General features: G+C 53.0%; 1 protein-coding gene across 2 annotated transcripts; it reads right to left on the reverse strand.

The window, feature by feature from the left end:
* Positions 1 to 1714: 1714 nt before the first annotated feature.
* Positions 1715 to 49107, reverse strand: ZC3H7B (zinc finger CCCH-type containing 7B). 2 transcript variants are annotated; one of them, XM_036251250.1, is made up of 24 exons: positions 48868 to 49093; positions 45025 to 45137; positions 34459 to 34517; positions 31401 to 31434; positions 31072 to 31269; positions 29743 to 29901; positions 27332 to 27412; positions 26464 to 26520; positions 19997 to 20039; positions 19221 to 19414; positions 18619 to 18940; positions 17357 to 17415; positions 16538 to 16637; positions 14696 to 14857; positions 13674 to 13879; positions 12523 to 12623; positions 10908 to 11089; positions 9556 to 9641; positions 6007 to 6140; positions 5774 to 5879; positions 5526 to 5634; positions 5166 to 5299; positions 4882 to 5045; positions 1715 to 4530 (listed from the first exon to the last, which is right to left on the reverse strand). In XM_036251250.1, exons 3-24 carry the CDS (start codon positions 34509 to 34511, stop codon positions 4290 to 4292), a joined length of 2925 nt encoding a protein of 974 aa, XP_036107143.1. In that variant the 5' UTR covers positions 34512 to 34517; positions 45025 to 45137; positions 48868 to 49093; the 3' UTR covers positions 1715 to 4289. The 2 variants fall into 2 exon arrangements, with proteins under 2 accessions (XP_036107143.1, XP_036107142.1); XM_036251249.1 differs by lacking the exon at positions 45025 to 45137 and having other exon boundaries at positions 48868 to 49107.
* Positions 49108 to 55279: the final 6172 nt, after the last annotated feature.

The following is a 55279-nucleotide window of genomic DNA, read 5'->3' on the forward strand; positions in this document are numbered from 1 at the left end:
ATTCAATAACTGGGGGCTGCTCAAGTCAGCTCTGGCGCCTTGATGAAGTGTCAGCCACTGACCATAAATATCTTAGGTTACATTGGGGCACGGAGATGCACATGTGAAATACAATTGAGAGGGGAAAAAAAGATGCAGGACAATAAGTGCATACTGATTACAATGATACAATTTTTAGCCTCAATCCCAGTGTCACCTCCTCCAGGAAGCCCTCCCTGGCTCCCCAGCCTGGATGAGGTGCTTTCCCTGGCACTTGGAGTGTCTGTCCCACAACTGACCCTGTCACATCATCCTATATTCTTCCCTGTAGGTCTGTTTCCCCTGGTAGATTATGGATTCAAGGATAGCCATGATTCTTCGATAATCTGTATCCCCATGATCTAAGAGGGTGCTCATTTCATGCTTACCAACCTGAGCTAAACAAGGACCAGGGGAGAACTTAGGAGAATTTATGAGAATTTAAGAACTTAGTCCATTAGGTTCTTTGAAGTCTTGCTTATTTTACTGTCTTTGATTTTCTGAGTTCAAGGGAGGTCCTGATGCAGGTTTATGATCTCTCCAGGCCAAGGATGGGTCTGCACTTTTCTTTTGGGAGCAGTACATTGTCACACCACTTCAGTTTATCAGGGTGCAGCCAGGGATGCTGAGAACCCCAGACATCAATGCTGAAGGGACCTTTCCCGATCAGCCAATTCCCAGTGGTTCTTAGTCTTTTCTGCCTCCTTTCTGAGGGTCCTTGGAACCTACACTGAATGTGCAGGGTTGCTGTGGAAAACAGACATGCTGCATCCATGGCGCCTGGCACACAGAAGGTCTGCTCAGTCAAGTTGGCTGCTTGCTCATTTGGCCATTTATCAGGCATCTTAGCCCCTACTGCATAACAGGCCCATATGATTCCCTGTCCTCGGAGAAGTCACAGGTGTTGGACCTCTGCTCCTAGGGCCACTCTGTACTGCAGTTTAGGCTGTCTGATGAACCTGCTTATGAACATGTATAGCCCCTCCCATCAGGATCCCCCTCCATTACCTGCAACCACACACAATACGAGATCTGAAAAAGTATCTCCAGTAGATACAGATGTCCCTCATTGAGAATTCTGGACTTAATATACGCTCTCCTTTTAAAGATGAGGAAGCCCATGTGACTTGAATCTCGCTTGGGCCCAGAGGAGTCTGGGTTGCAGTTAGGATCATATTCCAAAGCATGACATGGCCCCTAGCCTTTCTGAAAAAGCCACACCCAGAGAAGGCACAGTGCCAGCCCTCTGGAACCCAGAACGGTGCACATGGCAAAAGCAAGAAGGCGTGGGTACTGCTGGACAGCCCATGTGGAGGGCTGCAAACAGGCAGGCTGCAGAAGAGCCAGCAAAGGGCGGCTACTGGGGCCACTTGTGCAGAGCACAGCTTGTCCCTGTCAGCTGAGGCTGCCTGAGCCAGGGTCAGCTGAGTTGCCCTGTTTACCAAGGGACACAGACCTGCCCCTCACCCTTTGGAATGTCTGCCATGAGGCATGCCCAGCACCAGCCAGCTCTGCCCCATGAGTATAGAGCAGCCCAGGCCCCAGGCACAAATTCCAGGCAGGGAGGAACAGGAGCGACACCTTGGGGACAGAGGTCAAAATGCACACATTTATTTTCTAGAACAAAGGCTAAAAGAAGCAAGTTTCTTTCATTTTATTTTAAGAAGGACAAAAATTGTTATTAAAACATCTACATTATTATCAAGATACTAGACCTTATGAATATTTAATATTAAAGTGTGGTATTCTTAAATTTTAATACACATTTTAAAAGGACCATTCAATTGATTACTGCCCAGCCGAGAAACGCAGCAGCCCTCTTTGCCCTACCCCAAAGGGACACTCACATCAAGAGCGCCTGCCCTCATCACCATGTTCTCCATGCTGTCTTGTCCCTGCCTGGTGGTGATGGACATTGGCCCTTAGTTCAACACTCTGAGCCTCCCAGTCAGAGTCACAACTGAAATAATCACCCTCATCATTCAAAGTGTACTCCTGTTTCCCTCCCCTCAACCCCTCTTCCTGCCTCCCACTAGGGGATCCCGCTGTGGCCAGGCCAGGAAGGCCCAGATCCCAAGGGCCCCTGGTTGGATAAAAGGTTGAAGAAAAAAAATCTGGACTCTAACCCTATTCCCTCAGGTGAGAGAGAAACACCGATCCTTTTCTGTTCTTGAGCACTCCCTCTCTCCCACGAGGGGCGGTCTGCAAGCTGCCAGGCAGAGCTGGGCCCAGGCAAAGCCACTTCTGCCCCTGCTGCCCCAGTCACCTCTGACCATGGCTCTAGTCCCTGACTCCTCGAAAAAGGTCTGACGACCCTGGAAACCTCTCCAAATTACTTCAGGTTGGCTGCATTTTCTGGCCAAATTCTTTATCTTTAGCCCTCAATAGAAGTGATTCGTTGGATACCACACACATATATAATATTATATAGAGTGATATATTTAATACCTGTGTATATATGCATCACGGGGGCGACATATATACACACTAAAAACAAGGCTGGTGACAACAGACTGCAACACCACGGATCAGGGAAAACAAGTGTCATTGACATTCATGGCCACGGCCCCCACATTGGGTGTGGTCTTTCCTCCCCTCCAGCCACGCCACCAGCACCCAAACCCTGTAGTGCTGGCCTGCTGGGGGCAGGGACAGGGGAGGAAGGGATGCATGCCACAATTACTGGGGAAAGGTTGGGCAGTGGCAGCAAGAACAGGGTTCTTTGCAGCCCAGGATGCCCATCATCCTATCACCACACACTATCAATCCTTGCTTGAGGAGAAATAAGGGGTATTCTATACTCTCCGTCTTACCCCTGACTCCAGCCTTGGTCCCTGGTTCCTTCTGGGGGAGGGCCCCACTTTTTGTGCCAATGATGTGGGGCTTTCTGGAATGTCTAGGGAACCAGGGGAGGTTGGGTCTGCCTACAGGGGGTGGATGGAGAGGAGAGGGTGTACATAGACAGACTAGATGAATGGGAACAGGAGAGGGGCTTGGTGGGTGGGGGCAGGGGCTAGGTGTCAGCTGGGGTCCTAGGCAGCTGGCAGGGCCAGGGAGCAGGGAGGGGCCAGGACAGACAGTCATAATTGTATTTCTGGGTCTAGGGGAGAAGGGGAAAGGACCATGCTGGGTCCCCAAGAAAGAGGGGCTGTGTCTGGTCCTACAATGGCCCATGGTACCCAGGGTCATGTCTCCCTTCTCTCCACATCTCCCTCACCCCAGTACCTCATGCAGAACCTGAGCTCATAGGTGCCCTGCCCATTCTCACCTCTCCCTACTACCTGTCCCTGAGCAGTGTGGGGAAGTAACCTTGGCTGCTACACTCCTCACAACCATCCTCAGGAGAGGCCTTCCCCTCCTCTGTGCTGACATGACCAACCCTCAGAACCTCGTTCCCCGGTCCTTGGGCAGCACTGCCTGGGATCCCAGCTGCACACTGATTCAGAGGCTGTCACATGCCTGCCAAAAGCCTGGAAGCTGCAGCTAATGACAGGCCCTGGGTCTTCTGACCAGAGTTTGCACCCCAGTTCTACCTCATGCCATGGGATGGAGACTCTGAGCAGATCACTCATCCCCTTTAGGCCTCAAATTTCCTATCTGCAAAGTGGGGGTTTGGGCTGGGTCATCGCCAGAGCTCTGAGCATCTATGATCTACATTCAGTGGCTCAAGAATGAGAGGGGCTGGGCTGCTGGCCTCACTTGAGAGCCAGACTCCAGAGATCAACTAGCCCAGCCCCCCACCCCCCAACCAGAGGGAAAACTGACCCCAGAGGGTAGGTGACCAATACAGTGTCCCAGCTCCATTCTGGGGCTACATTTTAAAGCTAATTGGGATTTCCTGTCTTCTGTTGTGTCCTGATCTGTCCCAGGAAGGTGGGGGTGGAATGAAGGTAGGGCAGAGAGGACCCCCCTGCTATTGATTCAAGTGGGGACCCCAGGCTTTTCAGCCCTGAGCTTCGGGCCCCCTTTAGGAAAAGAGAGAAGTTAAAGCTGTAGCTTAAGCTAGAGGGGTCCAACCAGGAGCACTGGGGATGGGGGAGGGCCTGCCCAGGGTTTTAGCAGGATGAAGACCCTGGGACCGCTTGAGGCCGCAGCATGGGAACCCGGGCTTGCACATGGTGGTGGGGGCAGATGAGATGGGTGGGGCCTCCAGGGCCAGGGGCTGCCTGGTGAGGGCGGCCCCCCACCCCCTGTCCTGGCCCTTCTACCAGGCCCTTTGTCCCTATCCCCACCCCTGACCCTAGGACTTCACCCACGGCCAAGACCTGGCTCTACTCCCCGGTGGCAGCAGCAGGGGCTTCTGGGGCGGCACCAGCAGCGTTGCCATCCTCTTGCAGCAGGAAGTTGTATTTGCCAAAGTCGTCATCCCGTGGACACAGAAGCATGTCCTTGCGGGCCTTGGCCAGCTTCTGCTTCAGCACCTCACGCCGGTCCAACCACTCGTTGAGCTCCTCCTGTCCATGAGCGCAGCGGCACTTGTCCCCGTCCGGGCAGGCCTTGCCCTTCTGGAGCCTGTGGGCAGCAGGAGGCTCACTGCCCAATTCCTGTGCCCTGACCACCATGGGCTACTGGACCTGGGACCTGGGGCTGGCAGCTTCACCTCCCTCGAGACAAGCCTCTCCCAGCCTTCTCTAGAGTCTGACCCAGGGCTGCAAATAAGGATCTGGCCAGACCCCTCCCCAACCCGCCCCTCCAACCCTGTCCTGTCCAGCCATATGCTCCTCACATCCAAGGGCAGCTGTTTTTGGACATACCACCCCTTGTGTGCCATCTCCAGGCCAAGAGGAGCCAGAGCTAGCCATGGCCTCCACTGCCCCAGCCCAGCGCATGTCTGCCCCGCGGCACTGCCCTCCCCGCCAGCACCTGTCGCAGAGCCGGAACTCGCCCATGGGGAAGCGGTAGGCCCAGCCGTTGGCGTCGCTGTCGGACGTGAAGACCTTCTCCTTGTGCTTCTCGGACTGGATGTGCTGCTGCCACTGCTTCTTGCTGTTGCTGTTCTTGCCGCAGAGCCAGCAGTGGTAGCCCATCTGGGGGCACAGCCGCCATGGGTGCCCACTCCCCACACCTCTGCCCGGAGGCTGGGCCCCTCCCCGCTGCCCGTCCCCCGTCAGGCTCAGAGCACAGACCCAAGCACGCGTGGGCATTACCATGATGTCAGCGTAGTCCGTGGGCATCTGGATCTGCTTCTCCCCTTCCCGGGAACTGATTGGGGTCCCTTCCCCCGGCTTCCCGGGGTTGTGTTTCTTCACCCACATGTCGTAGGTCTGCTGCATGTCCAGGACTGATGGGAAATCGGGGATAGAGTGCATGGTGAGGGGATCCTCCCTCCATTCTGCCCGTGACCCCTGCTGCTGGGCTCCAGGTCAACTCCAGAAGACCAAAGGGGCTGACAAGCCTGGAGAAGGGCCCAGTGGCAAAGGTGCTTCTGGGCCTGCTGAAGAGTTGGGGTGTCCGGTAATGAGGGGACACTGGATCAGGCCTCCACCCTGCCTGGTCTGCCCACTCACTCTTGTTCTCCTTCATGAACGTCCACATGTCCCTCTCCTCCGGGCTGTGTGCGAAGGAGCAGTTCCCCACGTACTGGCACTTGCGGCCATTCTGCGCGTGGATGCAGAGCTGTGGGACGGGCGAGGGGAGAGCCTGCTGAGTCCCGCTGACTGTGTCAATGCCCCAGCTGGAGGGCAAGCCCTCCAGGGCCCCAGAGCGCCCCATCCGAGGTCGCACTGCCCTCCTTCACCCCACCCCCGGTGCTCACATCGTATTGCTGTGGGAAGTTGCGGATGGACGGCAGTGGCCTCACTGACACCCATTTCCTCTTGGCCTTGGACATCACCAGAAGGACCCGCCGCTCCTTGGTCCAGCTGCAGGGCAGAGCAGGGGGCCAGCTGGGGAGGGCTTGGGCAGAGCCTCAGGCCGTATGACATCCAGAGACACGCAGCCTCACCTGTGGTGCTCCGGTGGCCCCCACCCAGCCCGCACCCCACTTACCAGTGCTGGGCCTTGGCACTACAGTACTTGAGGTCTTTGTCAGGCTCCACCACCTGCCCATTCCTCCAGCACTGGCCGCACACGAACTTCATCTGTAGGTCAAAGGTGCTGGGCCCATGTGTCCGCGGGGCACCCTGTGGGCAGAGGAGCTGGGGAAGTCATAGGCACCAGGGCTGAGGCCCTGAGGTGCATCATGAGGGTGGCCTCGGGGAACATTAGGGCTGCTCAGAGCCTTGGAACGGGCCAGTCCATTACCACTTACAGGCAGGAAGCGACCCTCCCCAACTCCAGGCCCACGGCCTCTCCATGTGGAAGTGAGGCCTGGGATGGGGCTCCTGACCCAGTGTCTCCGCCAAGTCCACAGCAGCCTGCTTGGTGGAGCTGCTGGCATGCGACCTCACACTCCCTGCCTTTGTGCATGCTGTGCCCTCTTCCTGGGTGCCCTTTCTCCATTCTTCGTTAGGTCTGTTCTAGAACCTTCAAAACCCAGCTCAGGCACCTCTTCAGGAAGGCTTCCTGGAGCTCGCCATGGTGGAGCGGCCCATCCTCTGAGCCCCCACATTCCCTAGACTACCCATGTTGGTGGACTCAGTTACGAGGGCTGGGCCTGGTGGAGAGCCACCTGCAGTAGGTAGGGACGGGGGGGGCCTGTGATGGGTGGGCGGGCAGATTTCTGGGCAGCCCTGGACTCTCTAAGGCCCCGTGTGTTCAGTGCCTGTCCTCTGCCCCAGCCTTTCCTTTGCAGGCAGGAGGCTCTGCTCTTCTGCACCCCTGGGTCAGGGTGAGGGGCAAGAGGTGAGAAAAGTGCCTCCCAGCCTTGCCTCCTGCAACCGAGCTGTCCCTCCTGTTAGCTAGAGCCTCCCCACATCCCTGGAGCCTCAGCGATGGGGCCACCCTGCAGGCTGGCAGGTCTGCATCCCCTGCCATGCGTGCACCTGTGTCCCCGCACCGCCCAGTCCAGGGGCTGCCCTGGAGCAGGAAGGGGTTCCATCCTTGTGTTGACTGATCCCTGGCTTGGCCCCTGGATAACGCACATCGTCCCAGTGATGAGGTAAAACCACACCTTTATCTCTGGGACACGCCTATGCCATCGCTGCTGGTTGCTGGGTGTTCCACTGCATTCTCACCTTTTTATTTATTTATTTAATTTTTTTAATCCTCATCCGAGGACATTTTTCCATTTTTTATTCAGATAGAGTGGGAAGGAGAGAGAGAAACATCGGCAAGAAAGGGACACATCGAGTGGCTGCCACCCGCACGACCCAAGCAGAGCTGGGGACAAACTGCAACCGAGGTACATGCCCTTAGTGGGAACCGAACTCGGGTCTCTCAGGACCGCAGACCGACGCTCTAACCACTGAGCCAAACCAGCCAGGGCGCATTCTCACCTTTTCACAGGTGAGGTAAGTGGGGCTTGGAGGGACGCTGTGGCTCTGCCACCGCATGAGGGAACTGCCACTCCAGCTCCTCACTGCAGCCCTGGAGAGGTGGATCGTTCCCACCTGACGGGGCCGAAGCTGAGGCTCAGAGAGGTTACTAACCCACCCACAGGTAAGAGGCCCGAGGACAGGGACCTGGTGTGAGGCGGGAGCTCGTGCTTCTTTGTGGGATGACACAGCTCTGCCATGGGCACTGGCCCAAGCAACTTAACCCTGGCATCTCTTTCTAGGCCCCATAGTGCCACTGGCTCCACCCTATGATGACAAACAAACAAGATGCCCATGCCCGGGTCATGACCAAGCCTGGCACAGAAGCCCTGTTCTGGAGCCAGGCCGGAAAGAGGCATCTTGCTGGGGAGGGTGGGGCCTGGCAGCAAGATGGGGTTGAAGCCTGTCATGGTACTTTTGGGCAGCTAGGCCTGCACCCATTCCTGGGGACCCTGGCAGTAGCCCTGGGCAGTATGAAGGGGGTCAGAAGGATAGGAGATGACAAGGACTCAGTGTTCTCGCGTTAGATGATGCTGCAGGTCCAGCCTTAGCCTCTCACGATGCCCAACTGGGCTCCCTGCCAGAAGCAAAACTGAACCACATGTGAGAGCAGTGTGGTCAGCTCCTGTGAGCCTCACACACACCCTGGGAGACGGCAGGCAGGACTACGGTTCCCGTTTTATGGTGAGGAACCCTAAAGGGCATTGTGCAGGGTGGGAGGAAGCAGAGTGAGCTCCAGACAAGACGGCAGAGAGCCTGGGATTTACTCCAGTAAGTGTGCCCCTGGGCAGGTCTGAGCATGCTCTGAGCCTCCACTTCCCCATCTGCAAAAGCCATGATGCCACAGCTCAGTCTTCAGGGACAGGGTAAGGCTCAAGAGGGACAGGAGGTGCCCTGGCTGGTGTGGCTCAATTGGTTCAGCATTGTCCCCTGCACCAAAAGGTCACTTGATTCCTGGTTTGGGCACATGTCCAGGTTGTGGGCTCGATCCTGGGTCAGGTGTGTGTGGGAGGCAGCCAATCAATGTTTCTCTCGAAAATAAAAACGTATTTAAAGAATTTTTTAAAAGAAGAGGGCCCTGGCCAGTTTGGCTCAGCGTTAGAGCATCAGCTCACGGACCAATGAGTCATGGGTTCGATTCCAGTCAAGGGCATGTACCTCGGTTGTGATTTGGTCCCCAGCCCTGGTTGGGGTTATGCAGGAGGCAACCAAATGATATGTCTCTCTCACATCGATGTTTCTCTCTCACTCTCTCTCCCTCCCACTCTGTCTGGAAATAAATGGAACAATAGCCTCGGGTAAGATTTAAAAGAAAAGAGGGATGGAAGGTAATAACAGCTGGTGGATGAAAGTCTGAGGAATACCAGGATATTTACATGGTCTCAAGTATCTCCCCAGAAGATACCTATTAATTATAAAGGGGAGAAATATAACTTCACTGTAGAGAAACCTTCACAGTGGAGGCACCTTACATCAAGTTATCGCCCGTAAAAGGACAAATCGGATGATGTGCCTTCTGGTGAGTGACCCGAGAACAGAACATCACCCTGAGGTCTGAGGAACCACTGGACAATCCCAGATGGACGGGCCTTTTACAAAGCAACCAGCTCTTCACAAATGTCAAGGTCATGAAAGACAGCAAGGAACTGCTCTAGATTAAAGGAGACTAAAGAGACACAATGGGCGAATGCTGTGTTACTTGGGATTTGGGAATGATTCACAAATTGTGACAGCAGTACACCAGAATCTGAACAATCACGCCAATGTTACCTTTGTGATGTTGATAACTGTCCTGTGGTTATGTAAGAGAGCGTCTTTATTTTTAGGAAATACACACTGACATATTTAGGGGGAATGGGGCATCATGTCTGCAACTTATGCCCAAATAGTTCAGAAAAAAAGTGTGTACATTTCTGTATATAAATGTATATGTGTAGGTATACATACACACACACATGCACACAGGACAAAGTGAGTGTGGAATGTGATAAAATGTTAGCATCTGGGGAATCCAGAAACATATTCTTTGTACCATTCTTACAATTTTCTGGTAAATCTGAAATTACGTCCAAGTAAAGGGATGCGGCCTGACCCCACCCCCATTACCAACCCAGGGCCTTACCAAGCTGCTGCTGGCCTTCCCCGCGTGGGCCTCCATCTGCTGCCAGTATTTCTTGGATTCCTGGACAATGTCTTCATGGGTCATGCCTGGCAAGGGCGGGAGCAGACATGGGTGTCCCTGAAGGAGCTCAGCGAAGAGAGGCAGGGATCTGAGGGTTGCCATCCACCCCAGGCTCAGGTGGAGGGGTCCCATCCTATTAGGTCTTCCACAGAAAGAGGTGGGGTGCAGGGCCTGGCTGCTCAGGTGTGATTGGGACAGAGGCCTCCCCCAAGTCCTCACAGGCACAAGGGAATAAAATGCAGCCAAGAGTAGGAAAATGTTGGAGAAAGATGCTGGCTCTGCAGCATGGCATGGTGACTCCCTGACCCAATGCCACTGTCCCTTGTCTCTTGGGTGCTGCTCAGCACCCTGCCTTGACCCCCATCTCACCCAGTGGGGCCTCAAGCCTGACCTCTGCTTGGCAGCCTCTAGCCCACTGGTTCTTAGGGCTCCACGCCTGGCCCAGCCTGGCTCACCAGCGCCCCGAGGGGTCACATCTCTTTACTGACAGTCAGCAAAGGGCATATACCTGAGCCCGGTGGCCCAGATCTTCCCAATCTGACTGTTCACACTGAGCCCACCTTCTGGGGTGTAGCTCAGAGCCTCCTCCATGAAGTTGCCCTCCCTGCTACCCTCTTCCGGCCTTCTCGGACCTTTCCCAGAACTGATCTCACTTTCGACCTTGTCCTATGGATACTGCTCCACGGTGGCCACTGGTCATCAGCCACTGACTCTGAGCCAGCCACTGCGCCTGACATTTGTTTTCTTGCTGATGATTCCCAAGTATGTACCTCCAGCCCAGACCTCCCCCATGAACTCCCAGGTGCCCCTCTGGCTGCCTGCTCAATATCTCCATTTGAAGTCCAACAGGCGGCTAAAGCTCCCCACTTCCCACACTGGGCCTGGACATGACTCCCAAACCCGCTCCTCCTAGAGCCTCCCCTTCGCACAGCATGGCAACCCCATCCTTCCAGTTATTCTGGTCAGAAGCCTTGGAGCGGGGAGCAATGTGTGTCCTAGAAGAGCTGGAATGCCCACTTGGTACACCGCCCGCCTTGCCCTCACTGGCCCTTGCTCCGTCCCTGCTGGGGAGGGGCTCAGTGAGTCCGTTAGATGAGTGAGAGAATAAGTGAGCAAAGAGCTTTTCATCTCAACTCTGACGCGGAGACGAGGGTCACCATTTCACAGACCAGCACACGGAGGCTCAGCAGGGGGTATGACCTGCTGGCAGCCACCCAGCTAGCTGACGAGCAGGAGCCGGCTCCACCGGCCCCCACCCCCCTCCCCGGAGCTGCAGAGCCTGCCGGCCGCACCTGAATACTGCTGCAGCAGCCAGACTTTGAGCTCGATGAAGCTGTGGGCGAAGTGGCAGCTGTCTTCCCGCAGGCAGCCGTAGCGCACCTCGTGGCGGCACACGTCGAACTGGAAGTGCTCCTGGAACTGGCGGATCTTGGAGTACTTGAGGGAGGTGGAGCGGACGATGTGCACCAGGCACCTGGAGGGCAGGTAGGGGCACAATGCAGGTAGGGGCTCCTGGCGGGCCACTCTCCAGTGCCAGCACGCCCGAGGGCAGGGCTCCTCCTGCCCAGCTGACTGTCTACAACGCAATGGCACAGTCGGTGGCAGGAGGGGTCCTCCGCTGGCCTCAGTCTGGGGCAAGCTAAAAAGTGGAGCTGCTCAGCCTGGCCAGTTTGGCTCAGCAGTTAGAGCGTCAGCCCGCGAACAGAGAGGCCCGGGTTTGGTTCCCACTAAGGGCACGTACCTCGGTTACAGTTTGTCCCCGACCCTGGTTGGGGTCGATTAGGTGGCAACCAGTCGATGAGTCTCTCTCACATTGATGTTTCTCTCCCCCCCACCCCCACTCTATCTGAAGATAAATACAAAAATGTCTTTGGGTGAGGATAAAAAAAAAATGGAGCTGTTCAGCCCTGGTTGGTGTTGCCAAGTGGTTAGAGCATCGACCCATGCACCAAAGGGTCATGGGCTCCATTCCTGGTCAAGGGCACATACTTGGGTTGCAAGTTCCATCCCTGGCTCCAGCTGGGGCACGTGCCGGAGGCAAACAATCAATGTGTCTCTCTCATATCTCTCTCTCTCCCCCTCCCTCCCTTCCACTCTCTCTAAAAATCAATGGAAAAAAATATCCTCAGGTACAGATAGAAGGAAAAAAAATGGAGCTGCCCACAGGAGCAGGACAGCAGCTCCCACCTGCTCTGAGGCTGGGAGAAGGGCATGCCCATGGGTGGGAGAAGGGGCATTTCCCCCAGGTTCCCAGCCCGATGCTCCCGAACTGGTCCTGCACCCACAGGAATAATAATTGAGCACCTCCTTCAGGCCAGCAATTTTAATTACCCTCACAGCAACCTTAGGAGACTTGGGATTATCATCACCTGTACCAATGAGAAAACCAAGGGTCACAGTGGCCAGGGGACATAGAACAGACCACTGAGCAGGCTGGGACTTGGACCCAGATCTGTCTGACTCCAGGGCTCCATCACCCCCACTGGGGCAGAGCCAAGGGGTCAGAGGGAGCGTAGGAGGGTGCCTGGCTCACCCAACCCCTCCCACTCACTGTCCAATGCTGATGTTACAAGAGGGAGGGCACCAGACAGCAGTCAGAGATGCGGCCTCCCACTTGCCTGATGAGTACGCTTCTTCCAAGTCTCAGTTTTCTCATCTGTACAACACAGACAGTAAGTCTGCCCTCACAGGACTACAGGGACATTCAGGTACCCGAGAGGATGCTTGGAATACAGATGCTCAATAAAGGTGGTTCTGTCTGTCCTTTCCAGGTGGATGCTGGTCAGAGTCCCAAATTCTGCCCCTTGCCTTGACACCCTAGGTCTGCCCTCTGGCCCTAGCATCTGAACTGCCCCAGGGAGCCTTTCCACACCCCCACCCCCGTGCTGGGCTGCGGGTGCCACTCACTTGTTGTTATAGAAGCTGTGCTTGGCAGCCAGGTTGGAGCAGACAGATGGAGAGTCCTTGGTGCCTTTGCTGATGATCCGGGGTTTACTGTCAAAGCAGATCTGCCCAGGGGGGGCGTGGGCTGGGACCCAGCATGGCCACCCAGGGTGGGGGTGGACAGATGGGTCCCTGTAAGCCCTGCTCTGAGCACCTGAGTCCAGAAAGTGAGGAAGCGAGTCCCAGGGTCTGCGGCCCCAAGCTCTCTGGCTCTAGTTTGCAGGTAACCTGGGCCTTGGCTCTCTCAGATCCCAACCCTCACTGGGTCAGGGAGTCACCATGCCATGCCTAGGGCAGGGGTTACTCCATGCCTCTGAGCCTCGGTTTCCTCAACTGTAAACTGGGGATAACCACACTGGGTCGGTCCCACAGGGTCACGGTGAAGCTCAACAAACATATAACAGAACTACAGCTGCCCGGCTGGGAGCTGTGATACCCGGGCCATCTGCTCCCCGCCTGCCTGCTCCGAGTCGGAGGGAGGGGCTGGCTGTGCAGTGGATCGAGGTTGGGCTGAACTGCACCCAACCCTGCCAGCAACCTGGACCCATAGCTCTCACTCCATGGACCGGGACCCTCACGTGCTGACTGGGTGGGGAGGCAGGGCCCAGCAGGGTCTTCTGTGACAGCTCTGGTGAGGGAATTAACCACAGCCTGGTGGGGCTGCTTGGATCAGAGCTGGGCCTCGGGGGTCTGAGGCACTCCAGGGAGAGCATACAGGCTGGACACATGCAGAGAAGTGGGCAGGGAGGTGCAGCGGGCACTGAGGTCAGCCCAACTGGACTGGAGGTGTGAGGAGGGTGGAATGAGAACCTAAAGCACCTGGCGCCGAGCCTGGCCCACGACAGCCGTAAGGGAAGAGCAGGTGTGATTATTCCTCTGGCCTCAGGTCCCGCCTCCACAGTGAGGGGCTGGATAGGATCTGGGCTCTAGCAGGACAGCAGCCTCTGAGCCTCTTTCTGACAGTCCAGGGACCTACTGATTCTAGGGCCAGGCCTCCGAAACCCAGAGGTTCGGGGCTGACATTCCAAGATGGAACGCACCAGGGAGACCCCTCCTCAGCCCTGTCTGTGCCATTGACTAGGAGGTCACAGGTGGGCGGGGCAGGCAGCAGGTACCTCGCAGAGGAAAGTGAAGATGCCCTGGTGCTCCTTAAGGAGCTTGGCGATGGTGAGGCTGCCGCGCTTGACGCCCCCCAGTGGGTCAAAGAGCAGGTCGCGGTTGAGGGTGCCCTTCCGCTCCTCAGTCCACACGTCGATCTCCTCCTGATGGTAGGCGAAGGTGCAGTTATCCCCGTACTTACAGTCCTGCTTGTTAATCATGTCTGCAAAGAGGCAACAGGACACACGTTCTGCCAGGTGGGACGGCAGCCTGCAGCGCCCCCATGACCACCGCTGTGCCCTGGGGGGTGGGCCAGCAACCCCCAGCAGGGCTTGGGCTCATCTCCGACACAAGGGTGGCAGCCTGCCCACCAGGAGGACTTGGAGGGGTGGCGTGGCAGAGCTCAGGGAAGCGTGTCCCGGGCCAGCCTGTCTTTGCTCTACACCTAGGGGGTGGGGGGGCGGGGATTCACATCTTCATCTGCAAAGCATGGGCTCCACCACCCAGAGTCTGAGGATGCATGACAGTGGGTACAAAAGGGTGACAACATAAAGCACTTAATATTGTGACTGTCACATATTGCTCTGCAGACTGCACCAAGACGCTTGGTTGAGGAACAGAACAAAGTATATCAGGTACATGATAACTGTCCATTCAATTTCAACCAAGTGGGGACAATGACAACAGAATAATTTCTAAAATCTAACATTTATCGAGCCCTTACTATGTGCCAGTCCTAAGTGCTTTACATGGATTCTTTTCACATCCTTCCTACAGCCCTTTGGGACCCCGCAGCAGTAAGAAGCTAGCTCTCCATGAACTATCCGACCCTCCCATTCGAGAGCACAGGCCGCCAGCTCGAACGTGACATTCCGAACGTTCCGCCTGCCTGCAGAGCTGGGCCGTGTGGGAGATGCTCATTCAGAAGTGGGCTTCACCCGCGATGGGCCACACGTGCTGTCTACCTCCATCTACCTGTGATGAGGAGCAGAGCAGCAGCCCGGTGTGAGAAGAGCCGTCCCTGTTGCAGGCCACCCACCTTTGCACAGGTAGTAGGAGCCCACGAAGCTGGTCTTGGTGGGCCGGGGCCGGATCCGCTTCCAGGTCTGGTCCTCGGAGCTCCGGAGCCGGCCGAGCAGGATGTCCCGCTTGCACTTATGCTCAAGGCCCTCGCGGTAGGTGTAGTCACCTGCCCTGGGGCCTGTGCGTGCAGGGAGAAAAGGGACTGTAACTCCAGAATTAGAACTGAAGGGTGATGGCCGACAGGCCCAAACAGTGGGAATTGGTCTCCCTGCCTAAAAACCTGTCTCCTTCACCTGGGCCTCCTGCCATACCCTCCGATGCCACATGCTCTCTGGGGTCTGGATTGGGGGGGGTCCTTCAAGGAGCCCCTTCTCAGCACCCTCCCCCTTTCTACTACCCTGACCCTCTAGTGAGCCTGAGCATGTCAGTGTTTCCCTAGAATGAATTACGAAGACAATGCCCAGCAGAGAGCAGACCTCCAAAACGCCCTCCCTTCTCATCCTGCCCCAGATGGCATCGCCTGGATTCATCCTCCCTGCACTGCTCCTTTTTCTTCCTGGTCCTCAAATCTTCTGACCAAAGGACTCCTCTCCCTAGACACTGGAGTGGAGTTATCTCTTCAAAGAGACCAACAGGAAACGGCCCTTGTAGGCCCTATGTGACCCGGCTGCCAGCGCAGGTGTGCACCGGCTCCTGGGGCCTCAGAGGCCTCAGTGCAGGGAGCAGAGGGCACGCGGGTCAGGCGGTCAGGGAAGAACTTCCTCATGGGCACAGCCGTCCAACAAGATGGCACTCTGCTCTCTGTCCCCACAGATCCATGGGCACTCTGGCAGGATGACTCTGTCAGGGGTGACAGGTATGTGGAGTGGGGGGAGGTCTTACAGCAGGTGGATGACCTCTAAGATCCTGTCAACTCCAATACCCCAGAGATGGACAATTCCAGACTAAGAGTTTTAACCCTGGAATCCTAAGAGAATATCATTCTAAAACTTCAGGACTGTGGGATTCTGACAAATGAAGCACTGAGTCTTACAGTCTAGATTTCTGAGATGCTAGGTGTGCTAAAATTATCCACCAATCTTGGGCATCGATTTTTTTTTAAAGTCTTTATTTTACCCTATTTTTTTGTAAGATATTTTCATGGACATAGGCTGACAGTTTCTATTTTCTTTCTTTTTAAAATATATACATTTTTCTTTATTGGGTTTTAGTGAGAGAGAAAGGGAGAGGGAGAGATAGAAACATCAACTGGTCGCCTCCTGCATACCCCGCACTGGGGATCAGGCCCACAACTTGGCATGTTCCCTGACCGGGAATTGATCCAGCGACCTCTTGGTGCATGGGTCGACGCTCAACCACTGAGCCACACTGGCTGGACTTAGGCATCCGTTTTGAACTGCTTCTACTGCCTCCCTTGGATTTGGGGTCTGGAAGACGAGGAAATACCTTTCCCAAAGTCCTCTGCCCCCTGCCTGCTGGGCAAGGTGTGACTCCAGCAGCGAGATGCACGCAGCGGTGGAGCATGGAGCGGTGTGGGCTGTTTCTGCTGGGAGGTGTGTGATGTGGCTGCCCCTGGACTGCGCTCCGCAGCCAGGTACCAGCCTCGGGGCCCCGGCAGCCGTGACCCTCATCAACAGCGCCAGCAGCATCCCCTTCTGTCCTCCAGCCTTTCCAGCACTTCTGAAAACCCCCAGGCCCCCCCACCCATGTCCTTGTCTGCTCAAAACCCCCGAGGGACTCCTGTGACCGGCACGCATTCCCCTCTGGCACACTAGGACTCTGTCATTCTGGGACTCCGAGCTCCCGAGATTCCCAGCATCTCTGGGGAGAGGGGTGGAGTATAAAGGTGTGACATTACCTGTTTTGGGGTAGCAGAGTTGGCAGGCCTGCTTGAACTCATGGGTGGCAGCCAGGGGGTTCTTGATGAGCAAGGCAGTGTTGGGCATGGAGGGCTCTGGCTGCGACAAGAGGAAATTGGCCATCTTGGGCACTGGATGATGGCTGGAGGCACCAGGGCCAGCCTGGGCACCACCGTAGGGGGCTCTATGACCCCCATCTCATCCAAGAGCAGAGCTATAGCCCAGGACCCTCCCAGCCAGGGAGCTCCTTATAACATGACCCAGGAATCCAGAACATCAGGACAAGGCCAGTCTGGCGGGGGTGTGGGTAACAGGGACCGTGCCCTAGAGCCTCTCCTTGAGTAAAAGCCCATTATGAAAGCAGAGAAACAGGAGTGGCCCCACTTGGGACCTATGCACAAGCTGTCCCCCAGACTAAGAGGATAGGTGACGTCCCTGGGCCCGCACAGCTCGTGTCCAGGTGAGGCATGAGTTCAGGCTCTCTAACTCCTGGTCCAGTGCTCTCTTACTGAGTCCTGGCTGCGTTCTGAAACCAGGGATGTTACTAACCCTGAGGAAGTCACTTAGCCCCTCTGAACCTCAGTGTCCTCTTCTGTCAGACCCTGGTGCCTTGGCTCACCCTCCCAGCACACAGCTCAGTTTCGAAGGGCTGGGAGAGACCATCTATGGCCTGTTTGCTCTGAGGGCCCCTCCTTGGGGAATGCAACCCCTTGTCCCAGGCAGAGGGCTCACCCCCACTCTGGAGCCCACAACCACTCGCCTTCCACCCCCAGGAGGGCATGGGATGCCCAGTCACCGATCCTCACCAAGTCACTCACCGAGGGGGCTGGTTTCTGAGTACCACTTGAGGGACGATGGTCCTGTGAGTTGGTGTCCTCTGGGCAAGGAGACAAAGGGGGTCACCATCCTGCTCTGAAGGGTGTGAGGGGCCCTCCAAGGACTTTTTCCTCCATATTTCTAACCCAGAGAAACCTACCAGGCTACACATCTTCTATTTATGCTGATCCCTTAACTCTACCCCCACAAGGACAGGGAAGCATCCCAGCCTGAGCATGTCCACCTGTGCTTACACTTCTGCACCCCACACTGTCCCCAGGAGAAAGCTGAGGCGCCCCAGCTTGGCTCACAGGTCCTCTGAGACCAGCGCAGGTCTTCAAGGCCCCCAATCCCCTCTCCCTCCAGCTGCGCTCATCTGCCTTGGGAGATGTCCCTCTGTCCCGCAGGCCTGTGTCAAACTGCTCCCTCTGCTGGCAGATGACCTCCTTCAAGAGGTGCCATCATCTCCTGGAAGCCTCCCTTGGCCCTGAGGCTGAGTGAAGCCCCTCTGTGCTCCTGCAGCTCCATGAATTCCCCTGAGCCGTGAACTCTCTGGGCTACGTCTGACTGTGGAAAGCAGGTCCTGTAAGGGCCCAGATGGGCCTGTTTCTTCTCTGGGTTCCTGGCACCCAGCTCAGAGAAGGAGCCCATGACCTTGAACTCCTTTCCCTAGGCTCAGGATCATCCCTGTGGGATCCCACCAGCCTAGCCACCCCAAGGCCCTGGGAGGCTCGGCAGAGAGCACCAGACCGTAAGTCTGGTGTCCTAAACTAACCCAGCTGTGCTGTTCGATCTTTTTTTTTTAAATCCTCACCCGAGGATATTTTTCCATTGATTTTTCAGATAGAGTGGGAGGTTTAGAGGGAGGGAGGGAGAGAAACATCGATGTGAGAGAGACGCATCAATTGGTTGCCTCCCATATGACCCTGATCAGGACCAGGGATCAAACCTGCAACCGAGGTACATGCCCTTGATCTGGAATTGAACCCGTGACTCTATGGTCGTGGGCCGATACTCTAACCTCTGAGCCAAACCGGCCAGGGCTGCTGTTCGATCTTGAACAAGATACCAGCCAACACCATGCTGAGAGCGGCAGGGGACACAGCATCTCAGAAGACATGGCCCTGGACAGTGACAGGGTGAACGGACCTGGGCTTTGGCAAAACAGAGTTGTAGCCCCAACTCCACTCCCGCAGATAGAGCTGTGATGACACTTTGCACATGGTCGAGGGGGTGAGGGGTACTGTGCCCACCCAGGCCTCACCCATGAAGGGGCTGGGCTTGTCCAGGGAGCCCCGGGTTGACCCGAAGCTGTCCAAGGCGTCCAGCCGGGTCTCTGAGTACGGCAGCAGGTCCAGGGAGTCCAGTGCGGAGCCTGGGGTGTCAAGGGCGTCCAGCACGGAGGCAGCCAGCTTCTTGGAGGAGTCCATAACGAGGCCAAAGGAGGCAGGGGGCAGGGGGCTGGAGACAGGGATAGACCCACCCACCACAGGTGGCAGCAGCGGGGTCCCACCAGGGAACACAGGTATCAGCTGGGGCAACTCGCTGGGCACACCACTGCCAGGCAGGCCACCCTGGACCAGAGACTGCAGGATGGAGAACAGAGGGGTCAGAGGAGAACTCGCCTGCCCAGGCCCTGGCCTGACCCATGGGGTGAGCCAGGAGCTCTCCTATTCCTTCTGCTGCACATTCTGCAGCTTCACGCTTCTATCCCAAGCAGGTGCCTTTCCCTCCCCAGGCTTCAGTGTTCCCACCTGTGACATGGAGACAGGGCCTCCCCTCCCCCACGGTGGGACATGAGGATGCATGTGATGGGATCCCAGGTGGGGGAGTGAGTCCGGAGAGCTGGGCGGCAGCATGGCTCACCAGTGAGTCCAGAAGAGTGTCCAGCTCAGGACCAAAGACGTCCCCATCGGAGAAGTCATCCAGGCCCTCAGTGCTGGGGAGGGCCCTGCTGCTGCTGTCCAGGGGGGCCAGCAGGTCCAGAACATGAGGGAACAGAGGCATCGTAGGGGTAGAGGGGAGGAGGGCTGGGGAGACTCGCAGATCCACGTAGCAGTCTGTGGGGGGCGTGGGGGTGGGCTCAGTAGCTGCAGGGAGTCCTGCTTAGTGGGAGTAGAGCAAGTGTCCCAGGGCCCTGGGCTCCTCATCCAACACCTTCCCCCTTTTCCCAGCCCCTGCCCGCCCCGCTGCCCTGACCCCATTGGCAGAGGTCAGTCATAGTGAAGGAAGGCCACCGTGGAGCGGGAGAGGGTCCTTCAAACCCCCGATGGGCCTGGCTCAGTGCCTGAATATCCTACCTCTGGCATAAGCAGTGCCCTCTCTAAGGGACACTTTTAAAGTGACCCTTCCTGGAAGCCAGTGAGGACAGTGGACAGAGGAGGACTTGGAGAGAGGTGGACTCCTGGGGCGGGGCGGGGGCGGAGAACATGGAGCCAGCACTACCCCACTGTGCGGCAGCCTGCCCTCCCAGGCTAGAGAGGTGCGTCCCCCTCCCTGCGGGGAGTCTTCCCAAACCCACTATTTGCTTTCATGTTTCAGGGAGTCCCCAGGGCAGGGAGCCCTCAGGAGCCTTGTATGCAGAGCTGGGGCTGGGGCTGAGCCCTTCCCGGGGTCCCGTCCCCTGACATCAGGCACACTACCTGTTTCGATGTCATCTATGGACCCCAATCCATTGGAAGTTCCCTGTGGAGAGGAAAGACACTGGGTCAGGCAGATGCGGGCTGGGAAGGCCACAGTGCTCAGCACTCAGGGTGTCTCCTGGGCCCGAGTGACTACTGCTGATATTAACCGTGGGACTGGACAGCATGGTCAGAAAGGCACCAAAGTGTCACTCCCTGAATGGCCAGAGTCCCTCCCCCAGTTAGAGCCCCAGGCTGAGTCAGGGGGTGGGGGGGACACGTGGCAGAGCTTGCCCTTGGCCTTGCCAAGTTCCTCAACCTCCTGGGCCTGTTTCCTTACATATGAAGTGAGGATAAGTCACCCACCTCCTAGGACTATTATATGGATGAAATCATTTGACGTTCGTACCGAGCTTAGAACACTGCCTGACATACAGGAAGTACTTTATGTGTTTGATTAAATGTGTAACATACAATTTTAAATCCAAGCTCTCAGGAGTTGGCCTGGGTGACCCAGGTATTCATTCCCCAGCCTCCGTATTCCATCCCCGTGGACGTGCATGGCTCATCTCCACCCCTGGGCTGTGGCCTGTCATTTGTTGAGCCTGGCCCGGGCCAGCACTTCACACCTAGTCGAGTTCAGCCCTCGGTCCAGGTGCCCTGTGAAGTGTCTCCGGCGCAGAGATGCCTGTCCTGAGAAGCTGCCACTCACAGATCAGAGGGGCTGTCTGACTTGGGAGCCCGCCCTGACTCCATCCCCTCGGCCTGTGCACTCCCAACCCTGTGCAGGGAGGCCCCGCCACAGAGCCCGTCCCCAGGCTGGCAGCAAACAGTGCAGTTCGGTCGCCAAGGCCGGCCCGCTGGATCACAGGGCTGCTACGCTCACAGACAGTATAGAACATATTGGAGGAGAAAAAGGTGGCCGGATGAACATCTCTAGGGACAGTTGTGCTTCTTCCTCAGTGCTGTCATGGCTCCCAGGTCCCACAAGACACCTTCTCAGTCCCCTGCCCACCACCTGGCTCCCACCCACCTCTCTGTTCGTCTCTCCCTGCCCTCTGCCCACTAGTGACACTCATTTAGCAACAGAGGTCTGCGGAGCGCCTCCTCCCTGCAGGAGCTGTGCTGGGAGCTTCCCCGCATAACCACCTACAGGCCCCGCAGACGGCTGGTAGCAGCACCGCTCTGAGAGGTGGAGGGGTCACCTCAGATAAGGGGCACACTCACGATCTGAACCAAAACATGCCAGGCTGCAGAGCCCAGATTCTTCTGAACCCCATGGGGAGAACTGGTCTTGTGATCTGGGCACGCATGTTCCACCTCTGCCTCTCCGCCTTTGCTTGGCCTCCTCCCCTGCTGTTCCCTCCCCTCCACCTGCCTGAATCCTGCCAACCTGACTCGGGGAAGGCCTCTCAAACCATGGCTGCCTCGGGCCTGGTCTGTTCGGAGAACTCAGAGCCCTCCTTGCACCTTGCTCTCCATGCTGCCAAGAGGCAGCTCTGGCACAGAGTCCACGCCTGCAGGGCCTGCCCGACTCCCAGGTCCTAACAAGCTCCGTGGACACAGCTCGTGCAGTCTGCACTACCAGGCACGCACGTGGAATGACTGACTGGCTGAATGAATAGGACCCCTAGGCTTGAGAGTCCTGCAGAGATCCCAGCAGCCCAGACTCATACTCAGTGCATGTGTTTAGCTTCCAGAAGGTCAGGGGATCTGGCTCTGTGTGTGTGTGTGTGTGTGTGTGTGTGTATCTGTGGTATGCGGATTTAGGGGTGTGTGTGTGTATCTGTGGTATGCGGATTTAGGGGTGTGTGTGTGTGTGGATCTGGCTATGTATATGTATCTGACTGTGTGTGTATCTGTGGCATGTGGATTTAGGGGGTGTGTGTGTGTGTATCTGGCTGTGTATGTGTGTGTGTCTGGCTGTGTGTGTGCAGCACCATCCTGGCACACTGAAGCAGGATCTGACCTGGTCTTCATTGTGGAGTCCACTCTGCTTGGACTTCTCACAGATCCCCCTCCCTGTGACTGGCCCCGGCCTTTGTGCATGTGGTGGGGCCCCAGCAAGGTTGTACAGATGGGTGAATGGTTTGGCAGGGGGTAGGGCACCCAATGCCCTGCATGGCACCATTTGTGGTCTCCTGGCTACAGACTCAGTGGACACAAAGGGCTGGCCCTCTTGTAGCCAGCATTCCACCCACATCTGCTGTGGCCCTTTGGCCATGGCCATTCAGTCATTCAACAAATATCTTTTGAGCATCAGCTATGCCCTCCCAGTGCAATTCTGCTTGCTACGAACAGGTGTTATATCGCACACTTGCTCACTGCCTGTGAGGTCCCTGGAGGCAAGCCCCCATCCCTGGCCCCAGTGAGCTGGGCTAGACTGGATGTGGAGTGAGCACCCACGCTGCCTCGGGCACCGTGAGCTGGCTTCCCAAGCCTGCTCTCGTTTCATCCTGCAACCACCCTGGGAACTGAGCACAGTGTCTCCATTTTATAGAGGGCACCCATTTTATAGTCATGCCACCAATGAGCAGAGAACAGGCCGTCTGACTCCAAAGTAGTGCCACAAGGAGGCACAGAACAGAGGAGCCCACAGTCCCTGCTTTCGAATGAGCTTCTTGGAAAGATGAGGACACACACACACACACACACACACACACACACACACACCCACTGCATAGGAGGGGAGGGGAGAGAGGGAGGCTGGAACCAGACAGTGGCAGAGCCTGAATGTCAGGCTAAAGTATCCAGATGCTGATTAAACACATTACTTTTAAACAGATACTTTAATAACCACTAAGGGTTTCTAAGCAAGGAGAGACCACCCAGCTGTTAGAGTTCACCTTGCATAAGTACTGGGGGAACAGGAAGAGGAGTTGGGATGGTGTTGGAGGTACACGAAAAGGAGGCCAGCATGACCTGGAAAAGTGGGATGTGGCCTGAACCAGGGCAGGCACTGTAGGAAGACAAGGAAGAAACGGGAACATACCCAGCCAGGGTCACCTCAGAGTTACCCTCTAATGCAGTCATGCTATCATCCACAGAAAACAAAAGGGCTCCAGTCTCTGGGGCTCCAGGAATGAGGTAGCCCCTGAGATCAGGAACTCTGGATATGATCTTTCTGAATAACTCCCTGCCTCTCTAGCACCTCTGGTGGGATGAAAGAGGAGCCTTACACAGTCCCCTCCAGCCACCCTGGCCTTCTGGCTGTTCTCACACTGGGCACACCAGCCACAGGACCTTTGCACTGGCTGTTCCCTCTGCCCGGTCTCCCAAACCTCCTCAAGGTTCATCCCTCATCTCCTCTAGGTCTTTGCTCAACTGCCTCCTTCTCACCGAGGCCATCCCTGCTCACTGTTTAAATGTGCAGCCCCTCCCAATAGCCTTGGCACTCCTCAGCCCACTTCTCCAAAACACTGATTACTCTTTGTTTATCTTTTGTTTAACTCTCACAATTAAACTGTAAGTTCTAGAAGGGTGGGCTCTGGCTGTTTCTCTCTCTGCTTGATCCCCAGTGCCTAGATCAATTATATACTAGGCACAGAGCACTCAATAATTATCTTCTAAATGAACAGAATCAATGCTTTGCCAACATTCTTATGATGATGACACAGCTCCTCCCCAGGCACTTGCTAGCCTAGCTTCCATCTACTGTTTCAGCCCCACTGGGGCCCTGCCTCCCTCTACTTGGTCCTTACCACATTCTAAACCCCTCCCGGACTCAGGGCCTTTGCACATGCCTGCCCCTCTATCTGGAATGTTATTTTACCCATATATCCTGTCCCACCTACTCCTTAACGTTCAGGTCTCAGTTTATTTATTTACATATATATGTATATGTATATTTCCTTTATTGATTTTAGAGAGAGGGGAAGGGATAGGGAGATAGAAACATAGATGAGAGAACATCAATTGGCCACCTCCTGCATGCCCCCCACTGGGGATTGGGCCCACAACCTGGGAATGTGCCCTGACTGGGAATTGAACCAGCAACCTCTTGGTGCATAGGTCGACACTCAACCATTGAACCACACTGGCCGGGCTTCAGGTCTCCGTTTAAAGGTCATGCCCTGGCTGGTTTGGCTCAGCAGTTAGAATGTCAGCCCATGGACCAGCAAGGCCCAGGTTCGGTTCCTGCTAAGGACATGTATCTCAGTGGCAGTTTGTCCCCGGCCCTGGCTGGGGTCATGTGGGTGGCAACCACTCGATGTGTCTCTGTCATGTCAATGTTTCTCTCGCTCTCTTCCTCTCTCCCTCCACTCTAACTCAAGATAAATGCAAAAGAAAAAAAAAAAGTCCTCGGGTGAGGATAAAATAAGTAAATAAATAAAAATAAATAAAGGTCATTAATGCCCAATCTGACTCAGGCCTTCCGTTTCCAACGGCCCACGGCTCCCCGTGCTCTGCTTCTATAGCTCATCATGGTTTGTAACCAGAAACGATCAGCTAGTGTTCACCTGCTCTGGACTGGGAGCTCTCTGAGGGCAGGGACCACACTTATTTGGTTCACCATGTACCCAGCCCCCACCAAAGTGCCTGCCACATACTAGATAAACCTAGGTCACCTAATTTCTCTGTGCCTGTTTCCTTTGTCAGAGGGCAGAAATAGTACCTCCCTCAAAGCACTGTTGTGAAATTATTTGGGACTCTTCCTTCATCATTCATTCATTTGCTGCTATGGTCTGAATGTTTACCACCCCTTCTCCCCCCAGTCATATGCTGAAATTCTAACCCCCAAAGTGATGGTATTGGCTGAGGCTTTTGGGAGGTGATTAGATCATTAGGGGAGTGGAGTCCTCAGGAATGGGATTGGAGACCCCACAGAGATCCCCTTGCCCCCTCTGCCCTCTGAGGTTATAACTAGAAGGTGTCATCTGTAAACCCAGAAGGGGGTTCTCACCAGACACCAAATCTGCCAGTGCCTTGATCTTGCACATCCTGGTCTCCAGAATGAGAGATAATTATTGTTTATAAATAACCCAGTCTAAAGTCCCACATGATCTCACTTATTTGTGAAACACAATGAACAAAATAAGCTGTCAACCAAAAGAGATCCAAAATCATGGAAGTAGGGAACAGACTGACGGACCTCAGAGGGATGGGGGTGGGAGGGGAGGGAAGAGAGAAACCAAAAAACTTATATGCACCCTGGCCAGTTTGGTTCAGCGGTTAAAGCGTCGGCCTGCGGTCCAGAGAGACGCGGGTTCGGTTCCCGCTAAGGGCACGTACCTCAGTTGCAGTTTGTCCCCAGCCCTGGTTGGGTCGTGAAGGTGGCAACCACTCGATGTGTCCCTTTCATGTCGATGTTTCTCTCTTTCTCTCTCTCTCTCTCTCTCTCTCTCTCTCTCTCTCTCTCTCCCACTCTATCTGAACAAAATACCAAAACAAAAAACAGAAACTTATATGCATATATGCACAACCAATCGACAGGGACACCAGGCTGGGGAGGCAGGAGGAGGATGAAAGCGCGAAGGAGGGGAGTCAATGGGGGAAAAAGGGGAACATCTGTAATACTTTCAACAATAAAAAAAAGTTACCCAGTCTATGGCATTTTGTTATAGCAGCCCGAACAGACTAACATTCATTTATTTTATTTACTTTTTGAACACTCAGTGTGTGTGAGGCTAATAATTTCTGGTTACAAACCAGATGAGATCATAGTGCCTCCCCTGCAGCCTGAGAGGTCCCCAAGGGCAAAGACATGCCTAACTGAGCCCGGGCACAGCAGCCAGCCCAGGGCTTAGAAGGGGTTCCCTGGGATGTGTTGAGTGAATGAATGAAAGTACTGTAGCACCCTGGAGGAAGGCCTGCTGCTGCCTTGCTGTGTGACACTGGCCAAGTCCCCTGCCCACTCTGTTCCTCAATCTCTCCTTACATATAATGAGGAGGCAGGACATGGGCTCCATTAGTACTCTTCTAACCTGTTCCTCACCTTCCAGAAAGCTCAGAGTCCTCCAAGCAGTTCCTGTATGGTGAGGGGTGGGGGAGTCATACGTGCGCTGAGCCTTGCCAACAGCCACAGTACAAGGCCTGTGTGCTCTGGTCCCAGTCGCCTTTCTTCCTGCTTCCTGATCCCCCTCCCTCTGCTGCCATTGTTTCCTTTCTCAAGAGCCATAGGCTATCCCTGATGGTTCCCCTGCAGTGACCACTCCTATCACCAGCAGCCACAGCTGTCCCCACACTTTGCCCCTGTGGTCACAGGAGGCACCTCTTGGGAGGTGGAGAGCTGTGCACCCTAGAGCTGTCCTCATGAGCCTGACTCAGGCCCAGGCTGTCAGTTACTCCTTCTCCAACGGCAGGTGCCTGGCTCATAGCAGTGGGGACAAGAATAGATTGAGCCCAACCTCTCGGTCTGATGCCCCTGCACCCTCTGCCTGAGGTCACTTATACCCCAGAGAGTAGATTCAAAGCTCTCATGATGAATGAACCATAATAGGTTGCCCCTAGAGGTAGGGAGGGAAGTGTGGGGCCCTGGCCCCTCCTACCTGATCTGCCACACCAGCTGCAGTGCCGTTACTGAGCAGAGAAAAGGTTTCCAATTCCTGTCAGAGATTGAAGAGAGGTGGGAAGAGATGAAGATCCTGGAAAGATGCTCAGGGTCCCATCAGGGCAGCAAAGGGGCCCAACACAGGTGGTCTGGGTCTGTGGTGCCTTCCAAGGCTCCCTGCCCCCGGGCCTGCCGGGAGTCACCTGCACTCTCTGGAGCCTATTAGCGTGTCTTCTTCCTGCAACCGTGACCGGAATAGAGGACTTCCGAGCACTCTCTCCTACTGTGTGCCAGGCACTGTACCAGGCACCATATCACTCTCTCATTTTGATCCTCCCATACCTTCTGAGGTGGGCATATTATCCCATGTTCCAGGTGCAGAAAATGGGGAGAGAGAACTAACTGAACCTGCTCAAGGTCACAGCAGACTCAAGGGCCATACCTTTTCTACGTGCAGCTTCCTGGCCCACAGTAGGTGCCAAGTGAACAAACATGGATTTGAATGAACCGAACAGATACCAACATTTCACATGTGCGCCATACAGGTTATTTGAGGACATAAGGCTGAAGGACACCACTGTCAACTCAGGCCACCTCCAGGGTGTTGGAGTCGTCCAGGGCAGGGGAGGGAGCAGGTTTTACCAGCTGGTATCTAAGGTGAGCTGGAGGCTTTGGCTGTTCTTTCCTTTCCCTAAAGGTTCTGAAAGTCGTTCCAGGGCTTTCAGCCAGAGAGGGAAGATTCCCTGCTGTCACTCCCTCTGTCCTGCCTGGCTCTGCCTGGCTCTGGCCCCACGGCGCCTGCTTTCCCTCCTCAGGTCTCCCCACCTCCACCCCGCTGACCCCCGCAGCACCCAGAGCCCACCTACCTGGGGCCTCTTATACGCCTTCCGAACTCGCAGACCAAGCTTCTGAGCCAGCTCCTGACCAAGCTGAGTTACACTCTCATCCTGGGAAGACAAGACACAGGTGGAGCAGGTGTCTGCCTGGCTCACGGAGCTGTGCTGGGACACCCTGTGCATCCCTGCAAGGGGGGGCCACTGTCACCCCGTGTATGAACAAGGAAGCAGGCCCCTGGGAGGGGCCACCGGCTGCCCGAGTCACACAGCTAGAGCATGGTGGGGCTGGGACCAGAAACAGTTGCTTCTGTTTTTTCCTTTTATTATGGGCAGAAAAAAGGAATAACTTTTATTTTAATATTACCTTTTTTTATTTTTATAATTCAGCAAGAGTATATGACAGGGCTGAAATGTGACAGAGGGCAAGGGCTCCCCTGGATCACCCCACCCTCCCCCGGGGCTCCTCCCCCGAGGCTCCTCCCCCGAGGGAGCACGGCTTGTCGGTCTCACGTGTTCCCTACAGATCTTTCCCAGGAATTTAAACACAAGCATATGGACCTATAAAGAATGCTTAGTTTTGCTCTGTAGAATTCTCTCTCTCCCTCTCTTTTTTTGTTTTTACATAAGTGGGGTCATATTATACCAACTGTTCTACAACTTACTTCTTTTACCAAACAATGTCTTGGAACTCTTTGCGAGTCACGGATCATACTCAGGCCCAGAGCAGCAAGGGCGCGTGACATTTAGAGCGGCCTGGCCCATGGTCAGTGCTCAGTAACAGCACCCAGTGCTCCTCCCTCCCTCCAAGTCTGTACGTGCACCATGTGCACAAGCTGGGGGGCAGGAACACCAGCCACAGGGCAGGCAGGGCCCAGGCCTCATGGAGGTTCCCATCTAATGGGGAAGACCAATCAGTAAACAAAGAAATGGTGACTGTGGTCTGAGCAACGAAGGAGCAATGGGGATGCTGTGACATCTGGTGCACTTGCCCACCTGCCACCTCACTGATAAGGGCCAGGAGCCAGGCTCTGGGTTACCTCTGGTCCTGTTGTCCAGCACAAAGCAAGGTTCAATTAGGATTTGCCCACAAAGACTGGAAAATGGGGAATTCCCCAACTCAGAGTCCGAAGCCCTCATCTGGGTACTTCCTCAGGTGAGTTAGCAGCCCTCACTGGGCTGGACGGTGGGGTAAAAGCCACCTGCCCTCCCAGGAGGGGGCAGCCACGACAGCTGGGCGCGGACCTGCTGTGAATGCTGGAAAATGCTGTATAGATTAGGGGCAACTGTCAGAAAGGTTCCATTGTGAACTAAACTGAACTGGGGAAGCAAGAATAAACAAACAGTGGAATAACAGTGAATGTTTTCTGAACAGGTACTATTTCTGGCTATTGTGCCGAATGTCTCGTATGATTTTCTGATCCCATTCTCAGCACAGCCCTATGATGCATGGTATGCCATCACCCCCATGCTACGGGGGTGCTAACCAGGACTCAGAGAGGCTAAGCCACGTGTCTAAGGTCACATAGCGAGTAGCTGGCAGACCCAAGATTAGGACCCAAATCCAGGCCAGCAATCTGGCACCGGCATCCTTGACCATCACGCACATGACTTCTCTCTGCTCACCAAATCCTTCTGGCTTCTTCCAGGCCCACTCCTCCAGGATCCTGACCACTCCTGAGTCCTCTTGGTCCTTCCCAGGAAGCACTTACTTAGCCCAAGCCCTCTCACACCCATCATTTCAGGGACAAAGTTAAGATGGACACTTTAAAAACATGGAGCTGATATGAAGAGGGACGTGCTTGGTCTAAGGTCATGCCAGGGATCAATGGTGCAGCCAGGCCTAGACCCCAGGGATGTTTCCATTGTTTCCTAGTAGACTGTGGGTCCCCGAAAGGCACAGCTCTGGGCACTGTGTACGCACTCAGTAAATATTTAAATGGATGAATAAATGGGGAGAGGGTACATGTGTCCAGCTGTGCATGGGCTGGGGCAAACAAGGCTTTCTATTGGTCATTTCCTGTCGTCCTTTCTCCACCTAATAACAGCCTGGACACCAGGACCCCACACCTGTGGTACCCCTTTTGGTCTCATTGCAGCTCTGTACTCAGAGGGTCTCACAGGTTAGGAGCACCGATTCTATACTCGGAATGCCTGGGTTCAAATCTTAGCTCTGCCGCCCCCTAGCAGTAATGTTGGAAAATTATTTTCTCTATCTTCATCTTTAAAATGGGCTAATTGTATCCACCTCAAAGGGTTGTTTGTTGCAAGTGAGTTAATACAATATATCTTTAGCAATGCCCCGCACACAATCAGACCTCAGAGTTAATAACAGAAACCGAGGCTCAGAAAGATGGGTGGGTTGGCCCAAGTGAAGGCCAGCACAGAGGGCGGGCCCCGGCCTCCAAGCCGGGCCCCTGGCACGGACACAGAGCTGCACTCACGTGGGGCAGGGCGAGTGAGCAGCGGCTGCTGCACTCATAGGCCTCCTTGTGGCGTCCCAGCTCGTTGAGGGCGCGCGCCTTGCGGAACAGCGCCCGGATGTTCTCACTGTCCAGGCCCAGCGCCTTCTCGCTGTCCTCCAGCGCCTTCTCATACAGGCCCTGCCAGAGAGGAGCAGGTGTCTGCGTCAACCCGTTACCTCCCTCCCCCAGACCTTTCGTGCCCCCATAACTGGAGAACAGCCTCCCTTCCCTGCAGAGATGGAGGAGGCTCGAGCTCCAGGGAACAGCTCTGGTGTCACTCTGGTCAAGGGCATCGTGTGTGTAGCTGCAGGGGCTGCCAGTGGACACTGCAGGACACTGGAGGGGAGGGGCCTTCACATTCTACAGTGATGAGCCTGGTCACTCACCTATTCCCTATCTGCCTTAGGTTCAGAACACTGTGGACTAAGAATAACAAAAGCACCTGTGAGAGGAAATGAACTCCTGAAGGCAGGCAGCATACAGAAGCGAGTGAGCAGGCACCTGGTAGACCTATTTATCCAGAAGAGTCCACTGTGACTTGCAGAGGTGCCACTGGGGCCTCTGCGGAGCCCACAACACAGCCTCCCACAGGAACTGGGGAGTGACTGGGTCAGTGAGTGCGCAGGGCAAGGACAAGGAGGAGGCTGGAGCTCCGAGGAGGAGGAGAGGGGCCTGGGAGTGTGGAGCAAGAAGTGGGGGTGTGACGGGAGGGGGGGAGCCCAGGAGGAAGGAGCTGGAGAGGCCAGAGGTTTAGACAGGCAGTGCGATCAGAAGACCATTCTCAGCCCTGACCCCCCAGACTCCCGCCAATGCCCTGGCCACCCCGACATTCTACAGCCCTGGGGAAGGGCTTGGGCACCAGCACCATACTTAAAACATGTTTTTTCCATCTGAAACATTTTTATTGATTGATTTTAGAGAGAGAGAGAAAGGGAGGGAGAGAGAGAAACATCGATTTGTTGTTCCACTTATTTGTGCATTCATTGGTTGATTCTCGTATGTGCCCTGACGGGGGATTGAACCCACAACCCTGGCATATTGGAATGATGCACTAACCAACTGAGCTACCCGACCATTTGGGCACCAGTATCATTTTTTATACTTTGTCTTGCGTGTAAGTACTAAAAGCTCTCCAGGTGAATGTGCCGGGCAGCGGCTGAGAGCCCAGGAGTGGATGCTGAGACTCAGACACCAGGCTGTGGAGGAGGGGCCTCGCAGAGGCTCCCCGGGCTCTTGGGCCTGGCTCGCTGGGCACCTGGGGATGTGGTGACGGGGGTGGGGTGGGCGGAAGGGCAGGGCCAGGCTCACCATGGTGAAGTAGCAGGCGGCCCTGTTGACATGCAGCTTGCACAGCAGTTCCCGGGGCAGGGCCACCTGGTCGGAGGCGGCGTAGTCGGCCACATTCAGCCCCTCCATGTACTGCACCAGGGCCTGCTTGTAGTCCTTCTCCCGGAACAGGTCATTGCCCTCGGCGAACAGGTTCTGCACCAACTTGAGCAGAAAGGCCTGCCAGGGGGTGGGGGACAGAGGTCGCTCAGGGGCCTTTCCCCATCCAGCCCCAGCCCCGGCCCCCAGCCCCCACTTCTTTTGGACACCCCTGGCCTTCGCCTTCCCCCAGCCCAGCAGCCAGCACTCACCTCATATTCTTCTTGCTTTAGGGGTAGTGTCGACCTAGCAGGGAAAGGAGAGGAACGTGAGGTCGGCCCGAGCCCAAGGGTAGAGCCACACGGAGGTTCAGGAGCCAGAGCAAGGCCAGAGACCATGCCTGGAGTAGGCTCCGCCAGCTGAGACCTCAGATGTCATTTTATGGATTGGGGTGAGGGACAGCAGTCAGTTTTCGCTCCCTAAATCATCACCGTGCTGGCCTTCCATTGCCCTGGACGGATGGGAGGAAGGCCTCGGGCTGGCCCCAGGGCCTGGCAGCCAGGCTTTCCCGGGTGCAGATGCGGAGAGAGCAGACCAGCTCTAGCTCGGGCCAGCTGTCTTCTGCCCAAGAAGCCCGTCCTCTGGGGACAACCGCGTTCCGCCAAACCGAACCCGCAACTGCAGGCCCCCAGGCATCGCCAAAAGTCCACCTGAGGGCCCCTTCTCTCCCCTTCCAACAAAACACACGTGACCCCAGCCAGTGCCAGGGATACTCAGAGCCCGTCCAACCCTCATGCCAGACTCGACAAAGTAGAAGGCACCCCCTGCTCTCCTGTGGCCCCAAACTGCCAGCTCAGTATGACAGAAAATGTCAGCCCAGAAGACCAGAGGCACATCTGTCAGGCTGCACGGCTGAGCTGGAAGGGAAACGGGAGTTCATCTCCTGGTCCCTCATGTCACAGAGGAAAAGACATTTAGAGAGGGACAGTGACTTGCCCAAGGTCACACAGCAGGTCAGTGTCAGAGCCAGGACCAGAGTATAGAACTGGGGCTCCTTCCCTTGCCTGAAGCTGTCACCCACACCTGGGCACAAAAGAGCTGCCCAAGGGAGTGAGAGTGGTGAGAGGAGATGCCGGAGGTCCCCAGGGGGTGAGGTGTCCCTGATAGTGACAGCAGGGCTCCCAACCCCTCGCCTCCCCAACATCAGAGACCAGGGCCAATCCCTCCTTCCCCATACTGCCCCAGCCCAGGCCGCCATCACCCCCTCCTAACTGGTCTCTACCTCTAGCCTGTCTTCCAGCACCGGCTTCCTCTTCAACAGGTCACACCCATACTAAAAGTCACCTCATCCTGGTGTGTAAGGCTCTCCACAAGTCAGCGCCAACCCACCTGTCCAAATCACAATGCTCTGTGCCCAGACGTGCCTACTATGTGTTTGCTGAGCACGTGAAGTCTGAATGTGAAAAGACAGTAATCTTACAAAGAGTAAGTCCCACTGTGTTATTCTGCAAAGTGGTCCCTCAGGGGCCAACATATGGGTCTCCGGAGGCTGTCCTATTACTAAGCCTTCTTACAACATCCCCTTGGAAAGGGAAACAGGACACAGAGCTAACATTTACTGCAGGCACAAGGACCCTGTGAGGGACGTGGCACTGGCTCCGTTTCACAGTAATGGAGACCATCCAGGAAACGGGAGTCTGGAGGTGACATGGAGCTCCGACCCCAAAGAAGTCAGTGACTTCAGTTAAAGCCAGAATCAGCATCATCATTATTATTATTATTATCATTTTCTTTATTGATTTTTAGAAAGAGCAGAAGGGAGAGGGAGAGACATAAAAACATCAATGAGAACATTGATTGGATGCCTCCTGCATGCCCCCCACTGGGGATTGGCCCACAACCTGTGCACGTGCCCTGACTGGGAATCAAACTGGCAACCTCCTGATGCATGGGTCGATGCTCAGCCACTGAGCCACACCAGCTGGGCTAAAGCCAGAATTACTAAAACCAGTATTCTACAGGTTTACCTTGTTCACCAGACCGGCCTCTGAATAAAATGAACACCTTCCCAAAAACCACAGCCCTCCCGCAAGCGGAGGAAGACTGGCCCCAGTGAAGAGAGCGGGGCGGGCCGCAGCTCTCCGGCCAGGCCCGAGCAGGAACGGCCGCACCACAAGCTAAGGAAGGAGAGTGCTGTGTGGCTATGAACACACGCTCTGCGCGAGCAACGCAGACACCATGTGTGAATAGAGGCCAGTTTCTGGTGAGGAGGCAGGTCCTGCTTCACAGGCCTGAGTGAGATGACAAAACTGGGGAGTTTGTACGAAGGTATGTAGATGCAAGTCCCAGTTTTGTGGGGAGTCTTGTTTAAGGAAAAGAACACAGAGTTGGTAGGGGGCCGTCCAGCGCGACAGAAGGGACCCGAGCAAGTGAGAGACCTGGAAGCTAACACTTCATTTGTATCACATTAATTGGCCTCCGAGGCCCGGCCGGTGTGGCTCAGTGGTTGAGCACTGACCCATGCACCAAGAGGTCACTGGTTTGATTCCCAGTCAAGGCACACGCCCAGGTTGTGGACCAGATCCCCAGTGCGGGGCATGCAGGAGGCGGCCAATCGATGTTCTCTCTCATCGATGTTTCTATCTCTCTCTTTCTCCCTTCCTCTAACAATCAATAAAAAGAAAAAAGAATTAAGAATAAAACATGCCTAAATTTAAAAAAATAAAAAGGCCTCTGAGGACTTATTTAACAGAGATAAAATAAAAAAGGTAGTAAAAATATTTTGTGTATAAAGAAGAAACATGGCATGTAGATGTTGGAAAGAAATGTGGTTTTGGCCAGCCAGACCTGGGTTTGAATCCTGTCACTTAATAGCTGTGTGTCCCTAAACAAGGTCCTTATCTCTGAACCTCAGCTCTCTCATCTGCAAAATGGAGATAAGACCACCTGCTTTACTGGGCTGTTGTGAAGATGGCTGTGAAGGGCCCAGCACAGAGCCTGAAAGATGAGCTCATTAAGTGGGAACCACTGATTTATTAAAAGATGTGCACAGACAAGCAATTAGCAAGCATGTGTGGCTGGTAATGGTGAAATGGTATACTGGACAAGACCGAAGGGTAACGAGTCAGGGAGCGCACGTGCGTGTGGGGTTCACAGATCCGCCCCTGCCATGCCAGCCCCTTCCTAGCACACCCTACCTCCCCACTCCCCAACACACTCGAACCCAGACAGCAAAGGCTCAGTGAGCAAGGGGCGAGCTGGAGAGAGCCTGTGTGCTTCAGGCGTCGCCTTCGGAGGACCCGCCCGACCAGCGTGCCCCAGTGCACTCACTGAATGAACTGCAGCCCCTTCTCGATGTCCGCCTTCCGTCTCTGCCTCTCCATCAGTCTCTGGGGGAGAGAACAGTACATCAGTCAGTCAGCAGGGGCCAGGGGCCATCTGTCCCCCCGCCATGTGCTCTCCCTCACTCATTCCATTTCACGGGTGCAGAGGGGAGTCACTGAGGGTCTCCAAAGACTGTCTGAACAAGGCCATGCAACCCCTGCCCTCCACACCCACACTGCACTGGATGCGGAGTTTGTAGAGTACCCTCGATGGCCAAGGAGGCCACCTGCCCTTTTCCACACATGGCTTGGGCTTCAGTACTGCACAGGACACCCTTAAATTCAAGGGAAAAACCTTGTTTAACCATCAAACTCAGTCTGGGGAGGAGAGACATAGAAAGGCAAAATAATGCTAGTGATTACAGATACAATGTAGTACCTACCACACACTGGGCCAGGCAACAGGTACAAGAGTCTCACTGACTCTTTCAACAGCACAGTGAGGCAGGTGTCATTCTTATAAATAAGAATAACTGTGGCCCTGGCTGGTTTTGCTCAGTGGTTAGAACATTGGCCCACAGACCACTGAGTTGCGGGTTTGATTCTGGTCAAGGGCACATACCTCAGTTGCGGTTCATCCCTGACCCTGGTAGGGGTCGTGCAGGAGGCAACCAGTCAATTTGTCCTTCTCACGTTGACGTTTCTCTCTCTCCCTCCCACTCTCTCCTCCCTCCCACTCTATCTAAAGATAAATAGAAAACAAATGTCCTCGGGTGAGGATTGGAAACAAAAAAGAATAAGTGTTGAATAAGTAAATGAGAAAACCTGCTACTGAGATATTAACAATCAGGTTATAAACAGTTGCTGAGTGGTTACCATGTGCCAGGAGTTGTCATGATCGCTTTACATGTAGTACCTTCCTTAACCCTTACCTCCTGCACAACCCTGAGACAGGAACCGCTATCATTCCCATTTTGCAGAGAAGAAAACAGTGACACAGAGAAGTTACAGAGACTTGCCCAAGGTCACACAGCTGGTACATGGGGGAACTAAGATTCAAATCCAACAGCCTGGTTCCAGAACCCGAACCCACACACATCATCATCACCCTTACTGTCACCCACTAAGCAATCAGACCAAGCCCCAGGACCCCTCAGCCTGTCATGAGGCTCAAAACAATTCAGCCTATGTGGCTCGGTTGGTTGAGCATCGTCCCATGCACCAAGAGGTTGTCAGTTTGATTGCCAGTCAGGGCACATGCCAGGGTTGCAGGCTCCATTTCCATCAGAGAGGCATGCAGGAAGCAGCCAATGAATATTTCTTTCTCATTGATGTTTCTCTCTCTCTCTCTCCCTCTTCCTTCTTCTCTCTCTCTCCCTCTTCCTTCTTCTCTCTCTCTCCCTCATCCTTCTTCTCTCTCTCAAAAAAAAAAAATCAACAGCCTTGGCCAGTGTGGCTCAGTGGATAGAGCGTCAGCCTGTACACCAAAGGATCACAGGTTCAATTTCAGGTCAAGAGCACGTAGCTGAGTTGCAGGTTCGATCCCTGGCTCTTGTTGGGGCGTGTTCAGGAGGCAACTAATCAATTTGTCTCTCACATCGATGTTTCTCTCTGTCTGTCTGTCTCCCCTTCCCTCCCTTCCAATCTCTCTAAAATTCAATGGAAAAAATATCCTTCGGCAAGGATTAACAACAACAAAAATCAATAAAAAAATATTAAAAAACAAACAATTCCCTCCCTGATCCTGAATCCCCTCTGGCTGTTGCAGAACCTCTCCTTCCTTTCTTGGTCATATTTTGAGAAAGAGTTGACTACACTGTCTCCATATCCTCACTTCTCACTTCACTCCCCAGCTCACAGCAACCCCACTCCGGCGCCACCACAGGGTCCCTCCATCCCAGGGTCCTCCTCCTTGCTGAGTCCAGCAGGACAGATTTCACTCGCCTGTTCTGGCACTCTCGGCAGTGCTACCTGGATGTCCAACAGCCAGGCTGTTTATGACTTCCTTGCCTTTCCTAATCCCAGGCCCTCTACCTAGAATGCCCTCTCTCACACACACACACTTAGCCAACTCCTATTCATCTTTTAAGACCCAGCTCAGATGCCTCCATGTCCAGAAAGTCCTCCCTGGTGCCCACCCCAGCTGTGCTGGGTGCTCTTCTAATTCAATACATTCTGAACTTAAATCAGCAGCTTCTCCCTAATCCTGTTAGTCCTCCATTAACCCCCAACTCCAGTCATAGTTGTGAATGCCATCCTGTTCAGTCAATCTCTACCTCCTCCCACTTTTACCTCCGAGAACTCTCTCCCCTCCACAGCTTTTCCCATCATCTCCGCAACCATGGCTCTCTCTCAGGCCCTCATCATCTCTTGCCAACAACATCCAGTAGCCCCTGCAATCTGCCGCCACTTGGTGGTCAATGATACCTGTCTAGTACATGTCAGAGTCACTCCCTGCTCAAAACCCTTCCGGGTGTGCACACACAAATGAATCCAGTTTTATTAAAAAGGTGAAACAGCCCTGGACGGTTTTGCTCAGTGGTTAGAGCGTCAGCCTGTTGACTGATGAGTCATGGGTTTGATTCCGGTCAAGGGTACGTATGTTGGTTGTGGTTTGTCCCGGGCCTTGGTCAGGTCATGTGAGAGGCAACCAGTCGATGTGTCTTTCTCACATCGATGTTTTTCTCTCTCCTTCCCTCCCTCCCACTCTAGCTGATGATAAACAAAAGAATGAAAATAAAAAGGGGCCTTGGGATAGTCTTGTGCCCTCTTCTTTAGGGAAAAAAAAAAGGTGGAACAACCCAGCCAGTCTGGCTCAGTGGTTGAGCATTGACCCATGGATCAAGAGGATGTCGGTTTGATTCCCAGTGAGGGCACATGCCTGGATTGCAGGCTCAGTCCCCAGTGGGGGTCGTGCAGGAGGCAGCCAATAGATCTTCTCTCTCATTGATGTTTCCATCTCTCTCTCCCCCTCACTTCCTCTCTCTCTCACTTCCTCTCTCTCTCAAATCAATAAAGGAATCAATCAATCAATTAATTAATTAATTAAAAATATGAAAAAATAAATAAAAAGGTGAAGCAGCCCTGGCCGGTGTGGCTCAGCTTGTTGGGCAATGTCCCGTACACCATAGGGTCGCTGGTTCAATGCCTGGTCAGGGCACAAGCCCAGGTTTCAGGCTCGATCCCCTGTTAGAGGTGTGCAGGACGCAGCCAAATGATGTTGAGTTCTCACATCGATGTTTCTCTCTCTCTCCCTCTCCAAAAATCGATTTTAAAAAATCTTTTTATAAAAAAAAAAAAGATGAAAACCGAATACACTCTGTAGTCTAGTAATGTATCAATGCCAATTTTCTGGTTTTGATAAGATACAGCAACTATGTATTACCATCTGGGGAAGCCGGGTAGGAAACTCCGTGCTATTTTTGCAACTTCCTGTGAATAAAAAGTTAAACAAACAAAACCTTCCATGACACCCACTAATAGGAGGACAAATTCCAGGCACACAGCACTGTACGGCATGGCCTCCCTCCAGCCCCATGGCCCCGCCTGGACTGTTACACTCTGGCAGCGTCAGACCATCGGCTTCCCATCAGGCTGCCTAATCTGTCCGGAACTCCCTTCGTACCCCCACTTCCTTCCCACCCCGGCTAGCGCCCAGTGCTTCAGTAAAGCTCTGCTTGGGTGGCTCCTCTGGCAGGAAGCCTGCCTTCCCCAACCCCCACTCTAGCACAGCACTCCAAGCTCACCACACCACTGTGCCGATCCTTGTTGACTGAAATGATGTGCTATGTCTCTCTAAACTGTGAGCTCCCTGAAGGCAGAAGCTGCATGTCATTCATCACTGGGAGCCAGAGAAACAGGGCTCAGGAACCTATTGTGAGGAAGGGAAGCCTTCCTCATCCTAGAATAACACATCCTAGAATAACAGTGTAGAAGCTGACTTCAGCCTCAGTTATTAAGTACTTTCTCCTACCAGATGTTATTCTAGGAGCTTTAAATATAATACTTAATCCTCACAACAATCCATGAGAAAGTACTATCATCACCCCCATTTTACAGATGAGGAGACCAAGGCACAAGGAGGTAAACTAACCTGCCAGAGTTAGTAAGTGACGGTGCTGGGATTTGAACCCTGGCAGTTGGATTCTGAAGACCACATACTCGCCTCCCAACACAACGGTGTTCCTCCCCATCTCCACAGGATGCCTCCAGCCTCATCCCACATGCTATCGCCTGGCACTCACCTGTCCCAGGTTTCCTGAAAGAGCAGCAGCCAGAGCAGACTGCAGACCTGCCACACACACCAACACTACCTGAGGTTACGTCATCCACAAAGATCCCTGGCACTTCTGACTCACCAGCCCTCAGTGGCTTACTCAGAGACCAGGGAAGCTTTCATTTCGCCCTTCCCGACGTCACCAGTCAGCATTCTAGGTCTGCACAGTTGTCTTCCCCACAGTCCTTATGGGTCCTACCTGTCCACCTGAGGACCCTCTGCTCCAGGGAGGTCAGGGAGAGGTCTCGACTCATTTTTGGAGATTACCCACTGGGTGTCAAGCACCTTCTATATCAGGGGTTTTGAACCTGGGGCCCACGGAGAGAATTCAGGAGTCCATGAACTTGGATGGAAAAGCATTTATAAGGTTTTTTTCACTAAGCCCTACCTGATATTTAGCATTCCCTTCAATTATGGAGGTAGGCGATACACCGCTACAGTGTCTGCGAGAAATCACTGCCTTCCCGGCCACATCTCAGCTACTGCAGACATAACGAAATTCTGTTCGTACTCATCACAACCTCAAAATTACTGTACTTATGTTACTCACTGCTAGGTCTTGCTTTTTAGTGCATTGATACAAAAGCACAGCCACAGTTCAATAGAATTGGCTTCCTCCGTAATCCTGTGTATTTTATGTTTAATGCACTTAAAAACAGCATTCTGAGAAGGCTTCTGCAGGCTGCCGACGGGTCTGCGGTGCAGCAATGATTTAGATGCTCTTTTCTAAGGAATCATGTTTTTATCCCTACAATAATCTCAAAAGCAGGTGTTATTATACCCACTTTCCACAAAATAGCAAGGCTTAAAAAAATAAAATCTTAAAATAAAAAAGTGAAGCTTGGCAGTTCCGTGACTTGCCCAAGGCCACATGGTTGCCAAAGGAGAAAGCCGAAGGTTCGGGTACTGCCCCAGGCTCCATCAGGAACCACTGTCAGGGAATGACCAGGAAATGGCTCTCAGGCCTCAGAACTTGCACTTTGCTTACTTTTAACTGGCCACCTCCATGGAAACCAAAGTTCAGGAAACCGCCCCGGGCCTCCCCCACTGCCCTACCAGAAACCAAACTAAGAGTCAGCACAGCATAATTCTCCTCCTGCCTGCAGTGTTCTGGTTACAGACAGCTTTAACCTTCATAATCTTATCTTAGGCTCCCAACAACCTGGGGGCCAAACTGCACAGGAAGGGCCGGAACCCATATCTGTGTGTCCGGAGGCCCAGGCTCCTCCTGCTCCATCACCACCCACCGGCTGTGGTGCTCAAGTGAGATGTTGAAACAAGAACTCTTTTTTTTTTAAATAGAAAAGTAACAGAAGCTCATTGTACAACCCTTGGGATTTATGGGCAAGTATAACAAAACAAAACAGAAGACACTCAAGAGTCCCATAGCTCAGAGTGACTGCTTAACATTGGGGAGTGTTTCTTTTGAGCAACTGAGAAGTCACTGCTCTTGCTCATGGGAGCTCAGAAATCCTTGTGGTTGTACCACCTGGGCATCAAGAGAGTTTCAGGGGCTGCTCTGCCTGCTTCACTGCCTGAAGACATGGAGTGAAGCTGTACAGGATGCCGGACCTGAGCTCCAATCTCAGCACTGTCTCCCACCAGCTTTTGAGGCACCTCTCTGAGCCTCAGTTTTTGTCATTTGCAATATGGAGCTCATGATATACACCTCGCAAGACAATCTGCAGATTTACAAAGTGTGCCCCGCACAGAGAAGGTCAGAAATTTGTGTTTCTGCTGAGCTGGACACTGGTAGAGAGCCCCTGGCAACTCAGAAAATTAGTGGACTCACAAAATCAGTCCATACTAATTGCCTGGCAGTTTCTGTCTAGACCACTCCTTTTTGGCAAGGGCTGTTCTGGAACACCCTGCTACTACTATTCATTTTTTCAACAAATATCCACAGAACACTCATGTACAAGGGGTGCTGCCAGATGCTGGGCAACAAGGTTAATAAAGTCCCTGGCCTTGTGGAGTTTGTGTTCCAGGCATGGGACGACAAAGAAACAGGTCAGTGTTACATGCACAAGACAAGTAAAAGTCCAGATAAGGGTTCCAAGGAAAGTAAAATAGGCAATGGCAGGGAGTGATGGGGGTGGGCTGGGAGCTTAGGGAAGGCCCTTCTGAGGAGGTATTCATGAGAAAAAAGGAGCCAGCATGGGAACACAGGAGGTGGGTAGGTGTGCACCTGGCAGAGGATACAGCAAGGCAAGGGCCCTGAGTTGGGAATGAGCTTAGAATGCTCAAGGGAATACAAGGCCAGTGTGCCAGTGCTGGAGGAAGGCAAGCCAAGTAGGAAGCCAGGTGCGAGGGTAGGCTGAGCAGGTCTGAGAGCTACACGCAGGCCAGGCTGGAAGGACAGCGCTGTGTTCTGCTTGTGTCAGGAAAGCACTGGAAGGTGTTCACCAGAGAAGTGACAAGGTCTCATTTAAATCTTAAGAAGATCCGCCCTGGCCAGTTTGCTCAGTGGTTAGAGTGTCGGCCCGCAGACCAGAGAGTCCCGAGTTTGGTTCCCACTAAGGGCACGTACCTCGGTTGCAGTTTGTCCCCGGCCCTGGTTGGGGTCGTGTGGGTGGCAGCCAATCGATGTGTCTCTCTCACATCGATGTTTCTCTCTCTCTTCCTCCCTCTTTCATCCCTGCTCTATCTGAAGATAAACACAAAAATGTCCTCGGGTGAGGATAAAAAATAAATTAAAAAAAAAAAAATATATATATATATATAAATCTTGAGAAGATCCCTTTGGCTGCTGCATTAAGGATGGATGACGAGAGGGGAAGCTGGGAAATTAGCTGGGAGGCGACTGCAGTGGTCCAGGCCTGGATCAGGAGGGCTGTGGAGCTATTCAGGAACATTCTGGAGGTTATTAAATGCTCAGGGCAACCACACCATGCCTTATGAAGACATCAGGTGGTCTTTATAGCTTTCATTTTTTTTTAAAGTTGATCCAAAGCTTGTGGGTTATTGTTAAGCTCTTTGTTTTTAATCCTCACCTGAGGATCTTTTTCCATTGATTTTCAGATAGAGTGGGAGGGAGGGAGAGAGAGAGAGAGAGAGAGAGAAACATCCGATGTGAGAGAGACACACCAGCTGGTTGCCTCCTGCAGGACCCTAACCAGGGCCGGGGATCGAATTGCAATTGAGGTATATGCCCTTTGGTGGAATCAAACCTGAGACTCTGGTCCGAGGGCTGTCGCTCTAACGGCTGAGCCAAACTGGCCAGAGCTCTTTATAGCTTTCAAAGTTCCTTCATTTCAGACACACAGCAAACCCGAGGCAGATAGAACTGAATCAGCAAGGCACTTTTACAGAACAGGAGACTGAGGCCAAGACTGATGAAATGATCGTGCCCCACAAAATGCAGCTGGCATGTGCTGGAGCTGGGAATGAAACTCAGGACTTTGGACTCTCTGCCCTGCATTCCTGTCCACAGAGGGACAGGGCATGACATGCTGTGGAAAATAAGAGCAGATAGCCCTCTGAAAACCCCAGAAGGGTCACAGCCTCGACATCCCCTGCAGCCCTCACAGGAAGTACTCAATGACTGCTCGCTGGCCGACCCCGGCACTTCGGAAGACACAGCTCTAACACACTGTTCCCTTTCTGAGTCATAGTGTAGACAGGGTAGGAAGAGCTGGAGGTGGGCGACCCTTAGTTTTCTTCTTCTGAATAAGAGGAACATCTCTTACCTTGGAGGACTGTCGTGAGGATTAATGAGAGACTATGGGCAAAAGTGTGCTACAAATGTTAGATAATCAGGATTTCCAGACAGATGCAAAAAGAGCTTCGTAGAGACCAAAATAACGTGAAAGTGTCACTCCTGCACAGCAGCTAAGACCTCAGACGCAGAAGCCTACAGTGCCTGGCTCCCTCTGAACCCTTGCTCCACCACAGCGTGTGATGTTGGAACCTCAGTCTCCTCGTCTGCGAAATGGGACTTCTAATAATTGTTCCTGTCTGAAGGAGTTATTAAGAGGATTCGGTAAGTCACAGAAAGTGCCAAGCACAGTGCTGGCACACAGTAGTGTTAAATATGTGGTAGCTGCTGTCGCTACTGCCACTGTTACCATCAAGCTGGTGTCTCAGCCTCTGACTCAGGGCTCAGGAGTTGCTGCTGACCAAAGTCAGCTGTAGATGGGTTCTGAATCAGAAATGCTGCTCCCCCTTCCTCCGGGTCTCCAACAGCCTGATGGGCGAATACACCTGCAGAAGCCATCAGGATGTTTGCAAAGAAGCAGACTAACAGGGGGAAATAAATAAGGTGGAAGGCAGCTCTGTAGCTGGTGATGACAGAGACAGGAAAATGAGCCCGTTTTCTATGGGCCATTAAATGCGATGAAAAGAGCTGGCTTCTTGGAGGCTTCTGGGAGCTGACACAAAGCTGTCACTTCATCAACCCAGGCCGAGGCTCCAGCTTCAGGTTGCAGCCTGACTTCCTCAGGGGACACCTCCACCTTCTGCTGTCTGAAGACCGCCGCCACTGACCCCATCAACCCCTACTCCTCCCTCCCAGCCATACCTGGCTCACACCAGGCTTACTCAAGAGCCAGGCTCCCTGGGTTTGCTCTCTAGCTCTGCCTCTTACACAACGTCACTTAATCTCTCTGTGCCACAGTCTCTTCATCTGTAAAATGGGGATAATTAGCCCTGGCTAATGTGGCTCAGTTGGTTAGAGCATCATCCTGTCAGGGAACATATCTAGGTTGTGGGTTCAATGCCCAGTCCAGCCCATGCAGGAGGCAGCCGATCGATGTTTCTCTCTCACATCGATGTCTCCTTCTGTCTCTTTCTGCTTTCCTCTAAGACTAATAAAAATAAATAAATAAAATGGGGATAATTATAGTGCCTACCTATAGGTATATTATAAAGATTAAACAAGCTAATCTAGAAAAAAGCACTCATACAGGGCTTGACCACTAGGTAATTGCTGGATCAGTGTTTTTTTATTTAAAAATATTTTTTCTTTATTGATTTTAGAGAGAGAGGAAGGGGGAGAGAGAGATAGAAACATCGATGAGAGAGAACATCGACTGACCACCTCCTGCATGCCCCCCACTGGGGATTGGGCCTACAACCCAGGCCTGTGCCCTGACCAGGAATCGAACCATCGACCTCTTAGTGCATGGGTCAATATTCAACCAGTGAGCCACATTGGCCAGGCTGGTGTTTTTAAATTATTAATAACTTATAAACTCCTCCAGTTCCTCTCATCTGTATCTCCTGTTCCGACCCCCAGGCACTGGGCTTCTTTCATAGGTTACCATCGAACATCATCTAATCTCAGGACTCGTTTTCAGAACAGAAACTTAGGCCCAGAGAACCCAAGGGAGCTAGGTGGCAGAGCTGGATTTGAACCTGAACTCACACCTGCTGCCTATATTGAGGCTGCAGTTGATGATCTGCCTGTTCCTTTTTTTAAAAAAAAATTTTTTTCCTTATTGATTTTAGAGAGAGAGGAAGGGAGAGAGAGATGAAAACATCGATGAGAGAGAACATCGACTGGCCACCTCCTGCATGGCCCCCATTGGTGATTGGGCCCACAACATGGGCATGTGCCCTGACCCGGAATCGAACCGGCAACCTCTTGGTGCATGGGTCTATGCTCAGCCAGTGAGCCACACCAGCTGGGCTGCCTGTTCCTTCTTTATGTGGCCCTGCCTTTGTCAGTCTCAGTGCATCTCAGAATTCCCTTTCTATGGCCTTTCTCAAGCCATCTTTTAAATATTCAAATGGTACTTCTTCTAGGAAGAACACCCTCAAACAAAATAAACCTTCCTCCTTTCCAGTGGGGCCTAATTCACTTTGACAACACAATGGCTGAATGTATCCCCCTGACACCTCCAACTGAGGCCTAGGGTACAGGGGATGACTGAGACGCAGTTCCTGTCCTTGAGCAGCTCAAGTTAATAATCATCCATATCTTTCTCCTGTCCAAACTACAAGATCCTCCAAGGTACCCAGCCAGGTACCTGGCAGGCTCTAAGGAACTGAACTTAGGTCTCCATGCTCAGGGCCCATGCCCCCTGCCAGGGCCATTCTGCTTTCTCCATCCTCACTTCCAGACATCTCTGAGAGTACATTTACTGGGCCAGCTCCTCGAGGCCCTAGAATAGGGCTATTTTAGAAAAGCTCCCTGGCCTTGGGGAGCCTGCTGACCTTTTAGCTTAAACCCCCACCCCTGTTGCATTTGCCTGGTCTCTGTTCTTGTCTACATATCTAAGATGGAGGTGGTCCAATTAGATGGTGTCACCAATAAGAGGTGACCCAGTTCCAGTGTAACCCACTCAACAGTCATACAGGTCTGGGTTGAAATCCAGTGGGTGATCTTGGGCCAGTCACATAAATCCTGTATTTCTCAGTTTCTTCAATTGTGAGATGGAGATTAATAACATCCACTCCTCATGGAACCACTGTAAGAATTAGAGAGAAAGCATATCAACCTCCCAGCGCAGAGGAAATGGAGGTAAGCAAGCCCAGGAGTGACGTCCTCTTCTTCACCCGGCTAAGCTTTCCCATTCTTTCGAGCTCAAGCTCTACTTCCTGGAGGAGCTCTTCCTAACTTTTCCAGGTTACCCCGGGGGTTCTCTCTTCTCTCCACTCCCACTGATTGACTCCAGTACTGAGCACTTCCTTGGTTCACTCGAGTTAACATTCTCTTTGCAGGCTGGCTCAGAGGGCAAATTCAACCCCAAGCCTGCCTGTAGCACCTCACACCTGTCAGAATGGCTGCCATTAACAAATTATCGAACAAAAGGGCCAGCGAGGGTGTGGAGAAAGGGGACTCCAGTACACTACTGGTGGGAATGCAGACTGGTGCCGCCACTATGGAAAACAATATGGTGTTACTTCAAAACATTAAAAACTGAACTGCCATTTGACCCCGTGATCCCACTTTTAGGAATATACCCTAAGAAGCCTGAAACACCAACCAGAAAGAATATATGTACCCCTATGTTCATAGCAGCACTATTATAATAGCTAAGATTTGGAAACAGCCCAAGTGTCCATCAATATGAGTGGATAAAAATGCTGTGGTACAGCCCGGCCAGTGTGGCTCAGTGGTTGAGCGTCACTGGTTCAATTCTCGGTCAGGGCACATGGCCAGGTTGTGGGCCTGATCCCCAGTGGGGGGCATGCAGGAGGGGGCCAATAAATGTTCTCTCTCATCCATGCTTCTATCTCTCCCTACTTCTCCCTTCCTCTCTCTCTAAAATCAATAAAGAAAAAAAAAAAAGCTGTGGTACATATACACAATGGAATACTATGCAGCTGTAAGAAAGAAAGATCTCTGCCCTGGCCGGTTTGGTTCAGCGGTTAGAGCGTCGGCCTGCAGTCCAGAGAGACCTGGGTTTGGTTCCCGCTAAGGGCATGTACCTCGGTTGCAGTTTGTCCCTGGCCCTGGTTGGTCGTGCGGGTGGCAGCCACTCAATGTGTCCCTTTCACATCGATGTTTCTCTTTCTCTCTCTCTCTCCCTCTCTCTCCTTCCCACTCTATCTGAACAAAAAATTGGAAAAATGTCCTCGGGTGAGGATTAAAAAAGAAAGAAAGATCTCTTATCCTTGAGAGAACATGGAGGGACCTAGAGAGTATTATCCTAAGCCAAACAAGCCAATCAGAAAAAGACAAATATCACATGATCTCACTTATTTGTGGAATATAACGAACAAAACAGGCTGATAAACAAAATAGACCCAGAGACATAGAAGCAGGGTACAGACTGACAAACCTCAAAAGAGGGGAACTGGGGGGGGAAATAAACCACCCATATGCATAACCATGGACCTAGACAACAATGCTGGGGGCGGGATTGGGAGGAGGGTGTCAATGGGATAAAAAGTAGAAACATTGCCCTGGCCGGTTTGGCTCAACGGTTAGAGCATCGGCCCACAGACCAGAGAGTCCGGGGTTCGGTTCCCACTAGGGTCAAGTACCTCAGTTGCGGTTTGTCCCCGGCCCCCATTGGGGTTGTGCGGGTGGCAACCACTCAATGTGTCTCTCTCACATCAATGTTTCTCTCTCTTTTCTCTCTTCCTCCCTCTCTCTTTCCTGCTCTATCTGAAGATAAATGCAAAAATGTCCTCGAATGAGGATAAAAAAAAAGAAGAAACATCTATAACAAAAGTAAATTAATTTAAAAAAGAAAAATGTCTATATGAACCCTGGCCGGTGTGGCTCAGTTGATTGGAGCATCGTCCCATGCACCGCAAGGTTGTGGGTTTGATTTCCAGTCAGGGCACATACCTGGGTTTTAGGTCTGATTCTGGTCGGGGTGCTTACAGGTGGCAGGTGGCAACCAATCAATGTTTCTCTCTCATCTTTCTCTTTCTCTCTCTCTCCCTACTCCCTTCCCCTCTCTCTGAAATCAATCAAAAAAAGAAAGATAGAAAAATGTCTACCTAACATGGCTGCTGTGGAGGACAGATGAACCAACATGTGAAAGCCCTTTCATTATAAACTAAAAAGTGCTATTTAAGGGAATATTATTTTCAGACTCTCACATCCAAATCTCCTGACGCCTCAACTTTCCTGTACCTGAGACTCGGAAGACTAGCTCATTCCACATTGCTCCTTAGCTATCAAAGCCCACATTCTTAACTGTCCATTGGAAACAAAAAGCCAACAGCTTAGAATCCACAGCATCCATGGAACACAAACCCATCCCAGCTCAAGGGCCACAAAATCTCTCTCCTATCCCCAGATCTCATCCCGCCTGGACACAGGTTTCTCCTTCCAGTTTAAGGCACTAGGCGCCTCAAACCTGCTCCAGTTGCACTTTGGCCCAGCATCATCTCTATGGGAAGTGAAAATGGAGAAAGACAACACTGTGAGGATGATTGTATGTGAGGAGAGAGGAGGGGGAGTCATGGTAGTACAACGGAAGATTCAGCTAGAATTTCGCTTCCAACAGTTGCTCAATGTACTGTAATTATCACATTCTTGTGAAAATTCAAGGATCTGCATTCTGCTATTTTCGTGAGACTGGATGGATTACAGGGCTGAGAAAAGTAGTAAGAAGTTGGGGTTCATAGTCTGGTGCCTGGGAACCAAAGTCCCAGTGAGCAACCCCAGAGGAATGAAATTCCTGTCGAAGCTGGGGTGGGACTCCAGTTCCCTACTCCACCCCCCATCCCCTTTCTTTAGCCCCCATCTTGGGCACCAACACTACTCTTCCCCACTAATGCCATGTAGTCACCACAGCCATCAGGATCTGTCAGTGAATGGTTCCTACATGACTTTTCCCCCTGGGAAAACTGCTTTGTCTCGGTGAAAGACCCCCAAAGCAGGCACCGTATAAACACTAGAGCCAGGCAGATTTTACGGAAATGGGTAAAAGGAGGGAGCAGGCCCGGAGCTGTCTCTGAGGTCCTCTGAGGACCGGAGGGGAGTCCAAGGCTGGGGTCAGCAGCTCCCGGGCACCCATCTCCCAGGGTGGCCCCCCAGGCGCTGGAGCCGTCCCTTTCAGCCCCCTTGCACTTCCCTCCCGTCGAACGGCCTCTCTTAGGCCTCCGAGCCCAGGGATGGATTCCGCGACCGGAAATGCCCATCGCCCAGGCCGCGTCCCCCTTTCCTGCCGCCCCCTCCCCACGGGCCGGGCCGCAGGCCCGGGATCCCCGGGCTTGCGTGGCCGCCGCGGCCGACAGGGACGGCCTGTCTGCGGCCATGGTCCACGGCCCTCGCTGTAGTCCCTCCAACTCCCGGCGCTGCGGGGCCCAGGCGCACACAAAAGGCAGGGCCCCATTCGCGGGGGCCGGCAAAACATCCGCGTACCCCAAGGCTCCGATCGCCAAGGAGAGAGCACCCCCAGAAGAAAATCCCCAGGCACCACCCCGGGGAGCTTCAGGGGCGACCGAATCACCCGGCGGCAGGTGCCCTCGGCCGCGCAATAACTTTGAAACTTTGGGGCAGGGCACGGGGACCGGGAGAGGGAGCCCCCAAAAGGAGGAAATGGGGATGGGGGCATTGCTTTAGTTCCACCAAATGCACTTTCCGGGGGGCCCCGCGCAGCTCCGGCCCGGCCCGGGCTCCCTCACCCCCTCCGGCCCGCGGGACCGCGGCCCCCGCGCCTTCCCGCCGGCCGCCCCGACGCGCTGGGGCCCCGGCCTCTGCCCCGCGGGGCGCGGGCCGCGCGCTGCACTCACCTCGGCCGGGCTGCGCTCCTCGCGGGCCTGAGCCGAGCCCGATAAATGGTATGCTATGACTAGAGGTATGATTAGGTTATTATTATTAGTAATAATAAGAGTAAGTGCTATTTAATTACGGGCGGCCGCATCCTGCTCCCGGCGCCGCCGCCCCGGCAGCTCGGTCCATGTGGCTCCGGAGCGCTGCACTTTCATTTCCAGCCGCTCGGCCGGCCGCTCGCGGCAGCACCCGCTGGAGGCCGCGTCGGGATCCCTGCGGCGCTTCCTCCTCGGGTCCTAGCGCGGCTCCCCAGCTTGGCGCCGGTGGGCGGCGCGGGGCGCACCTGGGGGCCCGGAGAGGGGCGGGGAAGGCCCGCGGCCCCTTGGAAAGCTCATGCCTGGATTTCACCTTTATTTTCTTTAAGTGTTCTTCCCTTTTAAGGCTTTTTCTTTGGGCAATGCTGCATTTCTGGGCGGATGCCGGTCCGACCCGGCGCCTCCGCCCTTCCTTCGGTGTGTAAAAAGCCCCCGGGTTTCCAGGAGCTTTCATAGAAGGCTTCCAAAAACCCTAGCTGCGTTGTGTCCTTTTTGCGGATGAGGACCCTGAGGCTCAGAGAGACATCAGCATTCACTTGGTTGGTGTCTTATGTATGGGATCTTTCCCGAGAGGAGTTGAGGCTACTTAGAAGACCCAGAAGATAAGGGGAGATTACCAAAGGAGGGAGACCAGCTGTAAGCATCCAAGCCGGCCAGGCTGGATTTGAACCCAGAGTTTTGGATTACCAAATACAGTGTCATCCCTCTCTACCACTCCCTGCACCACTGATTCCTGAGAGTTCTCTCAAATTCCCCCCCTTTTCATTTTACACACACGTGTGTGTGTGTGTGTGTGTGTGTGTGTGTGTGTAATCCTCACCCAAGGACATTTTTTTTGCATTTATGTTCAGATGGGGAGAGGGGGACATAATGTGAGAGAGACACATCCACTGGTTGCCACCCGCAGGACCCCAACGGGGGCAGGGGACAAACTGCAATCGAGGTACTTGCCCTTAGTGGAAGGAACCTGGGACTCTCTGGTCCAGGGGGCTGACTCTCTAACCACTGAGCAACCAGCCAGGGCTATTTTTAATTTATTGAGGATTAGCTGTGAGCCTGGCAGACTTTATCTTTACAAATGTTACCTCTTCCAGAAACATGTGCTAGACACAATCTTAGGAATTGGAGATACATTGTTGAGACAAACTTGAAACACACTGTGGTAAATGCCAGGAGGGATGAGAAACTGGTGGTGTTTACTTATTTAATTCTCACAGTAATCTTGGAAGATTGTTTTAGCATGCCCATTTTACAGATGAAAAGCTGAGCCTTGAGATTAAGTGACTTGTTCAAGGTGGCAATTCTGACTCCTGAGCCTGTGTGTTTTACAAGGCCTCTTACTCTTTCCACCATGTGCTTTAGAGTCTTGAAAGGGGAAAAAATGCATCTGCATCATCAGAAGTTCTCAAACTCTTCCTTCTGTGGGTGCTGTCTCTCTCCTTGCTACTCTAAGATTAATTTTTAGAAAAGCAGATTCTGGCATAAATAGGATGACTATTTATGTCCAGAAATGAAAAGCAGAGTCCAGTGGTCCCCAGAATCACTGCAGGGTAGGGCTTGTTTATAATGAAGACTGCTGGCCTGGCCCGTGTGGCTCAGTGGATTGAGCCTTATCCCATAGACTGAGAGGTCCCTGTTTGATTCCCAGTCAGGGCACATTCCTGGGTTTCCACTCAATCCCCAGTGGGGGGCATGCAGGAGGCGGCCAGTTGATGTTCTCTCTCATGATGTTTCTATCTCTCTCTCCCTCTCCTTTCCTCTCTCTCTTAAAGAAGAATTATAAAACAATAAATGAAGACTTCTACCCTGGCTGGGTAGCTCAGTTGGTTACAGTGTCATCCCGATACACCAAGGTTGTAGATTTGATCTCCGGTCAGGGCACATACATGAATCAACCAATGGATGCATAAATAATCAGAACAACAGCCCTGGCTGATTTGGCTCAGCAGTTAGAGCGTTGACCTGTGTGAGACCAAAGAGTCCAGGGTTCTTCCTAGTAAAGGGCACTCATCTTGGTTGCAGGTTCAATCCCCAGCCCAGCTGGGGTTGGGGTCTTACCAATTGATGTATCTCTCACATCAATGTCTCTCTCTCTCTCCCTCCCTCCCCCCTCTCCCTCCTTCCCCCCTCCCTCCCTCCCTCCCTCCCTCCCACTCTATCTAAAAAAATCAATAGAAAAATATCCTCAGGTGAGGATTAAAAAAATAAATAACAACAAATCTCTCTCTCTCCCCCCCCCCACCTCTCTCATCCCTCCCTCTCACCCCAGAGATTCTAACTGGGTTTTTCTGACAAGCACAGCCTTGGAGGTTCTAATGTTTAATGGGCGATGGACCCCTGAGCCACCTGCAATAGACCCACAGGCCGCGCCTAATGATTCAGGGAAGTTGAGTGGTATGGTGGAGATGTCACCAAGGTGGCATTAGAAAGACCAAGGTCTGTTGGAGTGCAGCTCTGCCACTTGCTAGCTGCCTGAGCCTGGGCAATCTCACAGAATCAGTTTCTTCAAATAAGGACAAGGACATCTAATCAACATAAAGTTTGTTTCAAAGATTATAGTAACATAATGCCTGTAAAGCATGTACACAGTGCCTAGCTCATGTAGGGGATAAATACATGTTAGTTCCTATACGCACAGTGCACTTTACAGTGGAACACTCTTGACAACTTTTCAGATTAGGCACCATAGTTATTACACTCTCATATTATGGAGGAAGATGCTGAGCCCAGTTGGATGACTGCATCTTGACACACATGAACTACTTGGTGAATACTGTGGTGATTCCACCAGCCCAAGGCCAGTGGAATAATACATATCCTTTTTTTTTTTTTTAATCCTCACCCGAGGATATTTTTCCATTTTTTGTACAGATAGAGTGGGAGGGAGAGAGAGGAAGGGAGAGAGAGAGAGAAACATCGATGTGAAGGGACACATCGAGTGGCTGCCACCCGCACGACCAACCAGGGCCGGGGACAAACTGCAACCGAAGTACGTGCCCTTAGCGGGAACCGAACCCGGGTCTCTCCGGACCGCAGGCCGACGCTCTAACCGCTGAGCCAAACTGGCCAGGGCTAATACATATCCTTAAATGAGGACTCGTTATTCAAGGGGAATTCCGCTGGACACTAGCCCCTATGCCCCCTGCCCAGGCTCTTCAATTTGGCACAGACTAGTTAAACTACCTGGACGGTAAATGGGCCTTTACAAGACCCCAACTAGAGGCGGTGGTGCTTTGGAGAGAAAGATCTCAAGGCTGGCACCAGCAGGTTGTTTTCCAGGAAACCCCAATGCCCCAAGGTCCTTGGGCAGCCGTGGTCCACGCCCCACATTAAAGCTGAAATAGCAGTAGCAGCCACCACTTCTTATTTACCACAAGCCAAGCACTTTGCACATGATGATTCTTTACCCTCCCCCATGCCCTGAAAGGTAAGGATTGTTTTTGTGTATTTTCAGGTGAAGAAACAGACACAAAGTAGGAAGTAACTTGGTTGAGATCACACAGCTAAGAAAAAGGCAGAGAGAAAGAATTCACTCCCAGGCTTGTCCACCTGAAAGGCTTGATCACTGCACCATGACGAAGACATCTTAAATTTGAATGTATCACGAGAACCTGTCACATGAGTGGGTTGCTGGAGAATGGGAGCCAGACACTCACGCTCTGACCTTTGAGGACTGACAGGTACAACATTCAGTTATTCCCTCTCCAGTGAACACCTCCTGCTCCAGGCTCAGGTCTGCCACAGCCTGCCCCCAGAGGTGCCTTGTGGTGTCCCAGGCAGGGCCTGAGCACACGGCAACCTTAGCTGCAGCCCTGTGCAGTGTTTCTTCACTCACTTGACAAACATTCATTTCCACACTGGGTCCTGGGACTGCAGAGAAACCCCATGTTCCCACAGCCCGGGCAAAGTCCCAGGTCCCAGTCCTCCAGCAAAGGATCTCACTCCTGGGGTAAAGACAAGACCCCTGAGATGTACATACAATTTTAGGCCTAGGTTGGCGGTAGTAAGAGCACTTTCCTGATAGGGTCACTGTGAGGATTAAGCATGCAAAACACAGATAAATGTGTGGTTAACTAGAAAACAAATTTTCAAATACATTCTTCTGGGAAACAGCTCGTAGAATTCAGATTATTAAAAATGACTTAAAAAAAGAGAGGGGAATGCCCCGGCCAGTTTGGCTCAGCAGTAGAGCGTCGGCCCACGGACCAAAGAGTCGCAGGTTCGATTCCGGTCAAGGGCACGGTACCTCAGTTGTGGTTCAGTCCCTAGCCCTGGTCATGTTATGCAGGAGCCAGCCAATCGATGTCTCTCTCTCATATCAATGTTTCTCTCTCTCTCCCTCTCCCTCCCTCCCTCCCACTCTATCTGAAGATAAATAGAAAAATATCCTTGGGTGAGAAATAAAAAAAATTACTATCAGTTTTAATTTTAAAAAAATTATTGCTGCCCTGGCCGGTTTGGCTCAGCGGTTAGAGCGTCGGCCTGCGGTCCTGAGAGACCCGGGTTCGGTTCTCGCTAAGGGCGCGTACCTCGGTTGCAGTTTGTCCCCGGCCCTGGTTGGTCGTGCGGGTGGCAGCCACTCGATGTGTTCCTTTCACGTTGATGTTTCTCTCTCTCTCTCTGTTCCTCTCTCTCACTCCCACTCTACCTGAACAAAAAATGGAAAAATGTCCTCGGGTGAGGATAAAAAAAAAAATTATTGCCATTTTGGAACAAAACAGTTATTAAAAGAGAAAATAATCTACCCAAAGCATCTGGTACTAGGAAACCCTTCACAGATGTTAGTTCTGAATTTAAGCTCCTCTACAGACACCATCCTTTTTCATTCATCACTGGAATCTCAGAAGCTGGAACAGTGCCTGGTACAGAGTAGATGCTTGATAACTATTTACAGAGTTAATGAATTATTTTAATTATGGTTGTTTATTTAGGTTAAAAAAAAAAAAGTGTATGTTCTGATGGAGAGCCCTGGGCTTGAACCCAGGGGGGATGTGGTTTGAGTTGTCTTTTACCAAGGATGCAGAGATTCCCCTCCCACCAGGAGGTGAGGCCTGGAGATGAGTGGGCAGACTCCCCTGCACGTGGGTAGGCCAGGCCCCCACATCTCTCTCCAGGGGCCCAAGGGCAGCACTCATTTGGATCTTAGGAATTTCTCTGCACATTCCTCTCTGTCTGGCATACTTAAGGCATTTGTTTCTGATATGACTAAATGGCGAGTCTGTAGCCTTGGTAGCTCTTCAGGAAACCAGCGTAAATATTATTTATACCATTTATAACTGGCAATTAAGTTTAATTTCAGGCACAAGAATGGAATTTAGAATGCTCAGTTAAAAGTAAACCAAACTATTCAGAAGCAGCCTGCGCCCTGGCCGGTTTGGCTCAGCGGTTAGAGCGTCGGCCTGCGGTCCGGAGAGACCCGGGTTCGGTTCCCGCTAAGGGCATGTACCTCGATTGCAGTTTGTCCCCGGCCCTGGTTGGTCATGTGGGTGGCAGCCACTCGATGTGTCCCTTTCACATAGATGTTTCCCTCTCTCTCTCTTCCTCTCTCTCCCTCCCACTCTGTCTGTACAAAAAATGGAAAAATGTCCTCGGGTGAGGATAAAAAAAATATATATATATAAAAAAAAGAAGCAGCCTGCTTTCCTCTTCAAAACATCAAAATAAATAAATAAAACATACTGCACAACAAAGAGAGAAAAGTCTGGAACATCCCCTCTCCCCTTATTCCCACTTCACACTCACAGTGACTTGGTGTGTGTGTGTGTGTGTGTGTGTGTGTGTTGAAAAGAAGCCTAGCGATCTGGCTTCTACTGTCTCTTGTCTACATTTCTGTGTAATTTGAGCAGGTTATTTGACCTCTCTGGGCTGCAGTTCTTTATCTGTTGAAAAGAGGAAGGGGGTGGCCTAAGATGGTTTTATCCATCTCTCAAAGGCTATAATTCCACTTCTAGGGCCAGGCAAACAGACTAGTGCTCCTGTGATGATGATGATGATGATGATGAGAGAGAGAGAGAGAGAGAGAGAAGATAAGAAATGGGTTGCTTAGAAACACTGATGGTTACCCTGGCCGGTTTGGCTCAGCAGTAAAAGCGTTGACCTGTGGTCCAGAAAGATCCGGGTTCGGTTCCCACTCGGTTGCAGTTTGTCCCCGGCCCTGGTTGGATCGTGCTGGTGGCAACCACTCGATGTGTCCCTTTCATGTCGATGTTTTTCTCTCTCTCTTCCTCCCACTCTGTCTGAACAAAAAATGGAAAAATGTCCTTGGGTGAGGATAAAAAAAGAAAAGAAAAAGAAACACTGATGGTTCTGGACTCACTGTGCACCATTGAGCAAACCC

The sequence above is a fragment of the Molossus molossus genome, unplaced genomic scaffold (assembly GCF_014108415.1).
Source record: "Molossus molossus isolate mMolMol1 unplaced genomic scaffold, mMolMol1.p scaffold_m16_p_10, whole genome shotgun sequence".
In the NCBI taxonomy this organism is placed as follows: Eukaryota; Metazoa; Chordata; class Mammalia; order Chiroptera; family Molossidae; genus Molossus; species Molossus molossus.

Bases quoted from the DNA above. Each gene is read 5' to 3' on its own strand.
- ZC3H7B (XM_036251249.1), bottom strand. From the start codon at position 34,511: ATGGAGAGGCAGAGACGGAAGGCGGACATCGAGAAGGGGCTGCAGTTC. The intron at 20,040-26,463 runs GTAGGAGGGGCC...TCCTCTCCACAG, and splicing joins CAGCTGGTGTGGCAGATCAG to GGAACTTCCAATGGATTGGG. The intron at 16,638-17,356 runs GTGAGTGACTTG...CTCTTGTCGCAG, and splicing joins CTCAGAAACCAGCCCCCTCG to CCAGAGCCCTCCATGCCCAA.